This window comes from Styela clava, chromosome 3 (assembly GCF_964204865.1).
Source record: "Styela clava chromosome 3, kaStyClav1.hap1.2, whole genome shotgun sequence".
NCBI lineage: Eukaryota > Metazoa > Chordata > Ascidiacea > Stolidobranchia > Styelidae > Styela > Styela clava.
The window spans coordinates 4,582,097-4,654,185 of NC_135252.1; the positions used below are offsets into that span (position 1 = coordinate 4,582,097).

General features: G+C 34.4%; 4 protein-coding genes across 5 annotated transcripts; 1 reads left to right on the forward strand and 3 right to left on the reverse strand.

The window, feature by feature from the left end:
- The first annotated feature begins 580 nt into the window (after nucleotides 1-580).
- LOC120342670 (antiviral innate immune response receptor RIG-I-like) lies at nucleotides 581-16,890 on the forward strand. Of its 2 annotated transcripts, XM_039411600.2 has the most exons (21): nucleotides 581-742; nucleotides 2,331-2,471; nucleotides 2,945-3,134; nucleotides 3,913-4,112; nucleotides 4,438-4,541; nucleotides 5,089-5,140; nucleotides 5,229-5,309; nucleotides 5,676-5,756; nucleotides 5,876-6,041; nucleotides 6,624-6,741; nucleotides 9,938-10,099; nucleotides 10,179-10,350; nucleotides 10,882-10,980; nucleotides 11,066-11,232; nucleotides 11,628-11,772; nucleotides 12,943-13,091; nucleotides 13,489-13,576; nucleotides 13,675-13,845; nucleotides 14,121-14,278; nucleotides 14,970-15,118; nucleotides 15,229-16,890. In XM_039411600.2, exons 1-21 carry the CDS (start codon nucleotides 631-633, stop codon nucleotides 15,596-15,598), a joined length of 3,075 nt encoding a protein of 1,024 aa, XP_039267534.2. In that variant the 5' UTR covers nucleotides 581-630; the 3' UTR covers nucleotides 15,599-16,890. The 2 variants fall into 2 exon arrangements, with proteins under 2 accessions (XP_039267534.2, XP_039267536.2); XM_039411602.2 differs by lacking the exons at nucleotides 581-742; nucleotides 2,945-3,134 and having other exon boundaries at nucleotides 2,366-2,471.
- Nucleotides 16,891-29,775: 12,885 nt separating this feature from the next.
- LOC120342276 (uncharacterized) lies at nucleotides 29,776-43,121 on the reverse strand. The gene is made up of 6 exons (XM_039411044.2): nucleotides 42,807-43,121; nucleotides 42,140-42,387; nucleotides 40,965-41,516; nucleotides 32,286-32,422; nucleotides 32,029-32,148; nucleotides 29,776-31,639 (listed from the first exon to the last, which is right to left on the reverse strand). Exons 1-6 carry the CDS (start codon nucleotides 43,043-43,045, stop codon nucleotides 30,731-30,733), a joined length of 2,205 nt encoding a protein of 734 aa, XP_039266978.2. The 5' UTR covers nucleotides 43,046-43,121; the 3' UTR covers nucleotides 29,776-30,730.
- Nucleotides 43,122-57,359: 14,238 nt separating this feature from the next.
- LOC120343038 (glycosylated lysosomal membrane protein A-like) lies at nucleotides 57,360-64,998 on the reverse strand. The gene is made up of 8 exons (XM_039412107.2): nucleotides 64,861-64,998; nucleotides 63,727-63,819; nucleotides 62,811-63,032; nucleotides 61,948-62,073; nucleotides 61,488-61,663; nucleotides 60,687-60,849; nucleotides 60,279-60,378; nucleotides 57,360-58,987 (listed from the first exon to the last, which is right to left on the reverse strand). Exons 1-8 carry the CDS (start codon nucleotides 64,963-64,965, stop codon nucleotides 58,650-58,652), a joined length of 1,323 nt encoding a protein of 440 aa, XP_039268041.2. The 5' UTR covers nucleotides 64,966-64,998; the 3' UTR covers nucleotides 57,360-58,649.
- Nucleotides 64,980-68,847, reverse strand: LOC120343037 (ras GTPase-activating protein-binding protein 1-like). Its single transcript, XM_039412106.2, has one exon. It carries the CDS (start codon nucleotides 68,757-68,759, stop codon nucleotides 67,305-67,307), a length of 1,455 nt encoding a protein of 484 aa, XP_039268040.2. The 5' UTR covers nucleotides 68,760-68,847; the 3' UTR covers nucleotides 64,980-67,304.
- Between the last annotated feature and the right edge of the window lie 3,242 nt (nucleotides 68,848-72,089).

Here is a 72,089-nt window from a genome sequence, read left to right on the forward strand (position 1 = left end):
GGTCGTCGTAGGGTGGTTCACGTAACCGCTGGTCGGTTACGGCTTCCTCCACCATCAAGTCCATGCTTCCGAAAACAAATAAACAACTAATCCCATACCCAACATAGAATGGTAACCGGATGAGAGGACGTGGTTCGCCATATGGTTGAGCCGTCTTATCGGCTTTTCTCTTTCCTGGAATAAATTTGTAAATCCTATCCTCTCTCTCACTCTCTATTTTTAAATTAAATTTTATTTAAATTTATGAAATATTTTTGAACGTGTTAAAACTTTTTTATTTTGTTTATATTAGAGATTTATTTATGGATAGACTGATATTCCTATATATTAAGCTTTTTCCACAGAAAATAATTTTAATTTTGAAAGTTTTTTGTTAATCCAGTACCCTGCCGCAGTATTTTTTATTGAGAAACTATTTTTGAATGAGTATAAATCAAGTTTGGAAGGTTCGAAAATTATCTGCTTTCGGTAATATAAAAATATAAGTGTTAAAGACAAATTTATATTCAAGTTTAAATTCATATGAAGGGATATTTGAATTCATATGAAGGGATGCAAAACGGTTTATGGATTTTTTCTTATTGACATTTTGTCCAGGTCTATTTTTTATTGATTATCAAATATTTCAAAATGAATGATTCTACAACAAAGCTCCATTATTTAGAGTTTTTATGTGGATACTTTTTGGAACCAAAAGACATCATGAACCTGTTCCCAGGTGGAACTGGTCTGTATTCGTCAGGTTGGTAATTTATTTCAGTATTATTACCTTTCTTCATACAACCATAAATTGCTAATTGGGTTATGTGATTTCAACTTGTTGCCTTCAATAATTTAAAAAATATGATATCCCTTGACAAAATTTTTGTAATGTGTTTCTAGAAGACGAATATTATTTATGAGAATACCCTATACACTCCCATTCGCATATAAGCCGTGTTTCAACCAAATTAAGGAGTCGGCTTATACACTCATAACTCTGATCGCGCTTGAACTAAATGACATTTCATAAATTAATTTGGTAAACTTGAACCGAACAGTATTATCATTAAAGCTGCCAGGCTAACAAATACCATCGCAATAGATACTAAATTTTCACTTAATTAGGAGCTATTTCATAGGCTGGAAATTCAAAAATTTCCAAAAAATTCTCGTTAAATATACAATAGTAATTGTAAAATATTTTGAATGAAAAACATCCGCAACGTGTTATAAGTACTCGAGTCATCCTATTTTAAATTCTTTCATGTCGGCAGTAATTATTTGCTGCATAGACATAAAATATAATATTTGTAAAATATTTTCTATCAAAAACATCCTCGACGTCTTATAAGTACTTTAAGTCAGCGCTGATTGAAATCTTGAAGTTGACGATAATTGATTGCTGCATAAACATAAAATATAATATTTGTTAAATATTTTCAATCAAAAACCTCCTCTACGTGTTATAAGTACTCTAAGTCGTCGCTGATTTAAATAGTTTCATGTCGGCTGTAATTAATTGCTACATAAATATGAAATATAAAATTTGTAAAATATTTCCAATCAAAAACATCCTCGACATGTTAGAGGTACTCAAAGTCGGTGCTGATTTAAATCCCTTCATGTCGACAGTAATTAATTGCTACATAAATATGAAATATAAAATTTGTAAAATATTTCCAATCAAAAACATCCTCGACATGTTAGAGGTACTCAATTCGGTGCTGATTTAAATACCTTCATGTCGACACTCGACAGTAATTAATTGCTACATAAATATAAAATATAGAATTTGTAAGATATTTTCAATCAAAAACATCCTCGACATTATAGAGGTACTCAAAGTTGGTGCTGATTTAAATCCTTTCATGTCGACAGTAGTTTACGAAATGGGCTCTCTTCGATTATGATGAAACATAAAATATATGGTAATACTGAAAATATGTTTTCAATCAAAACGTATGTTTTCAATCAAAACGCGGACATCATCGCCAAAATGTGTGATTGATATTCAGTATTAATATAAACACTAAAAGCGATACTAGAAAGTTGCAAATAGCAATATTCAAATTGAACATCCTTGACTATGATAGGTACCCACAGCGTGTTAAGATTCGTAGGGTCGGCTTATATGCGAATTTTTTTAAATTCACTATTTTGAAGCTGTTTTCAGGGGGTCTGCTTATATGTGGGGATATATGGTGTGGTTTTTTTGCAATTCTTTGTAGTTGAAGGTTGGTTTTAATAAGGATCTTTAAAAAATGTAGTTGTCTTTGAATGTGAAAACCATATAAAATAATATGCACTTTGATAGTTTGTTATAGTTTTGATATTCATTAATTTTTAAGTTGGAGATGCGTTAATGTCTATTTCGACAACTGGTGACAATGGGAGGAAACAAAGAGTTGACATTTTTCTTGAATGGCTCAATGCAGATGACGGTTATGGTGGCAACAAATACCAAGAGTTTATTGATGTTTTGAAAAAAGGTAATTTTTATCTATTGTATAACCTAATTAATGTTGATTCTACTTTCACTATTGTTCCATTTGATTTTCAAAGACGATAAGATATTTTTAGAAGTTTGCCAACTTTTGGATTTCACAGTTCCTTCAATATACCTAAAACTGAACTCTGTTGGATGCCCTGGACTGGGTCTGTATAATTTTACTGGTTAGCTATTCTCACATACTGGTTATGCTATGGCATGCTATATGATAGAGCCACCCCCATTGAATTTTCGGGTTTCTAAAATAATTTAACAAATTTTTTCCTATACCGTACTATTATTTTTGTATCATTATTTTTGTATCTTCTGAATGAGTAATATTTTAAAACCATAACATGTATGATATCTCCAAGCTCATTCGCTTGCAATATTATTAAGTTTTAGCTATTTACATTTTATCCCAATATGTGTTCATAGTAGTTTTTTGATGAATTTTTTCTTTAATATTTCAAGAGACAAGTTACTGTTGGCTTGTTCCTCTGTTGACGGATTGTGATAATTTCGATGCTGAATCTATATTTCGATATCTCAAAAAACCTGAAAAGATCAAAAGAATTTTTCAAGTGATTTTTCCTGCATTGGAAAATATAAATGTTATTGAAATACTTAATCATTTGAAAAGGGAACTTTCTGATGATGACAGGTTGGCACAGTTTTATTATAAAAACTTAAATTGACCATCACGATTAGAAATCATATTTTTTTCCATTCAACAAAAAACACCTAAAATTACAGTTGATTAATTACATAATTTATTAAGCATAAACTTCTGTCATCCTTAAGGAACGTAAGGCTGCACCTTAACGTCGTGGGGTAACAAAGTAATTGCGTGACGTCGTTGTTTAGGTCAGGTTAATGAAGCGGACATGTAACGGCGAAGAAAACATTGATAAAATTGCTAAAACAATTTAACTTGTGCACCATAAATTCAATCTAATGGTACCCTTCTGAAGCTATTTTTACCCTCTACAAATGTGTGTGTATTAGGTAAAAAAGAAAACAAATATAAGTCCGATTTTTGCACAGTAATTGCGACTTTTTCTCTTCATTTCCTAATTATAATTTATCTTTGAGATTATTTTCCAAACAATGTAAAACTTGTCCTGATATAATCTAAAGTTCGGGAGATATGAGATTTCAAAGTTGCATACCTTAATGTCGGATTGCCGGTTTTCAGCGTCAGAAGACGTTCTCGGGAAAGCGGGAATACCGGATTTTAGGGTTCAAAGAGATAATTATAATTTATTAACATTATTAGAGTTTTTTTTCTTACATTGAGCTGTTTTTTTGAATTTACATTAATATCTTAGTTTTAGTTTTATATCATATATATTTTTTCCTCCCCATATTTGGTAATAATAAATGCTGATACCATTTTTTCATTCAGTTGATTCACTCATCTGTTTCATTCTAACATTCAGAGAAGGAATTGAAAACATCGCATCACGATTAACTTCTAGGCATGGAATGTTTGCCCTATTAAACAATCTGATTTACAAGGCACCTGGCTGGATCAGTAATTTCATTGATGCAGTGAAGGAATTAAATTACAATGCTACTTCTTCTATGTTTGAAGATGTTGAATATGCTGATTTAGCCACAGCTTTAAAAGATTATTTTGGTGAGTAAAATTACGTTTTACTAAGAATATTTTTACTGGAATTCAGTAACTTTGTAATTCATGAAAATCCAGGCTTTTGATTTTTTTTGATTCCTAAATATTTTGGGTGTGAAAAATTCACGGATTAGATACCGATATTTCTAGCTATGTCCAGAGCTTTCTATTGAACAAACACAGAAATACTTACAAACTCTTCCATTTTTGAAGTTGATATTAACTTGTGGTAATGAAGCTCAATATTGAGTTGAATAAACGCATCAACAAAAGCAATTTATTCATTGCTAAATTCCCTATTTAATAAAATTAATTTTCAATTGTCTTACAGAATGCTTTGATGACAGTGTTGTTAATGAATTAGTGGTTGATGAACAGCCAGAAGCAATGAATGAACAGATGGCATGTATTCAACAAGGAGTGACGAGTTGTTTTGTTAGTAATGTTAAAGCTTGTTTGGAAAAAAATAGTCAGACTGTTTGGGTGTGGAATTGAAATGTATTACTGGCTGCAGCTTGCAATGCTTCTATGGATCATTTTTCTAAATTTCTACTGTGTTACAAGTTAAACTAAGAATTGGTTTTGTTTTGGTACTTGATCGATTAATCACTATCAAAATTTCAGTATTTCCAGATGAAAGTGTCTGTTTGCAGCGTGTTACTTATCTATTATCAATTATATTGATCAAACATTAAGAGGACCAGACAAAACAGCTTATTTCATACAATAAGCCATGGCTCTCTCTCTCTCTGCGGTCCAAGTTTCAGATGTAGGACTTGAAAGTTGGAAGCTGTAATGTACCAGTGGTTACACCACCACTCTATGATGTCAGTCCATTACTTTTGTGCCTAAAATTAACCCTCTCATGAACCTTTGCAAGATAATTACTGATGTAACAACGATATATTTTAAGTGCTTAATATGATAGGTTAATTTTATTTAGCCACGCCATGATATTTTTGAATTTTTTAATGCTTAACAGATATCTGACGCAGATGTTCCTTCGTGCAGTTTGATGAAAAGAAAACAAAACGGTAATGATTGACCAACTTTTAAATTTATCAACATGTTATTGAAATATATTATTGTAAACTCTCTTCAAAACTGTCTTCAAATCTTCAGATGAAAAAGAGAATTGTCAAAAACATTTTAGGCTTTCTGAACAACAACACATTGAAATCCCAGCCCAACCAGAATCTATGCGTAAGTATATTATATACATATGATATACATCTGAAATGTATTCATGTTTACATCATCACAATAATTTTGGATAAACCAAACAACGTTTCGTACTTATCTGACAGTGTGAACTTTTCTGTTCTGTAGATTATCTTTTTGAATCATAGATTTTGATCAGCTCGTTAAATCTAAAAAAGTTTACAAAGTTTCTACTTTTCTATTGTTCTGCTAATTTTTGCTATGCGGATTCATCATATGCTAGCAACAAGATCTCTTCTTCTAATGTAATGTTCCATCTTTCAAATCTTTATTGAATGTTTATACTGTTTTCTTTTATTTATCACATATATACATGTTTATATATATATATTTATATATGAATTCTAGAATATGAGCTTCGCAATTATCAAAAAGAGTTGTCTAAGTTAGCATTGAATGGCACAAATGTTATAATATGTGAAAGAACCGGTGAGTGTTTTATTTTATTTTAAAATGTTTATTTATTAAAAATCATATGTGTAGTTTATTCAAAATATTATAAAACCAAATAATTCAAAATTTATTAATAATTTTTTCCATTAATTCAGGATCAGGAAAAACCAGAGTTGCTGCTCATATAATAGGAGAACACCTTAAAGGAAAGGTTACTAAAGTTGGTCAATGTGAAGAACAAAAAGTTGCCTTTTTTACACCAACTGGAGGACTTGCAGAGCAACAATGTGGTAAAATGAAAGACTATCTTCCCAACATAAAGTGAGCTTTAAATATTGAATCCGAACTATTTTTTTTATAGCAAAAAGTGAGGAGGTTTGTCTAATGAATTTACCTGCATTTCACCTAATGCTTGTCTCACTGGATATGTATGGGAACTGGATTAAAAAGATTTATGTTTTGGATACAAAATAGAGTTTATAGCAAGAGAATAAAACAATATTGCTTTCACATAGTAGTTTTAGTGTGAATTCTTGAGGATATATTTTGATCACATCATGCTATATTCGATTAGAATTAGAGGATAGTGGCACTTGACTTTTGCATAGGACCTATCTGGGTTGGCACGGCGGGTTAAAAATATCTGGTCATAACCTGTTGCCCTTTTACCCTCATGCGGTTCAATTTATCATTCAAGTTATGCCAAATTAAAAAGATGCTGATTTTCACAAAATTTATAATAGCTTTTTATATACACGAGTGGCTTTTTCTTTGGAATTCTGTTCCTGATACTGTACTTGAGATATCTGTAAAGTTTCAATTTTAGTTGAATAAAAAACATCTTTCATGTTGTCTGGAAAGTCAAATGAAATCATGACTATTATATTGATTATGTGTTTGTAGGAGGATTGACATGCTTCGTGGGAATCTTGAGGATCAGTTGGAGAAAGATTTTCAAAAGCGAATTTACAGTTCTGACTTGATTGTGATGACTCCACAGATACTGCTGAATTGTCTGAAAGTATGTTTCAGTACAATATTGATCATATTTTTGATTTTGACTAGTTTTTTCCATAGTGATTGGTTTTATTATCTGTCATTGAATTCTAGACTTGTATATCTTTCTGTAATTACTTGTGTGCTGCTTAAGATAAGATAAGATTTTATTTCGATTCATTCGCAAAAACAAAATAAAAATATATACACAAAAGATTAAGGCGAAGAATCTGGAAAGTGAACAAAACCTAATAAAATACGGTAAGTTTAAAACGTATTAAACGTGTTCACTTACCGAAAAAGGATGAAAACAAGTCACACACACAAACAAATAAATATTGACGGCTGTCATTACTCAGCCGTTTCACTTGGTAATCAGGTTGCGTGTGCGATTTTTTCGAAAACAAAACAGTGAATTAAATCCGCTGTGCGTGTGATGCAGTATGTAAACAAACAATCCTAAAAATCCTAAAATAAGGTGCGAATGCATGTTTCCGTTCCATGCTCAAACATATATCTAGTAAAATCTAGAGATGTACCGATGTATTGGTATCGGGTATCGGCAATATCGGCCAATTTTTTGGTATCCGTATCGGCTTAATTAGGACCGTTATTTCTGATATGTTTACCTTTTTGATATGATCCAAAATGTTTTAAAAAATAAGTTGGAATACTGATGTTTAAATTATTTTTTGCTTGGGGAATTGTGAACTATGAGCCATACACGTTCCCACCCCCGCGAGTGGAAACGAGAATGGGGTTCTGACCTGTTCTTAGTTATTTATCAAACATACATTCAAATAAATTGGCTATTTCTTCCAAATTTTTATATTGACGTTTTTAATATTACCTAGTAATTATGAATAAATATATCATCGAATATTAGAGGATTTTCTAATGTTTAAAATACAATTTAGGTCATTATATTGGAAGATGATCTTGCGCACGTAACTCAATGTATCAATTTGATAGGATAAGTAGGCTAAACATTCATTTATTTCACAACCCTGGTAGCAAAACCTTATGAGCAGGGATGGTCATACCCATCGACTATTTCGAATACATTCTAAAAATATTTTCGATACAAATCCCCCACATAAATCCTGTTCACTTTCCTAAAATCCAGGGACATATAAATTAGGCTTTGATAATGTTATCATTGTGAAGCAGTCATAAGGCATGTGTGATATAAATGAAATTGCTCTAAGAAAGTAGACCTAATAAGCATTACGGTATTTATACCTATAAATTGTGGTAATTGACAAGCACAAAAATAAGAGAAACTAGGCTCCCAGTTTTAAATCCTAGTGTAAAAAACGTCTTTATTAACAGCATACACACTTTTTGGCACGGTTATGAATTCTGACTGTTTATCATTAATTAAGCGCTAGTGTCATTTAGTCCATCGACATCTTTAAGCTAAATTCCGACTCAATTATCTCTCTACAGGTATTAAATATTGTGATTCCATTAATTTTAATTTTGTCTAACTGTACAATTTCCTCATATATTTATTGCTGTGGTCGCTCAGACCTTCTCAGAATATACAATAATATTTGCGATATATTATGAAATGTTAAAATCAGAAACATTCTCGACGTGTTATAGGTATTTCTAGCCAGCGTTGATTGAAATCCTCTCACGTCGACTCTAATTTATTGTCGCGACGCACAATTATGATAAAACATAAAACGGCGCTACAGACAGCGGCGCTATGATGTGTGGGCGATATTCAAAGGTCGCGTTATTAATATTAAATTCGAATTGGTTTCTTATGGTGTAATAAATTATCCCTTCAATCTGAAATAATGTGTAGTATGAATAATTCTCAAAGACAAGTGTTTTATCCCGTCTTCTCTGCATACTTGAGGTAATATTTACATAGTATCGGAATATCGGCGATATCGGCAGTTTTGTAATATCGCCAAATCAGTATTGGCGTTTTTAGTTGGTAACAGATCGGTATCGGCGGCAAATGTCGGTACATCTCTAGTAAAATCTACTAAAACATTAACACACCAATGTAAAAATCGTTTGTGAATTTTTAAATATCAGTTCGTGCAGTTTAACTTTTTTATAACCGGTCACATTTTTGAGCAGAGCATAATTTCGTCCAAACTTATCTTCACAATATCTTTAAAAATCTTCAATTTTGCAGCCATGTTGCATATTTCCAGTCCATCATTCGAAAATCTGCTATTTCTGTTATTTGTTCATTGATGTCACTAAGTCTGAGATTCACTTCTCGAATGCATATTTTCGACTCGAGGTAGCCACGTCCGCACGCGACGACGGTCGGTACTGAAGTGAAATTGGCTACCAATGATTCTGCCTTTAAAACAATTGTTATCGAACTGATCCTCGTAACTTCTTCCCTGTTAATCTTTTGTCAAAAACATTTGAATCAACACAGTCAGTTTTGGTCAACGAGAATCAGATGATCTTTTATCTGAAAAGAAATAGGGTGTAGATCAAAAACGTTCTACTACTGATTTGTTAACACTTATAAGTGAAAGAATATATTGCACATTGGATCAAAAGGGTGAAGCTAAATCCGTGAGCCTATATTTTTTGATAGAGTTTGGCGTGGTGTACTCCTGCACAAAATTTGATCCTATGGTTTATCTGGATTAATTTTTTCTATCCTTAAATCAATTCTCTTTGCTCGCGAAATCAAGGTTGTTCTTGAATCTTGATGTACAGGGCTCCCGGACATACTCAATTTCGCATGGAGTTCCTTGGGGCTCAACTCTTGGACCTACATTTTTCCTAATATTCATCAATAACTCCCATATATTCTCATTTACAATTTACCTTTGTATGCACCCGACACAACTCTTTATTCCTGTCCAGATGTGAAGTCCGATAAACAACTTTGTTATATCAGTAGCTTTTAGCACTTTAGCGACTGCCTGAACAGAGATGAATCTCCGAGTGTGTCTGACCTTGCTTTAAACAAATTTCCTTAAAAATAATTCTATTAACACAATCTGTTACCATATTCATCTGAACTATCAACTTACTTAGCAAATTATTAAAAACACTCTTCGTTCAATCGTTCAGTATCATAGGCAACACAAATTTGAAATTTATATTGTAACTATAAGCATTATAATTGCCAAAATCTGAACTTCTGTACCTAGCTTTATTCAGCAATTTTAGCATAACATGGAGCCTTTTTACTGTATTGTATTATAATGTACAAAAAAATTATTTTGTAGGATAACTCAGTGAAATCATTGTTTGATTTTTCGATGATGATATTTGATGAATGTCACTATGCACATGCTTCCCATCCATATGCTGAAATACTCAGAAGATATTTGATTGAGAAAAAGCCTAATGCAAATGCAAAGCCAAATGCAAAAAGCCAAACTATTCAGGTAAGTATGATATATTCAAATAAATCTAGTTTTTTTAACATCAAAATGCAATTAGACATTTTATTTTTGTTTGTATTAGATCATTGGATTAACTGCAACCCTCGGAGTTGGTGCTTCAGTTAGTATTGATGGAGCTAAAGATCATATTTTCAAATTACTTGGTATCATGGATGCAGAAGATGGAGTAGTATATGTGAAAGATCCTGATAATGTAGATGAATTGAATATTGTTTGCCATGCTGCATCAGAAGGTTAGCGTCTGGTTTCTAAAAAAAATTGATAATGTGATTTAAAATAAAGAGTTCATGGTGGCATCGAAATCCTGTTTTATTAGAATTAAAAGGGCAATGTACAAATATGTTGATCAGAAGTAGCATAGTTTCACATTCAACATACACTATCGTATGTCATTCATTGAGCATAACATTGCCGAATCAGTGAAAATGTGGTCCACAAATTTTTTTAGAATCTTAAAAGCCCTGAGATTGGAAGGTGTTTTAAAAAATGGATATGTTATAGTCTTATTTAGAGACACATGTAGTTATATCCACTGAAACTGAAAGTCTAGTAGTTGAGGAGAATCTTGATTTTTTGACCCAACAACAACTTAGTCAACAATAACGTGAGCAATGAATCAGCAAAACTATACACCTAATAACCAACATCCGCTCAACTCAACAACTGTGTTGTAAACATTAGTTTAGTGACCAGATAAGATTATTTTTATGTTTTTGAAGTAATATATATTTTTTATGATTAACTTTAAACCATTTTGTTTGTAGAATCTATTCGAATAGATATTGATGACGATGATGACTTTTTCAGACAGCTTATCAGAGAAACAACGACCCAGATAATTTTTTTGATTGAAAAACTTGATGGTAAGACTTATTTAAAGAATCGAAATATCAAATAATTTTTCATATATTCATGAATTTACTTTTAAATAATCATATTTATTGTCAGTGTTAAAAGCTCTTGGAGATACAGTTCTGAAAAAGGGAAACTTGACAACATTGGATAAAGAGTTTGAAACTTGGTGCTGTAAACTTCGTCACGCATCTGGAAATTTGAGTGCTGAAGACTCTAAGGGACTTGGAAGAGATGCAAGATCATGTGCCGATGCTTTGCAGGTTGCGTTTTTTTTCATAGAATTTTTAATTCAATGAAACATATCCTGAGTATTTTTGTGACATCTTGGAATTCAGCAATGTTCATAACTAGGAGGTAAAATCTAATATTTTTTTGTATTGAAACATTACTAGCTGGAGACAAAATTTAGTTTCAGAATTCACATATTTTTCTATTTTATACTTTGAAATTTCAAAATAGGGGGAGACATAATAGGTGCCACTGTATCATTGCATTACCAAATACCTTGGACAGGTTTTTTTATATGTCGCATAAAACAAATGAACATTTGTCACCATTAAAGTATTTGTTATATGATACGGAAATATTGAGAAATGAGAGACCGAGAACTGGCTTAATAACATTTTTTTTTTTCATTTTTTCCTGGGATTTCCAGTGTCTATACAGTGCATATACAATTTGCTACAACTGTCATTCTATTCATGCAATTGCTAAGATTGAAGATTTTGTTGAAAAACATTACATTGCTGAAAAGGAAAAGAATACAACTGCAGAGAATAATCTGCATGAATTGATAGCTGGTGAGCAGATACTCAATTACTTTGATGAAATCAAGGGTTAATATCTGAAGTTTTGAAATTGAAATAAAATCCTTTTTTATTATCATTCAAGCTTTCTAAAAGCAATATCATTAACTAACCAAAATAATTGCAAGTAATCATTGGCGTGCTATAAATTTATTTATTTGAATACTGAACAACTACATTGTATATAGCAGGGGTGGTCAACATGTCAATTGCGATCGACCGGTTGATCGCCAAGTCTCGAGTAGTCAATCGCATCTGATGTTAAGTCAGTTTATTAACATACCCCAAAAAATTGTGTTGAAACAGTTTCATGCAGCGACTGTTGTGTTTTTTTTTTTTTCTAATTCAAAGCGTGTGACGAATCTGACTTGGAGGCAACTGTAAGTTAGTTACTAAAATTTGATCAGTCATATGCCATATTTTATGGTTTGAAAAAATTTATATTTCGCTGTTTAGATAATACATGGATACTTGGCAAGGTGTTCTGAGGGATTTTCAACACTTACGACTAAAAATTAGACAGGCTTTAGATCTGAATTGTATGATTAGAATAAATCTGAAATAAATGATTGAAATTTACCCTGGGTACAATTACATAACCAAGTAAAATGAAACATAAAATATACAAACTTTTGTGGCGATTTCATTAAAAATGCACCCACAGAGTCGAGCAGCTTATTTGCAGGAGTGAAAATATCTGCATATTCAGTACTCATCTGTTTTTGTGTATGACCTTATTACCGATCAGAGGATCCCCAACATTTTTTAAGATTTTAGCCGATCACAGTCAAAATCAGGTTGGCCACATCTGGTATATAGGTTTGTTCTTGATACTTATTAGCCTCCACAATATGAAGAAGAAGCTAATGTAAGTGAACGACCGAAACCTTATATTAAGTGAATAAGGCTTGTTGGAAATGCTGTTTATATGTTGCTATCGGCATTGCCTTAAACCTCACTTTCAACACATATAAAAGCAAGCTCGGCAAACAAGGTGTTGCTGACACCATGACTTTGGTAGTCCTTCGCGGCCCCTTGTCAATTGCGGAAATATTGTATATCTTTTATTTAGAAGAATCGTTTATTTTTATATTTGTTAATTGTGTCATTACAATATTTCATGCACAACAATATAAATATTTTATTTAAACCATTATTTTTAAGACACTTTGAATAAATTGGTTGATTGTGTTGATGATACCAAAAATAAAACATTGGATATCATGAAAGCAAAAATAATCTCAAAGTCACAAAATGATGAATTTAGATGTATGGTTATGGTTTCCAGAAGATATTTTGCCGATTGTATCAAAGTGAGTTTGGCAGACAGTGAGTCAGTTAAGATTTTTCGTATACAGTACTAGAATTTTATCAATATTTTGTTTTAAATGGTATTCCAGTAATCCGTATTGTTATTTTGTTTTTTATGTGCTGACGTTTTGAGTAAATTGTGTTATTACATTCATTAAATGAGAAAAAATCAGCAGTGCAAAATATTTGTGCACAAAGGATGCAAAAAATTTCTTTCCTGTGTATTCATTTTACTAGTATTAGTATCTACCTAGTATAATAGTATCAGTAGTATATGTATGAGTAAAGTATATTTTTAGTATCTTGGTATACTTGAAGAAGTTTAAAAATCAACATAATATTCATTATTAAAGGTGATATTGCTTATTGTATTTTTCTTATGTACCATTTACTTTACAGAATTGGATTAGTGGAGATTCGGAGCTAGGACATCTCAAACCTCTGGTTTATATCGGAATTGGAAATAAAAGTTCAAGTGATTGCCCAGGTGTTTAATTGCATCATATTTATTTGTGGATTGAACATAGAATAATCAAAACTTTATATTAGACTTAGAATGTATTAACAAGAATACATTTTTTGTAGGTATGAGCCACTCTGCTCAAAATGCAGCCCTTCAAAAATTTAAAAAAGGTGATTGCAAAGTACTTGTCTGTACTCCCGATGCTGCTGGAGTAGGGATAGATATTCCAGATTGCAACCTGGTTATAACAGTTGACTGTGTGAAGAATGAAATATCCAAAGCACAACTTTCAGGTACTTGACTGCAACTTTGAAAAATATTGATTATTGACCTCAAATGAATAATTTTATAGTGATAGAAAATTGTCCAAATTTCCTGCCTATTTTATACAAAGAATTTATCTGGGAATTTTTTTCACCAATCTTATCTATGAATCTGCTATATTAAAATAGTATTTTATTGGCCAGTTTGTTTGAACAATCCTGTCTTCTTTGTCTTGATAAAATATAAAATGCAATATGAAGTGTAACGTTGTGTTGATAAACATGGACAGTAACTTTTTTGTCAGGTCGTGTCAGAGCAAAAAATGGGGAGGTTCTCCATATTTACTTTGGAAATAATATTCATAAAGATAAACTCAGCGGAGAGAAACTGCAGCTCATGGAAAAGGCTAAAAGACAGATTCACAAAATGCTGAACAAAAATCCTGATGATTATAGGAATCAAGTAAACATTCTTTAATTAGTATTTGGCGTATTCCAAAAATCAAGGATGTGGCTTGACAAGTTGTTATTTAATTGTATTATTTGTCTAATAAAAATAAATATGATTAACTCTATCTTGGTGCTTTTTCAAGTTTCATGCTTTATATATTTCCTCAATATTATGAACTAGAAATTTTGTGGCTGTGTGTATGAGTTGAATTTCCATGTATTTATTATTATTTGAAATATATTCAAAATTATTTGCTAAACCTTGGATCTTTGGAAATGTGACTATGTAGATAAGCACTTGGTTGAAACAATCTACAATCTCAAGTCGGTTCGCTCTACATCAGTGGTTTGCAAACCTTTTAATTGCGACCCAAGTTTTGTGAAATTTGTCCACAATAAGAAAAGTACAACAATTCCGAAAATCTGTATATTCTATTTCATTTCTTAAAATTAAATCACTGCGACTGTATATCCTCTGTAGGTTTTTGGAACGTTGGTTTAAGGGTATTGTGTGTAACCTTTTAACCAAGTAATTCCATCCATTTCACCTGGTAATTTCAAATAAATTGGGATGGTGGACCGGTAACAAAATATTGAAGAAAGCGAAAAATAACTTATTTTTGCATATACCAATGTTTTGGCTGAAGTGTATTTTGTTTTGTTTGAATTTGATGTTTTGTTGTTTTTATGTTAAACTATTACAGATGCTCTATGGACGAAAAATTGCGTTAGAAGCTTTGGAAAAAGATGAAAGGAAAAAGCTAGGCACAAGAATTCTACGAGTTGAAGGAGGAAATTTATTGTTGTGTCGCAAATGTAGTGTAATTGTCTGTTACACTCATGAATTAATCAGGTGTATAAAATTTTTCTCACATTATCCTGTACATATGTGAATAGACGTAAGATGGTAAAATTGTATTTCTAATCTCGTGATGAGTTATATTTTAATCTTTTGCATTTCAGAATGAATGGAAATCATCACACAGTTGATCGCATTGATTTTAAAGATAAGTATGCAAAAGTTCCACACCAATCCAGAGGAAATAAAATTGCGAATGGATCCATGACACATTTCAACAAAATTAGCTGTGATAAATGTAAGCTTGACTGGGGAAATGAGGTAACGTGGAAAAATTACCTGATGCCAATTATCACGATCAAGGGTTTTAAAATTAAGGATCAGAAAACAGGAAAAGTTTTCCAGCCAAGAAAATGGAAGGCAACACGTCTAAAAATTCTTGAAAAAAGCAGAGACAAGTCTCTTTATGATAAACTATTTACCAAGTGCGACGAAAGTGAAGTTTCTCCTGACAGCTCCGGGTCGACTTGTTGATATGTCCCCTGTGATAAACAGTATAATCGCACTCGTATTTAACATTTTTCCGTGACTTTTTTATTATTTTAAAATTCCATTATAATTCATGCAAACAACTCATTGGTGAATAGAATATTCTTCTACTGTTTTCTATTTCATGCCTCAAACTTGCTTCAATAATCCATGTAGATTGTACACAATCTTATTGAAAATCAACCATGTACTTTGTACCTCTCTCACCTTAAAAAGTAATGGTCCAACTCGAGCAAACGCCAGAGATGATTGTATATGTCTATTATTATCACATCGCACGGCAATAAAAATAATTTAGTGCTCAATATCACACACCTTATTTTTTAAATACTCACAACTTCGGGACTTCAGAATGTTAAGCTGTAAGTGTGGAGGAATAGTTAATGAACTTGACGTCACCCACATGCAAAATTTAGTGAATGTGTGTCTTTACTTTTTATACATATTTTAAATCTTGTATTTGCATACTTTGCTTATAATTCCATGTCATTGAGTATTTTTAGGAATGTTGAAAAATTATTTCTATTGTAATTTAATAATAATAATTGTATAACTGAAAACTTGATCTATTTTAGTCTACTTAAAAAGTATGATATGAACAATGTATCAGAATGATAAAAACATTTCGATGATTCTTTTTCTAGTCGATATGGATCTCATCCTTCGCAACATGTTGTAATGGATCGTACCTCGAATCGTTACTAAATGCGGTGTACATGAAATTTGATAAAACACGTTTAATTGTTTCCTTTAATAGTGATCAATTTATTTAATTTATGAAGCGATGCCGAATACTGGACATTCTTCAGTATCCTAATCCAATAGTTGTATTGTATTCGCTTTTTGAATATTCGTGCTGAGGAATGGAAACGTAGAACAAAACATAGGTGATCATGCTGTGTTATTTTTACCAATTTCCTATATTTAGTAAAGTAGCCTACGTGAATATATTTGTTATATTTAAAATAGTGTATGTATTAATTCAAAATCTATGACACGATGGTTCGTTAGCAGGAGACAGAGATTCAGTTATTGGACACGTCAGTGTACATGACAATCGTTTCAATATTATGTTGTTGTTCTTGTTAGTGTTATTCTACTCTTTCGTCATGATGAAATCGCTTTTCTCTTCGAACATTGGAACAATTGATTGATTTTCGGTAGTTAAAGATTGATTTTTGTGCCAGAAGGCTATTACTTTTACTTATTTCAAAAATTTCTGTGGACTTTAAGAGATTCATTTTTTATGTGTCAGAATAAAAAATAGCGACACCTTGTGACGTGTTCATATATTTGAGCACAGCTCCCTTGTTATTAGTAGTATTATAAAGATCGGGAACCGTTGGAAGTTTTAAATTTAGTATTAGAAGTAGTCAAAATGTTTATGTGCCAATTTTTTGGAAAAACTGTCTTTGAAAGATGTATGGTATTTAAATTTGAAGTGCCGCTGAAATAATTCTCGAAATATTTTGTACATAGGCGCACACATTAGATTGAATAGTGAGGGATCAAAATGCGGAAAGCATACTTACAATACAATTTTATTTCGATCTTTCGTCTACAACACAGAACAAGAATAAATGAAACGCATACAAGGGCGACGGAAAGATCGTGAAAATGGGCAAAACCTGGGGAAAGGTTCATAGGGAACGCTGTAACCAGCGTAGGTGCTCATTCACCCACACAGGTGAAAAAACACAACACGGCAATCATACTGGAAAGAATAAATCGATAGGGTTGGTAATGTACCATACGTATACTGCCAAGAATATGCATATACCGCCAAGTCATATGCATATATAACCAACTCAATATACAAATACAGCCATTAAGGTGATGTACAAATGCTGCCAGATCATTCCGTAAGAATACAATTCATGTATATGCGGTTGCATCTACGAATTATATTAATATTACGGATCGCTCATATAATTAGCGATTAAAAAGCGTGAAAAACTCCAAAGCGGGTAGTGATCGATAAGATATTAGCATACGGGGGTAAGGTTTTACTTACATGCGCACAAAATGACATAAAACTACCAGTATTTGTAGTTTATGATAACTATACAATAGGTAACAATCTATAATATCATGACCCCACAGCTGGTCGTTTATTACACAAGTAATGTGAAACTGAAAATCCCTCTTCAGTGAACTATTTTTCGGCTACTGGCAATAACTGTCCACAAATTAATCGAACAACAGCTCATCTTGGATAACATGGGAAATGTGCTGACTGAAAAACTCTTTTCAGTGAACTATTCTTTGGCTATTGTCAATAAAACTGTCCACAAAATAATCAAATTAACGCTTGGTGGGAAATATAAAACATAAAACTGCCGGTGCGCGTTGTTTTTGATAAATATCCGATAAGCGCCAATCTATGATGACATAATACACCACAACAGCTGATCGTTGATAACATGAGAAATGTTTTGGCTGAAAATCTCTCTTCAGTCACATTGCGTCGGTGGGGTGAATTCGAAGTTCGAACACACCCTGCGACACAGTGGGGCATTCTATTAAATTCAACGAAATATGCCGTTAAAAAATAGCAACGAGTCAGCATCACCATCTAACGAACTGTGGGACTTCAAATTTGGAGATTTATTAATTTTGAAATTAATATTTAAATGAAATATTTTAGATTTCTTTCAAATATATTTTCCACATTGGCAACTATTTTGGAGACATGCGTATCTAAAAAGTCATTATAGAATTACTCTTGAATATTTAGGATTCTTATGATCTGAAACAAATTTAATGTTTCACTTTTTCACTGATAAATAAACTGATTGTTCATTTCTTACCATTGTTGTAAACTGCTTGTCTGAGGAAGTCTGACTTTGGTCGGACGAAATGTTACAGAAATACACTTGTGTTAATGTGCAGCTTGAGTCTTTAATTGGATAGAAGGAAAAACAGATATGGCGAAATTTCAGTTCAAACCGTCAGTTTTGGACGTAAAAAATAAAGCGTTGACAGTTATTATGTAGAAATTCATATGTATACAATCGTTAGAGTGAGTTCAAGCCAGATATTAATTTGCCAATTACTAATTTGGATGAGAAATAACTTGGACTGAATGAGATTAACCAGTATATCATGAATATGGGGAAGCAATGCTAAAATATATTGACATCAAGATTGCGTATTAGGCCTTAGCTGACCATTGAACTTGTTAATAAAAGAGCGATGGACAAGCGTGATAGAATGACCTATTCTCTTGCATCATATAAAAGTGTACTTTATGAATTTAATACGACATTAGCATTTGAATGAAATATCTGGCCCCACAGGAATCTCAAATACAATTTGGTGAAATGAAAGTTTCTCTGAGCCCTAACGTTCCATAAAGCTTACCTAACTTGGTTGTCAGTGTCTCTATCATTTTTTTTTCAAATATTTTTTCGCCGCTGTGCGGCATGCTTAGAGAGTTTTTGCAAAGGCGTCTTAACACAGAAATTTGAGAACCATTGTTTAAAGACAAATAAATTTCCATATTTTGGTTGCAAGTCTTATTATGTGCAAGCAACATGTATATACAGACTTTTCTCTGAATGATGCACATATCATGATATTTTATTACATCTACTTTACGCTAGTCGCAAGTCGTTTCCATATTTCTATCAATAGCCGTGTTGGCGTTTCGGTAAGCGAAAGCACACTACCCAAATTCGTCAACGAACATTGCCTCATAAGCTCATAATATAAAAAACGAGAATATCGGTTGGAAACCGAAGACTGATCGATCGATAGTTCGGGGATCCCCCAAAACAGAAACTGCAGTTTCGATTCATCAGCTCTGTAACTTGCGCACTGCGCATCGCACACACACACTCGGCGGGTCTCAAAATTCTCTCGCTTTACAAAAATCTAGATCACTATATCAATAATTGATTGATAACTCGCTAATTATACGACATATTTCGCCCAGAATCAATAGGCTTCTGGTCCGAGATAAGATGAATGCACATGCAAAATCTGGAGCAGATTCAATCTCGCTTTCGTGAGATATCGCGTGCATCTAACAGACACACACACAGACATACATACAGACATACAGACAAATTTGGCGATTATTACTTATCGATTTTAAGATCGGTAAATATATTGATAGGTATTTGTCTGTATGTATGTCTGTCTGTCTGTGTGTGTGTCTGTTAGATGCACGCGATATCTCACGAAAGCGAGATTGAATCTGCTCCAGATTTTGCATGTGCATTCATCTTATCTCGGACCAGAAGCCTATTGATTTTGGGCGAATTATGTCGTATAATTAGCGAGTTATCAATCAATTATTGATATAGTGATCTAGATTTTTGTAAAGCGAGAGAATTTTGAAACCCGCCGTGTGTGTGTGTGCGATGCGCAGTGCGCAAGTTACAAGAGCGGGTGAATCGAAACTGCAGTTTCTGTTTTGGGGGATCCCCTAACTATCGATCGATAAGTCTTCGGTTTCCAACCGATATTCTCGTTTCTTTATTAATCAATATGAGAGGTGACCAATGACATAGTTTGCACCAAACGTCAACCTCGTTGGTTTGTCGACAGTTTACTGCCAATGGCCAAAGAATAGTTCACTGAAAAATTTCAATGTCGTCTTCGACAGAAACACATTCCTCATGTTATCACAATCAGCTGTTGTGGCGCTTATATTATGGCATCATTGATTGCAACCTATGTTATGTATGCGACTGACATTGTACGCGTCGTTACTCACAAATAACATGTATGGACTTGTCACTAAATGATGCTGATATCACAATTATTTAAAACATGTACTTTACACTTATTGTAAGAAGCTTCCATCAAAACCGTTTTGGAGTTTTTGAGAGCCATTTTTAACACGCCTATTATAACAATATGACTTCCAAGCCGCGACTTGAAGATGCAACCTCATCGATATATAATATACAGTAAGTGCATGGTGTGAAATAAATGGGCGGTGTTCGTACATCACTTAAATAGCCGTATATGTATATCGAGGTGATTATAAGTAGCCCATACTACATTTGATATTCATTTTATGTATACATTACGATTACATGAATGGATTCATATATATCTTAAATTTGTTGTATCATTGTATGACATCGCTTAAATGCCCCCTGGTTGAATATACGTACATATGACATTGGCTGATTATGCACATTACTTGAGTGACTGTATAAGTATATTGCGTAGTCCATACGAGCATACTACATTCATCGGCTGTGTATGAACATTACTCGATTGGCCGTATATGTATTTTAATTTGGCTGTATATGCATATGATATTGACTTTTGTATGTGCATCACTTTCACTTGCTGTTATTATGTGTCTATTGAGTGATCTACTTGGCTGTACATATGGCATTGGCTGTGTATGTACATTATCAAAATGCTCTATATTGACATGACATTGGCTGTATATGGATATTTAGTTATATGAACTATATGAACCCTATATTTAGTTGGCGCTATATGTATATTTTTGGCTGTATATGTACATCACGTTACCAACCCCCCTCGAATAAATTAATAAACAGCATACATGAACACGAGAAAGTAAAATTCACATGCGAAGCCTACTTGTGGAATTTTAAATAAATTTTGATGAGCAAAATCGGTGAAGAATACAAAACCAATTAGAGGTTATGGACTGTGCCGAAATGTGAATCCCAATAACAAAATTTAAGTGATTAGCTGCTGTTTTTCTTGGTAAACAAACAAAGCTAAGATCTAAACAACAAACATAAAAACTCGAAAACTAGTTTCGGGCGTTGCTTCTTGTGGTTCTAATTTAAAAAATTTTTATATGAAAATTTGTAAACCTGGGCATTTGCCAATGATGGTCAGTCATAAAAATAACTTATTTCTGACACCAGTTATCGACCCCAAATCTAATGTAATCTAAGTATGCTAATATCTCTGCTTCTCTATACCGTGAAAAACTTGTCTGGTATTTCAATCCATGGAACTTTGTTTCTTCGTATGATTATCATGAGCTTCTCCTAAGATATCACCTTCCTAGATCTTGAGTTACAGATAAGTAGATAACAGTCCTTGGTCGTAGCTCCAATATGAATCCCATTCTTTTTCCGTGAAATACATTGAATAAATTCAAAAAACGTCTAATCGAACAGTAATAATAATCTACGCAGCCTGTTTGATATTTTCAAATTGAAAAGGTCATGCCGATCAGCTTACCTTTACCGATATGCCTGACTTTATCTAAATATATATATTCAAATATAACTAATGACTTTAAACGAATACCTTAATCGTCGATAAAAAAAAATGTAATAATCGGTATCCACTTTCTGATCCTGTTTGTGGATGTTCATGCGATTTTGTACATATGCAAAATATCTCGACGGTTTTGTTTCGCCTACTTTACATCAAGTTGTGTAAAGGGACGGAAGCCTATGGGCAATGGGGATATTCACTTGCCGAACCCTAACCTGGTACACACGCCTGGTTAATACCACCGTTTGATGGCGCTGTTGAACCTTGTAACTTTTGAATAAATCGGTACTATCGCATGCGGTAGATACTGCTGAAAATTACAGATATGTGCAATCAATGATTCGCCAACAACATTTTGGATTCCTGAAAGAACTAATTCTAAATGGGGGAAAGTCGGTCAAAAAGGTGTTAATCAAATCCAACATAGAAATTTTCCAAAGTAACATGAATACTTACAATCTAATTTATGGAATCGTTAGCAATCTTTCTTTGCTTGTTCGCAACGTACCACACTTCTAAATGTATGCCTATAACTGATCAAAATGTATGCATTAACGATGAGACTTATGTTCAAGGAAATTGGGTTAAATTTGGTGGTTTGGGAGGGGGCATTTGATAATTAGATATTTTTTACATTTCATCATGATGTCGTATTTTGTGTCTTGAAGAGTTCTATCAATTTTTCGGGAATTGATTTTGACGTCGCATTGGAATGTTAAATACTATCACAAAAGATAATAATATTAAGACGTCATGAAAAAATTTGTAATTGCAGAAAAGGCAAATGCACCGTGTACACACGTTCATCACTTGAATTCATTAGTAATAACTTGTATTTAGTAAACAATTCAAGAAGCTCAAACCCCTAATAAAATCTTTGCGCAAAGCATTGCAGCGACATTCGAAATGGTTTAAAATATTCAAAAGAAAGAATTTTAAAAATCAATTGCAATTTAATTGTATCAAAAGCTTCCCAATTGTTTAACAATATTTATCGCAGTTATTATATATACTAAAATAATAAAGAAACAAACATTCTTCCCCCAAATGAAAACTATTCTGCCCAAACAAATCCAATGGTCGAAATGTGAAATGATTGGAACAAATATGCGTTTGCCTTACCTTATGTTTGAATGTTATTCAAGATAATTTCCCACGGTCAGCTGGTTGTCGACGAGTAAATTTCTTTTAATTTTCCGACGTTCCAGCCCGAACACCCTTGTTTATGTTCGTCCATCAACAGCGCCCATGTTTAACAAACGGGTGTTATGTTGTTAAAATATTTTTAGAGTTATTAGACACCATGTTATGATGCCTATGCATTACACAGAACAAACACATTTAAGTTATACAAACTCTTGAGGTTTTTATCGATAATTGTGCACGTAATTCCACCAAATGAGAATCGAATTTCATATAAAAATTCCGAATGACATTTCATTTGTATGAGAGGAATAAATTTTCATATTGTGTCAAGATAAATAATATGCGATCCAATATTTAAGACAATGCTTGTCGTGCATGTGTTATTAACAATATAATTTTTATTGCATGCAAGATTTTGTTTTATGTTTTTCAATCATATTTAACAATTGAAATAAGAAATATTACATTCGATCAAATCTTTACTTATTGCGGAAGAGAGATTACGTCATAATTTGAACTATGACCTCCAAAATAAAACTTTCGGACTTGGGACTGATAGGCGTATAGGTAGTGTGTGTGTTCATGACATGGAACAAAAATATAATATACGTTATTAGGCTGAATAATGGAAACTAAATGATGACTACATGCGTGAATTTTTTGCAAAACTATTGTGATCAATCGTGTCATCCTCACTATTGAATTTCCACGGTCACAAACAGGGTTGAAATATATATGTTGCATTGTACATGAATGACACTCTTATCCTTTCAAGGTACGGGAGTCCTAAGCTCGTCCATTATATTGAGATGAAAACCAACTAAAAGGTTGTGACACTTTCAGAACGTTGTAGTGACGAAGAACATGTACAGAATATTGTCATTTGGGCGCCGTCGTGCCGGCGTCAAAAGTACCCGATCAATCTCGCAAAGGACGCCCAGGTCGTCGATCCAAAATAATTCGTTAAAAGTATCGATCACACTCGGTTTTGGGTACGCTATTTGTTATGAAAAACATGGACCCATAGTTCATAAACTTTACGGGAGTATTTTTGAAACTTCAAATTGAACATTTCTGTTCTTCTTCTGTATAATTTATTTACACATTTTCTTAAAGATGCTGCTTGCTGTTCGTTAATTTTCGGACGTAACAAAGCGTTGATATATATGCTGAATTAATAGCGTTTTATAAAAAAAAACAGCAACATATAATGCGGAAACATGCAAGACGTTGTTAAATGGTGACGAGTGGCGTATGTACTGTATTTGTATTATCGAAACACTTTGTCTAGTTATCAACATTCATCTGAGAAATTTCTCCGAATCTTCTAGGAAGTCGCCCTGAAGCGTGATTCAGAAAAGAATCAATCCCTAAAGTTTGGAATATGTTGATATTTTGTTGTAGAAAAACACTCTTCTTACTAAATTAGGGGCGCACGATTTCTGAATATTTCGCTCCAAAATAAATTATTAGCTATGCTAATAAAAGTGAAATTCTTCACGGATTAGATTAGATTTCTAGTCAAGATAAAGGATTAAACTTTTGTGTGACTTTTTGTAAGACATAACCTTCTGTTTTATTTATATATAGTTGGAAAAATATGTAGCTCCGTATCACATCAGGGTTGAAATGTTTGGGATTTACGGATCAACACCACTAAATGCTGTCGTGGGGGTATTTAGTAATAAAACGACGCTTTTGCAAAGGCGTCGCGTGTCACGTTATTCGATACGGATTAGCAGAAAAAACACTTTGCGGTAAATAAGTAGCTAAAGGGTGAAATTAAGGTTACAGCATAGCCGGCGCAACCTGGCACAGACGGATGGGAGTTTTTTTTTATGGACATGGGGTTAAAGTAATTAATCTGGGTGTCTGGTGCTGCCACCAAAACATTTGTAAACTAATGGCCTACCAGAATTAACTAGGGTGGGCATTTGGGCGATGCGAAGTGTGACATTTCGTTTTAATTAAGAGAGATAACAGATAATAAAACATATAAAAAATTTAAAAGGTTTAAAATAGCTCCTAAGTATGGGGATCTGATGTATTCGGAAGAAATCTATTTGAAGAAATCGAATAACGGGAATTAATGTTCTTTTTAAAAACCTTACTCATTTTTGTAACAAATTTGGCTACAAAATATATATATTAGTTTAGAACATTTGGAATCATAATTTTAAGTGAGGAAATCTAGAATTTATTTGAATTATGCCTGCGTTTGAACCAATTTGCTATTTCTTGGTGAATAGCTTACATCTACGTTACATGAAATTGATTCGATGCAGAGTGGCAACCGTTCCTTATATAATAAGTCAAGTTATGTTATAAAACTGCTGGAAATTAGCTCCTGACAATTTTAGCACATTAATTATATACTTTATGGAATCCCCTCCCCTTTTTTACTTTCTATTGATACATATGACTATACTACACCAATTTGAAAAGGTCTCTAAGACCTGACATAATCTTTTAAAAAGACATCAGAGCGTGTTGATCAAGTGCCTTCACGTCCAAGGAGGTTTATCGTGTTTTGTTAAGTTTTCACAGGTTTAGAAAAACATTTTATCAATGTTTTCTACTTACTTAGAGTTAAAACCGCGATAATCTGTTTGTTTTAGTGATGTAACGAAAGAGGGTAAAATGTAAAAAAAACATAAACTTATCAAAATAGGCTCAGATTCACACACATCTGAGCCCGGACCACAGCTGAATTATTGCACTGAAGCATGAATTAGAGATGGCAAGACGAAGCAAAAATTTTCGCCGCAATAACGCAAACAAAACGAACGATACTGAGGAAGGGTCATATGTGGGTCAGTCTGAAGCACAAGAAAAACAAAACTTCGTCAATGACTGGTAGTTAGTTTGGGAGTAAAATTGCGGCGTAATGACGGAATGTTCTTCAGATTGATTGACCGTAGCATTAACGGAAAACTGGTCGTTTGTCGTCGTTAGCCCTTCGACATTAGCGACGTTATACGCGCATGTGCCTAATCGTCCGGAATAAAAATAAAATGGCGGTTACCAAGTCCTCTCGCGTGTATTCTGAGTATTACCGTTTTTACACTTGCTTCACTCGCTTAAAAATACCATATTATTTTACTCAATTTGTTTTCAAATGATTAGGTGAAGATGAGTCTATAGGAAACTGAAAATCTCAAATTATACCTTAATTCAATGAAAGTATGTTGACTTTGTTTCTGTTGAAAATTCAACAAATGTATACTTTCCATGGACTTGAAAATCATGATGCAAAATCGACGTTCTGGAAAGATTGAGCTCTGTACTTTTGTAAAAACTACTTACTATATTAAAATACTATATTTCTGTTTTCCTTCCTATTTCTGATAAGACATCAGCTGCTGGATTTGGGTAAATTTTTTTAATCACTAAAAACATGCTAACTTTTGAGCAATTTTTTTTGCGCAAGCAAATGGTGCTAACACTTGGTTAGCGTAAAGAACCAAACAAAAAAATCTCAATCTTAAATAATTGTAATTAACGAAACTAAACAAGGCAGTTCACGAGACATAACTCGCGGTGTGAATAGTTCAAACTAAACCAAGCACGATAACATTTTTTCAGTGGTAAACATTGGGAGCGTTGAACGGGTAAACAAGAGTTGATTTGTGAAAACATCAAATCGCCATAATAGATTAAATACCATTTCGATGTAAATGGCATTTTCCAAACTAGAATGGTTCAATGACACCAGTAGAAGGTGGCGTAAAACTATAACATGTGTGATTAAGCAGTAGTCTACGATTTGTGTTATATTTTATAATAAATATAAGTCAAATCTTAGTAACTTTTACTTATTTTAATCAGGGTAAATATCGAGAGAGTAGTATCATAAGGTCACCAGTCGGTGCCTCATTCCTATAAGACGAGTTCTATTTAGAGCTATTAATATATCAGATTCATTAAGCAAGCAAATATATATTAACGAAATTAAAAATTATCCAATGTAAGACAACAAATCGGAAGTGACGCGCCATATCACCCCGTGGGTAAACTATTTACACAAACAGAAACCATGAGAACATGTCACATGTTTTAGTAATGATGTCAGGGAATATGTCATTTGTTATTCCCATAAATACACACTTCAATAATTTGTCAAAAAATTAAATAAAAACATAAATTAAATTCATTTCGCGTCTGGAATGGGTTGCCAAATAATTGCGACACTTCGATGACGACACATTTCAAGCAAACAGTGAGAAATACAAAGTAAATTATATTGGTTTATACAGTAATAATGCTTTAGGAAGATAGATTGAAATTAACAATGAACGGAGTTAACAATACTGGAGTTTAAAGAAATCTGCACTGTGAAAGAGGAACGTTAAAGTTTAATGCCAATTTAGCATAATACATGAAAATACGATCTACTGGGCACGATTTGATAACTTGACAAAACCTATAACATACAGTATCAAAACAAACCACACACCTACGCGTTAATAAGTCGTGAATTTTTTTTAATAAATATGATTTCTTGGAATATTGCATAAATGAGCAATTGCGACCAACTTCTTTATTAGAATTTGCCGTATCGGATTTTGTTTATTTAAGTTTTTAGACTGATCTTTTATTACAATATTATCGAAATTATTATTTCAAGTATTTAATTGGTATTGAATTTCGTGACTCGATTCCATCGTCTATATTTCGATTTATATTTATTTACGTGATGTCTTTTAATATAAAATTTTCGGATATTTCGTACAAAGCCCCCGTCACTAATTCAAAAATGTGAGATTTGAGAAAAACACCCCCGTCAAGTTTTTTTAACTACAAATAAATTATTAACCAGCTTGCGGTTAGGAATAATTTGAAAATTTGAATTTCCAGCGCAATCTGCATTACTAACCCTAACTCGAACCCTAACTGGATAATTACTAATTTTCTTATTTTGAGCGCTAGTGTGGGTGTTTTCTGGCGGGTGCTTTGTACAAAAGATCCAAAATTTCCTATATCGAATTCAAAAGGGTATTGGGATTAGTGCTTGATTTTTCACATTAGGCCTTCCAACTCAATGATAACATCCTAATATATTATGTATATATATGATGATTAACTATTTTTATTCACGTGACCCCGAACTGCCCTGTTTGGTAGCAATTCTCCAGGAGTTTTGTAGGCAGATGAATGACTCAATTGGTTAAAAATCAATCAGAAAAACGAAACCTGATTCATTTGTGTACATGGAAAATTGTCAGATTTACAGCATGTTACGAAATGGAGAGAATGTTTTTCAAATACCACCAGCAATTGATTAATCTGTAACTGATCCTAATTAATCACCTGACATAGGCCAAGGTGTGGAAAATTAAGTGAAACAAACGCACGGGTGGGCCTAGGTGCATAGCTGTTTCTCATTGTCACAATGAGTGAACCACTGGGCCGATATGCGGTCACATAGGTCGTACTGCCCAAATATCGGAGTAACAAAGTAGTTCTGTACCGGTGCATTATTTCACCTAAACATGCGTAAATAAATATTCATATATTGTCTGACTAGTGTATGATAGAATTAAGATATGAAATATAGCTCTCGTACAATATGGTATTAAAAGATTCATTAGCAAACTTTTACTTATTATTACCTTTCTACTTCCGTATAATGCTGTGAGATTGACATTGCAATTTTGTTCTTGACTATAAAGTATGTATAGCCCTTGTATAAAGCCTATGTTACGCCGGCGGACAGCGGGTCGCAAAATAGTCCGGTCACCGAAAAAGTATTAATTTTAATTGTATTAAATCATTCATACAATAATATCGTTTATCAGTCGATGGGTTGTTTGGGGTATTAGTTTTGGAGTCAAGTTGCAGAAAACACGCTCCTTTTTTGTGTGATTTCTGCAGACCGTGACCCGCATGCTTTTTCATTCCAATCGATTTTATAGGTATTGTTTACAAACCGCCAAATCTGCCACTGCGATACGTTGTTGGCAAACACACGTCGCCGCACAGTTTATTCCATGTCAGTCAGGAATGAGCTAAAATCAGCTAACTATACAAACACTGTTGTTGATCGATTCCCCGTCGCATCATTTGAAAGTGCGAGTCAGGTATACGTGCCCAAACGCAAGTGCTTCCCGCGTTTCTATATATTGCAACACGTGGGGATGCAGGCGGCCGATATTTTAATTCGAGGGTATCAGGTCAAGGGGGCCAGTGTTAAAAATTCGAATAAAATCACATTTAAAAATATTTCAAAGAAATAGGTGATCTTTATGCGGGTATAGCGTTTGTGTCAATATTCACAAAGTATTTTTGATAAAAAGTTATAAGAGTTTAAAATCTGTAAATAATAATATAGATTATCCTCATTTATTTGAAACAGCTTTTTCAATTTTCGGACTTTTGGGCAACAGCCCGCGACTATGACGCATTACACATCGATTAAATGTCGAGATCAAATGTGACGCTTGTGTTTACCAATTGATAAAAATGCAGTTGAAGAATCGGGATTCTTTCTCTGTGGTGATAATTATGCGCACTGCTTATCCTGATTCGTTACAACAAGGCTATATGGGAAATTACGTTTTGGTCCGACCAGTGATAACTACGTATAATGAAAAAAACAAGATTTTCGACAGAACGGCGATGTTTTAATAATCACACTCGTGTCATCATTTCGACCCATTCATGACAAATACAACGTTTAAACAAGAATCACGTAAATAAAGGTTCGCGGTAATATTAATTGGGGAAATAATATACTAACACACCAACCTATCCTACAGATTTCTTGAAGACAATATGGAGACTAATCACCTTTAATCACAAATTTATTTAAATAATATTTACAGACAAGTACAAGTTCCGAAGCAAAACACGGAAAATATAAAAAAGGACAACACTTTTACCTAAAATGGCGTAGACAGAAAATGGGATTCTAAAATGAACTAGCATGTAATTGCATGAAAAAAACTCACGATACTCCACACTGCTAAGGGGTTCACGATTGTTGGAAATTAAATAATATCACGCTATCGGATAAAACATAACAATGTGCTGCGAAAATGATATAATGAATGCTATATTAAAATATCAGATTTGGGCCAATTTCGTTTAACTTGATTTTAATTTTCAAATAGGTTAAAATATTCAGAATGCCGGACTAAATGGAAGGAATCGAAATTTAAAAAAAAAACATTTATTACTATAACGTTATTCAACAATCTTTTATTATGAAGAAATGATTTAATGACTATAATATTTTTAAGGGACCTGCATACAAAATGAAGTGTATATCCATCGCATCACAAACAAACACATAAAAAACACAAAGCGTTAAAATCAGCAGAGAAATGCATAAAAATAGATATATCGTAAAAGTTAAAAAACTGGAACATTTTTTTACCGAAGAGCCTGCAAATGTTGCGATGAAGGATTATTGTAACCCCATGATGATTGTTTTTGGTCAACGAGTAGATTGGCCGCAAACGAGCGTTAGTTGCAAATGCAGCTTGTTCCGATGCCACTCTTGATGCATTTCACACCTTTTGCCCGCGCATTATCAGCACTATGACAGAATATGTCTGGCATTTCACCAGACTTTAGGAAACCAACTCAGTAACGAAGAATAAAAAAACGTGAACCTCAATGTCAAAACATATTGGCCAACTTCCCTCTTGTCAACTCCGAAATGAAATCTTTGCGCCTTCGATCTTTGCATTTGCCTGGTGACACAAAATGGAGGCCATATGTGAATTTTCTGCAGAATCAAGCCAATCCAGATTCATTTTTTGGGTAAATCGGGCGTGAGTACGGTAGATTACAATGTTGCAAGTGACGATGTAGACGTGTCGGGCCCACTGAGCCAGCATACCCGGTTGAACTATCTGGATATCCTGCAGCAATAAGTCCACGGTAGTTTTGCGCATCAAGAATAGGTTGATCAATGAAGGTAGCTGCTGAATGAAAATTTGCACCAGATCCTGTATTTGCAGCGTTTTCCCCTTCTACCGAACCTTCTGCAGTTTGGCCATCAGTTGAATAGCAACGGTAGGTAGACTCGCTCGATCTCCCGGAGGACGAACTGTAGTTGAGAGCGGCTGCACCTCCTGCGTATCCGGAAACATATCCCGCACTCGAGGTTTCGTGGGCAGAATACATTGCCGCCGAATTCGTTGGACTGTAACGGTCAGAATCGGGAGAGCATCTCAAACCGGATGAATTGCTAGACCCATTGCTGATTGGTCCGTTTGGGGTCCCAATGCTCGACGGAGTTTGATCTTCCTCTGCCGACGGAGACGCACTGGAGCGTCTGCATATTGTGTGGTCGAGACCCGATGACGCCAACACGGAGCTATTTGCGAGTCCATCATTGCTAACAATACTATGATGACTGCTATTGTGTTGATAATGGAGACTGGAGTTTTGAGTCCCGTTCACTCCACCGTAGTAATGAGCATTTGTGACCGCGGTGTTCACGCTCCTGTTGTGCAAACCGCTTGTTGCGTTTGGCGACGAACTCGAAGACGACTCTTTGCTAGACGCAAGAATGTATCCATCTTGAGTTGAAGAATCACTTTCTATTCGTTTGGTTTGCTTTTTGCCCTTTCCTTGACCTTTAGGTTTTCTTTTTCTTGTCTGAATACTATCCTTCTTCATTGTAGGAGGTCTTGCCACCTAAAGCAAGGCGCAAAATATTTAAATTAATAAAAATTTCGTTTGTCAAATAAGTTCTACTTTGAAAAAGTTATCATTTGTTACACTGATTTTTTATTCTTTGTTGTTTAGAATTCGTCAGTTCAAAAGTTATTTGATATATAATTAAAGAGGGTCACGAGCAGGCCGTAGAACGTAGAATGTTTTGCAAGTTAAGGTGATGAAAATATTCTCGTAGTTGTTCGTCATTTATATTGGTAAAATGGGAGACATCTGATTATTATGTAAAAATAAATTGGATTTTTGTAGCGTGAACGAATACAGTCACGTGTAGACGAAAGTTGATGATCATTAGTTTGAAATTCAAAGATTTTCCGCAATAACAAAGTATTTTACAGCAGTGTACATACCCCGTGTAGTTTCTGATATAACCCACACGCATTGCATACCGGACTTCCATCTGGACTTCTGCGCCATAATGTTGTAACCGTTGTTCGGCAGTTGGTGCATACTTGACGACGACAAGAATTCTAAAATAAAGAATGCAATAATTAAAATCCGCATTAACTTGGATGACGTGAATAACGCTGTTTTCATTAAAGAGAGAATTTGGATTTACATTATATATACATCAGTAAGATGACATTCTTTGATATTCTCAGCTTACCTTTCCCTTCTGTTTTAATGGCGTTGATCGTCCTTCGCCTCTGAGAAAATCACAACCACTGCACAAGTAATGTCCGGTAACATCACGACGCCACATTTGAGTTACAGCAGACCCACAATTGACACATTGACGATTTTCTGAAAAGTAAAATAGCTTTTGAGTAGCCGTAAGAAAATGGCAACAGATGTGACACTTGTTCTATATTGAGTACAAAGAGATGACTGGTGAATTATTCGCATGTCCAGCACATAGGAATCTCCGGAATATCTGTACTGCTACTGACGAGTGTGGCGCTGAATTTACAGTTTGGATATAAAACAACGAAACGGGATATTGATGTTACAAAATATGAATTCTGCACTATGGTAAAATGTAGTTACATTTTCGAATACATATATAAATTGAATTAAGTCTCCTACACCGACACAATACCATATATAAATATACACCGTCAAGAAATTGGTTAATCGAATATTCCATAAATATCTTGGTTAATTTACGATCACTGCACTCTAGATTGATACTTTCATCTAAACCAGTGGTTCTCCAACTTTTTAAGCCGCGCTCCCTTTTAGAGTTTGTGAAGTCTCGCGTACACCTCAAAAATAACTATAGCTAGCAACAAGCTACAAATAGCAGATAGTAAGGTGAAAGTATGTTTTATTCGAAAAACACGTTGAAAATACGTGGATGGAAATAAATAATTAAATGAAAGTTTTAAGATGTGAATATTCAAATGAAGGCGGGCAAGATCAAATCTAACAAATATTTTTATTTTAAAATAAATTGTCTACTTCCCCCTTTGTGGGGCGCGAAACGAAGTGTTTAAACAAAACATCTAAACGAAGTGTCAAACGGTTTTTACTAGAACGCAACATCATTGATTTTTCTGACGTGGCTGCTACTCAGAGTTAGGTCGACCGCCACCCATTTCAACACCCGTGCTTTCATACATTTTTATGTAATTTCTCACACTAAGCGGCGTAACCACTAAATTCATATTACAAAATATAGGAAGGAGGACGGAAGACTATTCCGACACCTGCTTGGCTATGCTGCAAAATTACGTAAATTTATACGTATATAAAATTTCAGGCATTTTTATTTTTAACAAAATTTCCTAATTGCTTTTGGCTGTTGCCATGGACAACTACACTTCATTTTGACAATTTCTTGGTCATTTCAAAAATCAAATAAACCATGTACACATCAAATAAAAAATGAAGCCTTATCATATTTTTAACAGTATATACAAAAACCATTGCATGGGAGCTAATTTAATTCGAGTTGGCGGGACCACGAGAAAACCATAACATTGGTTCATTCCCGTGTGCAAAAAATTATTGGTCGCCTACCTCAAGTTTCTAGGTAAGCGTACGATGGCGTGTGTATTCAATTTTCCGCGTAAAACCGTAGACTGCGTGTTCAAAGTAATTTCGTTGCTAACGTTGCAAACTCACAAATGATAAAAATTTGGGTCGTATATTGCATACATGCATGGGTTGAAAGGGAACTGCACTGGTTCAAACTGCGATTGGTTTAATAAATATATCTACAGTATTCTTCTTATACCAGACTATTGCTGAGTAAAATGAACAATATCCGCCTTATCCACCAGAAAGGAACCGAACCATTATTTTTTTTTCCACCATAAGCTCACCGAACGAGACTTCATTTCTTACACTCTGAACCAGACAACTCCATATTAGACTCTTCGAGATACTCATGTTTGGCATATCACACAGGGGGACCAAGGGAAAATATTCAGAACCACGCTTATTCCAGAGACAAATTTAAATCTTTATAAAAATTCAAATAAGTTTATTTATTTTGAACGTTATACATTTAGATAATATGAACGTTTTATATATACCTCGTGTAAACGATGCGTTTTGTTCTTATGTGATCGCCGCAGATCCATAGCAAGCATTTATGGGTCGAAATAAAGTCAGTTCGAACTCCAATACACAAGTCAAAATTGAAAAGATTATTTGAATTTGATGGCCCTAAACCTCAAAATGTTTGTTTTCTCGAAAGCGTCATAACCGCCTTTTTTCAAACTTCGCTCAAATTGGCGTAAACTCTTAATTGTTAAAAAGAAGTTTGTTTTACCACTTGCTAGCACTATATTTTTATTAATGGCGCATTCACTCAGTGAAAATTAAATAACAATTTGCAATAAAAATGTCCATCAAATATACCATATTCGAAGTACGTGATTTATGGAATATTTGCACACGTGGATGGAAATGAGTTCACTTAAATTGCGTAGGCGAAGAGGCGGAAGCCCAAACTAAAACAAATACCTATATTGTTTTCAATTAATAAACGCTTATATTGTTACGTTAGATTAATATTTTGTCATCGCTACGCCGTTTCGTTCATGGCCCTTTCCGGGCAGATTACAAATAAATTCTTTTAATCGAAGAAATGGGATAGAGTGAACTATACCAAGATAAATATTACTGGAATTTTTCAGTCAGTACCATAACTGTGTGACATTGTCAAACTGCAGTATGATAATTAAATTGCCACAAGTTTGACAAAGTTTAAAACCGAAGTAAATAGTTTAATTTAGTAAATACCTATATTGAAAAAAATGGCGGAAACAAATATTCAATTTTGCTATGTTTGTAACTCTGTTGCTTAAGTTTTGCAACCGATCAAATCTGCACCTTCTCTTACATGGTATGGACGTCAATATTTCAATCTCAAAACTATGTCGAATATACCGCATTGAAACACTGGCAGTTCAATTTTTGATATACACCTGCTTCATGTAATATGGAGGTATTTAAGAGATATTAATAAATATTTTTATTCTGGAATAATTGCGACTATTCTATTAAACAACGCCTCTTTATAATTAAGCGTAATCATAATAGTATATAGTATTCACATGAACATCGAATTTAATTTTAAAATTGAAACCTGGTGTCGCTTAGCAGCTCAATGTTCCCTTCAAATGGCGATTTGGACCATTTAACCATCACTACATCTAACTAATTTAGGTTCGCCAAGATTGCATGAAATGAAGAGCCATGAAATTATTCGTTGTAAAAATCTATTGTTAGCCATTGTAAAGCTATTAAAAAGCAAATAATAGTTTTAATTAATTTTGGATTCGTATATCCTGTTTATAGCGTCATAGATAATGCAAATTGTACATAAGAAGAATGTCCAAATACATTTGATATGGCTTTTGCATATAATATTTAAAGTTTGAAAAATGTCAAAATTGAGATAAGCAACAGGATTTTCACGCCTAAGTTTTTATAATATAATTTTGAAACCACGAAAACGTCAACACGGAAACGAGAAGTGCAAGACGAAGTACTCCTCTCGGTGGATTAGAATAAAAAATACAAACACCATCATTATAACAAGTAGTAATGTGCGCTGTGGTTCGAAGGTCTCGGCCTGCAGATCTGTAAACGGCAGTTGCTGCCGTCGTTCGCTAAGCAGTGGCAGACATGAAAAATTACGAAAAGTATTTTACTGAAGTTTCACCGCACTGTGACAAAGTCGTATGAAAATCTAGATATTTTTAACGTCCAACGTGTGTCACATGTACAAGATGCTTTGTTTTGTTGCTATGAAATCAAGTTAGGGTAACTTGAGCTTCGCAAATTTTCACTTTTATTCAAACGATTTGATAAGAAAAAATGTATGCGTATATTTTAAACAAATAAGACTTGCAGTTTCAAGCAAGGTTATCAATCTCGTCATAACTGAACGTAACAAAAACAACAAATATATATGCAAAGAGGGGCATTTTGGCACAAATCACTCAGCTTGACAACTTTCAATTCACCCTGACAAATAGATAAATTATTGTGTTGGTACATTCTGAAGGCGAATTGAAACATCTAATCAAGAAAATACAATATGAATAGAAATCACAATATTTGTTTTCTTAATGTCCCCAAATAGTTTGCTTTTTCTTGTACGATTAATTCACTGATTATCATAAGACACTGTCATACAAACAATGGGGCGGGATTTCTAAGAATTTTCCGATGGAAGACGAAACGGTGTCTTCTGACGATAATCGTTGTCCAAGCGGAAATGAAACAATATTTATACAGAGCTACTTACATTTCTACAGCGCAAAACAAAAGCGTTCATGAACAACCTCAAAATATTCGATCAAATAACGAAAACGATATTTAAAGAAAGCTATCAACAATCAAGCCGAATCACTGCTAGTTTTAACTCATTGCGACCGGACCAAGTGTGCTGCGGAAGAAAATTTGTCGAAAGCGAGCGAAAATAAATCATAGACGCCAGGTATTGAACATATACAAATATTTTGTTTTCATTTTATCGTGTGATATTTTGAAAATAATAGACTACCTACATTATAACGGGTGATAGGTTTTTTTCGTAGATAAGCGTTAAATATAGACGGAAATGGATCAGATTAAACGTTAATGTGATTATTCTGTTTGCAATGTCGTTTTGCATATGCTAATCTTTTAGTTACACATGTAAAGCTTCCCCAGATTTAAACGATACTTGTTTCTGTATAGCAAAGCAAATGCCTTTTCAATACCAAGAGCTTTGTAAGGAAAGTAACCCATGTAGGTAATTTCGATTTAAATGAGTATGCAATCATTTTTGCTAAATGCATGCGTGTTTGGATGATGCGAGAAATGAAAATCATTAACAAAAAACAGCAAAAATAACCAACAATTTTGCAAAATGAAGAAGACAAATCTTTCTTATCATTGCAGCTAGCTCAAATTGTATTAATTGAAAAAGATTTAAAACCAGGTCAATGTGGAAATAAACGGAGGTCCAGCCACTTCTTGTCCAGTAGAATCACCATCTATCATTTCAATTTAGGACACTTGGTATGTATGATTTTGATTTCGATCCCAATTTTATCTATGGTGGGCTTTTCGGCAATTTCCGAAATCCAAAGTTTTTGAACTTTGTCCAGTGAATTTTCCTTCTGAGCAAACATTTATATAAAATTCTGTCATGTCGCAGTCACAGCATAAAAATGTGAAATCGGCGGAACTTAGGAACAAAATTTTAATATTCTTTGGATGCATAAAACCAAATTCTCGACAAGAAAAGATACGCGGGAGTGAAACGTAGAACATAGTTTTTAAAAATTGGTTTTGCATAAGTGCCATGAAACCGTCATTTAATCTGTCAAAACATTGCTTGAAATATTATATTTTCAAAATATTCGTATTTTATTTTTCGTCTCGAATTAAATGAGTATTTTGTCAGATCTATATCGGAAGGGAGTTGTTGCAGATGGAAGTTCAAAGATGCAATTAAAACATTTCTGTATTGTCACTGATTCACCGCGTGAGCAAAAACGCAGTCTTGAACTGGTAAGATTGAAAAGAGGAAAAATCATTTATCGGACCGAATAAGATAGTGGGCAGATGGCGGTAATTTTTATTTTATTTTTTAATTTTGCATGTGAATTTGGTGACCGACTACGTTGATATAGGGTTAGCGTTGTCGACTTTATGCGTAGGTAAGCCGGGCGAACCACTTCATTCATGTTGTGGTAAATTACGTTAGGTAACGTATGACCAATCGAGAGTATCTCGCCTTTTTAAAATCGACGTATAATTCAGAAAATCAACGTCTAAATCTTTGTCCGGCAATATCCGAAAACTAATGACAGGGACAATTTTATATGAAAGTATCGATGAGCGTTTGACATGATCTGTATTTATTTTTTATTCCGAAGTTAATGTTTATATATCCAAAAAATGCTCATAAACATAGCGTATATCTCAAACTGAATTGTTAGATTAACAATATCAAATTCGAAAAAATCGTGAAACAATATTGTTGTCGCTCGAGTTCACACGACTTTTGTCATCTCGTACCATGGCCCAAAATTAAAATGGCGGCAAACCTTCTCGAGGGCGTAATTAATTCTTAACCATCCCACAGAATTGCAATCGAGCGCGTTATCTCGCCGAATTATTTGGGATTGCCTTCGTTGACTTCGATTCAGGAATACAAATATGTTTGAATTCATGAATGTACGTAAATAGTTTGTCGACCGACCACGACACTAATATTTTATTTGAAATTAATTAATACCAAATGACGTTTTTATCGCATTTCGTACAATAGCTATACATTCGGACCTCCCTTTCCCTAGCCAGTCGTGGGAATAATGAAATAAATGCAAAATTAGGAGTTCTCGCATTCTTGAGGTATCCCTGCAATTTCCCAGCAAGAAGCCTTCCGCTAGTCAATTTTATTCAGGTCGCAAATGTTTGCAAAGACATAATTATTATTTTTACAAGTTCATAATTTTAAAATGCATTTTGGTAATACACTATTTATTGTGTTATATTTATATTTATCTTTAACTCTCGATTGTCGACGTCAGCGTAAAACGGGGGTATTCGAAAATGTTTTTCCTCGTCAAGCTGAGTTTCATTTGCCCGAGACATCAACGAAACCAGAGAAAAATGTTGTTGCTAAATATGTCAATTTTAAATTCAGATCTTTTTCTACACACATCAAAAATTGGTTGATTATTTTGACAAACCAGGAAACACGCAGGAGTAAGTTATTATCGGCCCGTCAGATGACGAACGTCGAACACAGCTGCTCGTGCCAAACCATCGATACCGGGCAATAAATTACGCAGACGGATATAGTCTATCAACTCGAGAAAACATAAGCATAACTCACCACAAACAAACAAGAGATTAGGCTTTGGTTTGGAATAGAACTAGCAAATTTAAACAGCGCAGCGTTGTAGTGGCATAAACTGGCATTCGGATATAATGATAGTTCTACATATGGATTGTGAATGGAGCAGGTTAAGGCCATGCCTGATGTGCAAACTCAATTTAAAAAATATCTAAATGATGTGGAGAGATTGTAACAAATTGTCTGTAAATAATGAAATTTGCGGAAGCGATTGGGTTTGCACAAAAAAATTTCTAAGCGTCGTTACGAAATTACGAAATAGACCTTGACTTGAAAATAAAGTAACAAATGGTGTTGCATATAGTTCTATTTGGAATTATTTGCATAAACATAACATTAATGAAAAAAGTACATCATCGCATAAATAATTTCTCAAACTACTCGTAAAAATCGGTCATTCAGTGTAGTCCATAGTATTTATGCTAATTTTAGCTCGTAGGACGGATGTTCCCCACTCCAAAACGAACACTTCTCTTCTGTCTAATGGGATGATTTCAGAAGAAAAATTCCCCAACATAACAACAAGTTGAGCAAAGTGCTTCCATGTTAAACAACATTCTCAGGACACTATATTCCATTAATCATTCAAACTTTCAAACAAACGTGATTCTGGGCTGATACGAGCGTCCGTAAACATTGTATGTATACAGGTCATACCGGGACCACTTTTGTAGCGCAAAATCAGTTCTGGATTAGTCAGCTAAAATGGCGCTGTTTGACATAATAATTTACAGCAAAACCGCGATTTGTTAGCTTTCAGTTATAAATTGCCGAGAAAGGTGTTCGGGGCGCGGAAGACACTCAGTCTATTTGCTCTCAGAACTCTCTAATTATGATTTATATCCAAACCATCAGGCGCCGTCGAACGCTACCTATGACCTGGTGCTTCGAGGTGGAATTGGTTAAAATAAAAATTATATGCATGCAAAAAAAGGCGCGACCACATTATAGCTTTGCATCTCGATTGGAAGCTTCAATATGAATATTTGGCTTTCGGTTATTATGGGCTTTTATGGCAATTACAATGCCATAATTGAGTACTGTCCTTGACAATCAAGAATATCGTTATTCAGGTAATGCCCTATTGCAAGTCCATGTAGCAATATTTCCCAACCGGTTTAACCATACTATTTAGGTATGTCAACGGGCAGAATTTTGCAAACGCGACATACAAAATTATTAGAGCGCAATTTTTCTGGTTATTTATTCATTTTCACTGTTCGCCTCCTATGATTATTCAATTATATAGGCCATAGGGCATATCTAATCTTCAGATTACTTGATTGGCAACACCAAAATTTCAAAATTATCTTGAACATATGACCTTGGAATATTCTACCAATAAGCTATAATAAGCTATACTGATTGAACGTCAAACGAAGTTGTATCAAAAGTTGAATGAACACCTGGTACAAGAACGTATGAAACAAAGTAGATATGATCAAACACTAGATGTGTTGTATATATTTCATGCATTGCTTGGTCGGCGTTGGAAAGCAATATGGTATACTCCGCTTTGAAAGCTAATTAGTAGCAATTAGTCTCAGCCTTGAAGTATCCAATCAACTTTTTTGCTCACTCTACAACAATTTTAATTTGATTTTTTGAACTACCGATGAAATGCAAAACAAGTTATGGTATTAGATCTAAACATATTCTTGACTGCTTAACACCAGTTCACGAAACCTATTTTACGGCTTACAAATCAATGTCTAAAAACGGCCAATGAACGCAATACTTTTGCACATTTGCTTGTTGCATGTACCGCGATCTGATAGTTTGAACTAAGAATACATTTTAAAAAGTCGGAAGAATACTGTTTTTTTTAAACACAATTTCAAAATTGATGGCCTGCTTCTGAGTGGATAAAGTATGTTTCTATATCCTGAAGACGAACTCGTTACCTTGAACTATAATAAACAACTCACATCGTTTGTCATGCTAATTTATCTAATGCAATTAATGATAACTCACCTTGATAATATTGTAAGGCTGATCCGCCCATGGGCATCCCAATGGAGAGCCTGGAGTAATCCACTGGTCCGGGTCCATAAGCAGGAGTTGGTTGGCCATTCCACGATTCTGATGAAGTTCCGGGATATGGTTGATGCGAAAGTGTAGCTGTTTCTGGGGCATCTGGAGGCGGAGGCAAAATACCGGCAGACATACTGGGTGGAACGGCATACGGCATGTGGATGGGATACGCACCGATTTGGGGTGCGTGGCCACTGGTAGAACTAGATGTAGCACCGGTAAGTTGGTACCCAGGATAAAAACTACCGTAACCAGTTTCACGAGAATATCCGGCAGTTTGAGAGTTCGGTGGGTAGTAGCTTTCACAACGTCGTTGTGCCTCGTATGTATTGTATGCGTGATCTGCGACGGACACGATTCCGCGAGACTCTGCAGTGGTAGATACCGTCTCCATCGAAGAAAAAGTTGGCGTCTGGTATGCTCTTGATGCCGGCGTCTCACTACTCAAACCGCCGAGCTCGCACGAAGATATTTGCTCTCCGACGACGCTCCCTGTCAAAAGATAATGGAATATATTATGATAGGGATCTCGCTTAAGTATATAGTGTTTGAGATTAGATAAAAACGTAGTAAAATGGTGTAAATATTGAATATGTAATGTTATTCTATATTCATAGAGTTTGTGATAGCGGTCGACTGTTTTTACATCATAATGATTAGGATTACTACTGTGGTGATGAGCCTCAGCTTACAAACTGTCAAAAGACAAAAACGGTGTATATGTCAACATACAGAAATATCATAATAGAATGACACAGAAAATTCAAACCAGAAGCGCATGAAAAAGGTGTTGGAACAATAAATGGATATATGAAATAAATGGAGAAGAAATGCATTGTCATAAACGTTGGTTCAGAAAAAGATAATTCGGTCTGTTTTATTGATTAAACACAATAAATAGTCCATTTATGTGTTACACGAGCCCACTAATCAGTAGAAAAATTCGAACACACAATTTTGAAGTTACAAATTTTTAATTGCAATAATTGCATTTACTTCAGTTCAGATGATTCGTACAATCTGACGAGGATATGCCACTATGATTTTATACCTTTGTATGAAACACGACGTGTGAACCACAAATAACACTTTTTGCAGAGCACTTTGAAACATACCGTTACTGCTCCCAAGACTTGTTCTACTTCTGTTTATATTGTTCCCGGTGCCTGTGACGTCAGAAACACGATCTTCTTCGACTCCAGAATCGACTACAGGACTGCCGCCAACGTCGGAAATCTTAGGGCTCACGAAGGATTTTGGTGAAAATTGAATATTTTGCTGATCTGATCTACAGTACGGCGTGGCTTGGCTAGACTCGTGACTTGGGGATGAAAAGTGATGTGTCGATCCGCTTTGTATAATTCTACAAAATGAAATGATTTGTGTTTTAAGGTAACAAAATAAAAATCAAAGATTGAGTAAATCCTTACAATTATTTTCCAATTTATGCAATTAAATAAGGTAGAGCACATAAAACACCGTGATATAACAAGTTAAATATAAATAACTCTAAAATCAAATTTACAACTTTGAAAACTTTCAAAACATGTTTGACAACTGACATTGATACCGGTGCCCTTACTTTGGTACAATCCGACGAGACAAAGTATTTGGCTAGCACTTCCATTGGTCAGGGTCATGTTCAGATTGATATATGAAAGCGCTTGAAATATATACTAAACTCCTGTTGCGACATCTATGTTTTCTGTTCTGTGCCAATCAGAATCCTATATAATTCAATGAAAAGTCGTAAACATGAATATGAAAAATAAAATGTCATACTTATGTGATGCACCAAAAGAGTCACCGTGTTGTGCAGATGGGCTTTCGCGGTTATCACTCAAATTTTCACAACTTTCAGTAGGAGTCGATGTCCCAGTTGTATCACTGTGACGCTGAGAGAAGAGATGAGATTCTGATTCGGCTCCCTGAGCACGAAACACATACGAAGGGCGTGGGTATGGATGAGATGCAAACGGTATCGCTGTAGCAGCCGGAATCTGTACTGCACCAGAGTACATAATTTGAATGTACCAACTTGATCAAATAATATAAATAACTGAATTTCTCGAAATTATAATAAAAATAATCTGAAAATAAAGAATAATTTACACAACATATATTCACCGCAAGTACAGCATTCCTACATCGGCGAAAATTTTTTTTGTACCCGGTGACAATAATAAAATGGCGAATACCCGCCAACTTTATTCGAATAACCCCGTTTAAATTGCGAATGGGGCCATATCTCTCTATATATATTTCTCTACTCGCTACAAGCGGGGAAACGAAGGCACGTATTTTTCCTAATTTTGCACATATGAATGGGAGATAATTAATTAATAATATGAACATACACGATGTTAAGAACTTCGGACATAAAAAATACTGAGAATAATTTGTTTAGATGACTGAAACTGGAATACGTAATAAATTTGAATAAGACGCCCAATTCGCTACAGCCCACCCAAAATGAAATCATTTTGTGTATTTATTAGAACACCACATACTATTTTATTGTTGCATTTTTAATAAATTACACATTCGTTTTTTTTATTTACTGTACAAAAAAGTTTTAATTTGTAATGAATTACTGAAATTGTAATGTGACGTAAAATTGATATTGTAAAATTGAAGAGACTGCCACTCCCAACCACAAATTAGCAATAATGGCGTATGTACGTTTCATTTAATGAAATTCTTGTGACGATATCGACACTGACCCCACTCCCTTGCAGCGACGCTAAACGCGTGGGAATCCGTGTATCTACAGGTTAAATCACTGAATTTGAATATAACGCCCAGTTATGAATTGTATTTCTTCAACTCATAAGAACTCAAACGTGCCTTTGTGGATATACGACATAAACAAGTCGATCCCACCGTAAAACTACGGGTGTAAAAATTCCACTGCCCACACACCCAAGTTTCAGAACATAGCTTGTTTATCAACCTACAAATCAAATTTCAATGAGGAGTACATTCGGACATCAAGTACCTTGAAAAAACAGTATATTTTATTATTCTTGTATAACCTACCTATTTTATATCTTGAGTATAACATTGAGCACAGAATAATTATCTTACTAACGGGCAAACATTGCCATCGCCGGGCACATCTCTGGGTATTGTTTCGATTAACAATAAATTTCGTACTGAAGCACGTTCAAACAGTGAAATAAAGACCGTTATTTAGTTCGCTACCTCAGCCTATTTCGCGGCCGCAATCGAATTATTAAAATTCGACGTCAAATTCATTTCACCTGCGGTGTCCAATAAAGCTCTCTATAGACATACAAGGTAGGTAATGTCCTATTGGCCACCCCTTCGTGGGGTTACTCCAGTCCAGTCCTGTCCCTGCCAAACCTTTCACTGTTCTACTATACTTCAACCTATGCAGCAGTAATAAGCTGATATTGACCCGTATAGGAATAAGATTCAATTACAGTACCTATTCTAACTGAATTAAATACATTATATATAAACAATCCCGCAAACATCTGAATATTCCACTCGCGCTGCGGAATGATTTACGACAGCAAGACATATCAACGGAGGTACAGCAAGCGTGATTGGTTTGAGAAAAAATGGCCGAGTTTTCATTTTGACGGACGAAGACACTCCGACAACATTCAGATGAACGCCATCTATCGGTGCTGGCCACGAATACAAAACCGCGATATTTTTTTGAAATTGGGGCGGGCAAGCATAGCAATAGCAGTCAGGACCAGTCTGTAAAGTATTGTAAAAAAGGTTTATGAAAAATACATTCACAGGTTCTTCTAGAAATATTTCCATTTTCGCTTCTATATGGATATAATATCTGCATAGCACAAATTTTAAGCGGAATTGCGAAAACAGCTCCACAGCCAACGGATATATTGTGACATAATAAAATTTACCCGGATCAATATAGTCCTGACGATTAAATTGTAACACAAATTACAGGATATACAAAATCCATCATACAAAGGACCTCTCATCCCAATTGCCTAGGAGTTAATGTCTCACTTTTCCTTTGATTATAAAATGTAGCAATTGGAGAAAAAAGGGATCTAAAATTCTGAGCGTTTTAGTAAAATCGGAAATGCTGAAACTGTATTTTACTAGCTTGCAAATAAGTCTATTTGTTTGTTGTTGTCTTCGTCATCGAAAAAGGTTAATCTGCGAAGCAATTAACGCGCTTGACGATAACCTTGATTGAACGGTTACAGGATGTTTGCGGATATTTATTAGTGCCCCCTCTTCAATGGACCTAACAAGGTCACAAACTTTGTGTAGATTTGCGCGGGGTCTTGAACATGCCTTATTGTTTATAATTAGAGACTTAAGCAGATTCCATTTTTAATTAGACAGAATTTGGAAAGCTCTTTTGCTACTTTGTTGTCAGAGAAGTGAAGTATCATATTTCTGCGGAATATTTCGCAAGAACTGATTTTCGTAGACTGAAGCAGGTGGCGCATTTGTTCACACGTGCACTAACTTATCCCGAGAACAACTAACGAACGATTCAGATTACAATCTATTATGCAACGTGACTAGAAAACAAAACCACATATTTTGGAACGATTGATGAGATGTTAAAATAAAAGTACCGCAAACATAAATCCGCAAATCCTCAAGCACCTGCGTTGCAATGGTCAGGGCTGCATGAAGGGACCGAAGCCGTAGATGGACTTTTAGCACCACAAAGTTGAGTTTTGAACCAAAATACACGTTTTTGACAATTTGATCAACCAGCTTAAGACATTGTTTAAACAAGCAAATTTCTTACTCAAGTTATGCTGCTAATTAAGTGGAAAAACCTTTAAGAGGCACAAAGCCGTTAAAATGTATAAACAATTTTAGTTTTATCTACCGAAAACTGGTTAAATCTTGCGTTCTATAAAAACGACGAAATTCAAGGAAAAATCTCCAAGAGAGGCCAAGATAAAATCACACCAAGACAATTATTTGTTTCGAGGCAATGTGTTTATTTTTCGATTGCTGGATATATATATATATGCAATAATATGGAATAACATAAAGTAGCACGGCCACTGTCAATACGCTGTGGAAAATGTGGTAAAAAAATCCCAAACTTCACTTTAAAATCAATCGGGCATTGAAAATAATGGAACCTGGAAATCCCAAAAAAAACGATTTCGTCAAGATATGAACCCGAATTGAAGACAAATGGATATTTAGTGCATAGAGTGCAAATGGATAACCAATCCAGCCACCATATCAAGTGATCATGTTAGAAATTTATATGTAGTGAAGATGTATGATTCATATTCACTTGGCGGTATTGCGTTCTGGGTGCATTTTCAAATTTAACACAGCTAATAGCGTTTTATCAGATTTGCTCATGTTGATATGAAATTCCCACATTTTTACAGTCTATGATATGGATTAAATGCTTGGTAATTTGAAGATGCCCTAAACAAGACCAAATTAGTATATTATGTCGTTTAATACATTATCTTTTCCATCATTTTGAACGTAAATGTTCTATCCAGGTAAATGAAAAAATGACACCAATAGCAGAAATCAACGAGCATGGGAAATATACTAATGTGCACATATTGCGGTGGTAACCCGATTTGAGGCATCTTGAGATCTTAGGTAAACATGGAATGACGCAGAAGACAGGTCAGAAAATTTAATTAATGAACACACTTGTGTGGATTTTAGTCAGCTCCGCATGACGAAAGGTTGGTTTGTTTAGACCAACTATCGTTCATGACAAATAATAATGGAGCCACGACGTCCGTGGGTCAAAAATTATACAGACGTGAAAAATCCCTCCACAAATTCATTTAAACAAATAAATATGTTCCAACGTAGCAGAGTTTTCCAAATCACGGTAATAAAGTACACAAATTATAATTATTTCTGTAACGATGAACTATCGATGTGTCCATACTGGAGAATATTAGAACAGCGAGATACTCCGTAATAAGAGTGAGAATTCCTTTTCCAATATTATTCGCATATACACACAATTCGTGGGGTCATGCCATATTTGACCTCTTCGTCATAACCGGTTATTTTGGTCGCTATCATACATACAATGTTTGAAAATAATGTCCGCATAAATCCACTATTACAAATAAACTCAGCTGATAATTAGTATTTATCGGTATAGTCTTTGCGCAATGACTCGCCCGTACATTGCGTAATTGTGGAACATTGCGTAAAAATGTTACCGCTGTTGGCGTATAGCAAGCAGATCGTGGGCTTTATAATATTTTTAGGTATTCACAAATAATTTCACAAACACGTTTCGAACGAGACGAATGCTGTGGTGTTTAGCACAACACAATAAAAAATAGGTTGCAAAAAGTACTTATAATTTGTCGATTGTTCTACCAATATTTGCTGTCATTTTCAAATGCAAAGTCAGTTTTATGCCTCCAATGTATAACATTCCATACGGACTCGAAAATATTCCTAAGACAATATTTGAAATAAAACAGTTTATAATTTATCGAACCGGTTCGACGTGGTATGGATATAATAAGGTTACTGTCGTACTCGCTTCGAGTTAGTTATATTAAACATTAATTGATGAGCTCGATCGTCGAGTGGGGCCTGTTTATATTGCGGATTCACGTCAATTTTGCCGGTCTTGCTTGCACTTACGTTACCGCTGTCAATCAAGCTAAAACACATATCGTTATCGGGCCAGGCGGGGAGGGGACCAAAAAGGAAAGCTAATGGCTGGCGAAAAGCAAAGGAATAAACAACAAGCCGCTCGTCGATAACCACAGAGAACTCGAAACACGTCGGAGGCACATTTGACGTTAATGATTTACGACACTCGAAATAGAGTTTACTCAATTCTCTTATTATTTAACTAAAGATACGTTGTGTACGAATTTTAAACGCAGTGATCTCGGCACGCAAAATATTTTTTTGATACTTTCACAAACAACAAAACCGCGAGACACATGAACCCAAAGACTGACTATAGGATTGATGCCATTAAAACTGGGTTTGACATCGAAAAACAACGCAAAAAACAAATAAAGTACGAAAATCGATACCTGACATACGATATTTTGACATATGTACACGCCATTTAGACATCTTCATTAATCATGTTTATCAAACACCCAAAAACAAAAACTTCATATGAAGTTATATATGTATACCTGTATAAATACACATGTAGCGTAGAGGGTCCAATAAGAATCCAAGCATTATTTAATTTGGGCAAAACAACAAAAATACCTGGCCCAAATTTTGTTCAAATCTAACCCAGTTATAGTTAGTTCATCGTGTTTACCTAGTCTAAGTGTTAAACAATTAAAGAAACGCATTTTTCATGAATGATGTTCAAGTTATTTGCTTTGCCTGTCACTCAAAATTTCTTAGCTAATACACCGTAATGTTAAACAATTTCATTCTGCAAACAAAACGATGGATGTATAAACGATACACAGAAAAAGAAGAGTAAGTATTATAAATGGTGGACAGCTTGGTATTTCTATATATGCCGACTAATATTATTACAGTAATTAAAGTATAGTCTTATCAGAAAAGCATTTGCGAAACCTTGTCGACTGATCTGAAAACAAACATCAGAACAATTTAGATTTCAAATAAAGTACAAAAAAAGCTTGACAATGAAAGCTAATATGTTCTGTCCACGTATGGCACGAATAGAGAGTAGCTACGTTCTTGCTTGAGCAAAGGCATGCTTCTATACCAAAAGACAATAATTAATACATCGTTTGTAATATTCCACTCGAGTTTAGGTTCCGGTGTGGGGCAAGTGGTTTCCGATCGAATCTCATCGGAGTTAAACAATTTAACCTATATAAAAGTATTAAATTAATTTGGAATGCGACCCACCCACTCTTTAAGTCTTTTTTTTCCAGACTTTGATTGTTGTCTAAATGAATTTGAAATCGGTAAATGCGTATCTTAGAAGACGGATATTACAAACTTTGAATCAAAGTCACTTCATGAAAACATTTGAATTACTACTTATACATACTTCGAATTATTACCCCAATGTACCGCCATGAAGCGTGCCAGATGTATAGTTCAATAACATAAAAAACAAAATAAATTTCAACTTAAAAACACCCGCCAATATCAGAAAAAATTGTACCTCCAACTAACTTTTCACAAAACCGGGTAGAGGTTTTTATCAACTTCTTTCCAAATAAATTTATCTTACCGATTACTGTTTTAAACAATCTAAATCGGAAATTCATGCTAATTATTCGATTTAAACTAATTTAGACGCTTCACTAACAGTTATTTAATCCCAAAGAATCCAAAACTAAAATGAGGCAAAACACCTGAGGTACATAGTATATATAAAATCTGGGAAATTCAGTTAGAACCTTATCTGTAGTTAATTAGGTTTCTCCAGTGGCAGGGGGAAAACAAACAAACGCTAAATAATCACTGAATCAAGGTTCCGATTATAAATTGGTGTGTTCAACGACGAAAATACCCCAGATATTTTTATTTTATCGGTAATATACAAAAAGATGATTATGTGGATGAGGAAAATTTTGTTACATGTCCCGGAAAAATCAAATTGACGTAAAGCAATGCTCTAACAAATGCAAATGTAAACAATTTAAGACAATGTCGTTCTGTGTTATTCTGGTTATAATTGTGAAAGCAAACAAAGGCTGACTCTTGAAATAGCTACTGTATTGTGGCGACATTAAGATAAGGCCCCTGCTTCACCTTTCGCCTGCCGTATGTCGAATGCAGATAACAAAGTTTGGTTACCTCCATTACACCGACAATTTTCCGTTTGCATAGTCAAGAGCCTAACTCCTTTGTAAGTTTATGATAAGCAAGTTTTCGTCCCTACATTCTTAGAAGTAAGGAACGATGATGAAAGACAAGATCGCGAGTTTGTATAACGTTTAGACAAATGGTCCAGGGATTATTGTGGCCGATGTCGCCTTGTTCGATGCAGACGCTTGTAGTAACAACACCAACGATGTACACTGAAGTAAAAACTAATCTAAGACAGTTCTCTAATTAACCTTGGGAATGCCACAACGCATTCAAATAGGGCTGCACAAAAAGCAAAATGGCGCCACGTCAAAAATTTGAATCGTGGTTACGATGATTAAAATATGCGTTATCAACTTACCCAGAGTTCGTGTAACGTTAGTAAACATTTAAACGTGTGAGATGTAGTACGTTATTACTACATTGCCTACACATTGATTGAGTAATACAACTCATTTGTTTGTCACAATTCAGCTCATATAATCTCTTAATTCTATGCAAATTTCCGCTGATACCTACAAACTCTATCCATGTAGAAATATACTGATCAATGCTGACTTACTAATTTTACATTGCATAAATGGCGATATTCTTACTTATTGTAGGCCATATTTCGGCAATACTGCAGCAAACCTGAACTGAAAAGGTGTTTGTCGAAGGTGGTAAACAAATTCTACTCCACATCCAATATGAATAAGATGTACACTAAATGCTTAAATATCACCCAACCTCATAAACGTGCACAAAAATCGCCGATAGACTGACCCGTGTGGATTCACTAATGATACTTGCTGTTGTACATAGAACAAAACGCTCTTTCGCAAACAACAACACAACGAGCAACCAGCAGGCGAACAACCATGTCAAAATAAGACCTGGGAACAAAAGCGAGGACCTTGATTACAAAAATAATCAAGACCAATTGGGAGCAATAAGACGTAATTTTACCGGGATAAATTTGTTTCGGAATAGATGAAAGAAAATTTGCCAATCAATAAACTATGCGATTTCACTTAATGGATACTTTATGACATAATAAAGGATCACCAATACTAAAAAGAAGCGTTTGTCAACTTCATCATAACCAGAAAAATTCATATTAGGCAAACAAGATTTTGATAAAGTTATCGAAGTTTGCTCCAACCCTTCATGAATAAAAGACAATATCAAAAGGGACAATATTTAAATAGTTAAGGGCATTTAGGCCTAAAATAAATAAAAAACACAATGAGCTGTGCTGATGTGATTTCCCTACACCCTCGATAGAAGGAGAGCAACCCCTCCCCACTAAGATTGCAAACACCCTGAATTTTTAGGTGTGGCACTGCACTTCTATCCATCCACCTATCCCACCTATCTTGCAAAATAATTGTATTTGTAATATATAATTGTAATATCCGTGTGGATGGTCAGTCGAATAGATAACACATTAATATGAGTTACAAATCGCTAATAGCAAAATATTTGCCTTCCTTGAATTTGCCCCCCCCCCCCCTCCCCGCCGCCATATATATATATATATACATATATATAGCATACTGGGGCTGTGAATTATCGTAGTGAAAACAAGTACCTTCAAAATGCTAATATATTTTGCAAATTCACTGCAACTTGGAAACGTTATGCCACACATGAAAACGTAAATTAAAAAAAAAATATGAAGTTCTTTGATCACCCAACATCAATGTCTTTTGTGGCACCGGTCGGCTCAGTTGATGAGATGTTTCGATAAATAAAACTTCACTGATACTACGATCGTTATCTGACATACCAGAGTGTATTCAAACATACATTTGTTAAGGCAATAAAAATTCGGAAACAAATGTACAGATACTACTGTAGACTGCAATACAATATATATATATTGACTTACATAGATATGCGTATCGCAAAGTAAGTATCACACTAATTACAATATAAACTCAAATAGAAGGAGTATGCAACAAAATAGATTGCTGAATAACCATGAAGCACTATAAATAAACGAAAGAGTTTCCGAACGTTGCAAGGGCTGGCTTAGCGTAAATACACCATTCAAATGCCGATCGGGGTCATATATATATTCTATATATATCTGTTCCTAACACGTTTAAGAATATATATGTTTTTACTTCGATTAAATGTTGACAAGATTTTATTCCTTTTAATCTGAAACGAATAAAATGGTATTTCAAATCTGTAATGTTGAATATCAGACTTTGCTTAGATGTATATTATCATTGTTCATTCACAAACGATTGATAATAAACATTTTAATAAAAAAAAAATCGTCTGAAATAGGAAAAAAACAGCATATGATAAATTAAAATTCTAAAGCGTTACAATAATAAATATAAAAAACTGTAGCCTAATTAAAATGTATTATAGGCCTATTTTTATCAGAGAATAGTTCGTTCGGAACCCAGGAAACTTTTGTAACTTCATACCCAAACCTAAACATTTAAAAATAAGTTGAAAGACTCACGTGTTTTTACTAACTCATTCTACTTACAACGATAATATTAATTTTCAATGCTTGAGGTATTTGGTTGCTAATGTAGACATGTAGGTGAATTCTGTTGGTTAAAATATAACTGATAAGTAGTTGGTTCAGCAATGAATGCATGGGTATAAAATCACCTATAGAGCAATATTTATAGAACAAGTTACTGAGCAAAAAAAAAATTTTTGAATACAAATTGTATTGATACCATTTATAATTTGAATTTTCAAAACATAAAACAGAGCATGTTTTAAATGAAAAATAAGTTATTTTGGCATAATAGCATCGTAAAATATTTTGTTTCGAAAACACTGGTTTGCTAGTAAAAAGTTTTTTGCTGATCATAAGGAAGAAAGAGAGGAAATTCTACCTCATGAAAATATTTTTACTGAATTTAAAAACGCAAACAAAACAAATGGTTCAAAATTATATAATTTTGCAAAGTCGCTATATATGTTACTGCTCGTAAAAAACATTAGGTATTACTTTATGCGGTACATTGATCCGATACCTTATGCTTTTATACAGTGTATGGCTATCGGCGGAACTCAAACGTTCTCAAAATTCCGTAAACAATATGCCATTTAATTGTAATCATTTTTCAGGATTCTGTCAAAACCAAAATAAACGAATAGAATAGGTACGATTCTATAGTCTAACGTCGTTTGGCAATGTCCGAATTACTCAACTCGAACAAACATTATTGCTGAGTTCGGTTTCTAGATTTCCCCCACAAAAGCCATTTCATCCTATTCTGGACGTAATAAATGTACGTAATATTGATGCACTATTCTCATACTGACACGTTGTTATGATACGTTCGGTTGAGACGGATCGCATACGCTACGTTCGAAAAAGGCGAAAGTGGGGTTCGGCGCCATTCCAAGTCCTGTCGTAAGACGGAAGGCATTTGTTTAAGACATTCGCCAGTCACTTTCACTCACCCGGATGCGACGCTGCGACTAGAATATGTCAGTTTCAATAGGCCGATTGACAAATCGTTGCTTGAAATAGAAATAAAGCAGTTTCTGTATTTGGCAACTATATTATATATATATATATATAGATTGCATCGTTATATATTTCATAACTTATTGTGACCCGTTGTTACAGCATAAAAAATGGAAATTTTCACCCAAAAAAGTAAGAATTTTTCACTATTACCTTTTTGAATATTCATATACATCAAAACATAAGGTAAATAATTGAACAAGCCGTCGATAAAAACTTCAACAGGTGCCTGTCAAATACTGATTGTGAATATAATCATTGGCATCGAACGTTCGATACCGTCTTCAAGTTGAATAACTAAAACAATATATTTCATCGTAAAATAGGTGGCAGATACTCATCAAAATGCATAGAAAACATACCATGCTGTGATTGAAGCAATAATTCAAAATGGCGTCTGATACGTCAAAGACCCAACGTTTGTGAAAGCTGTTCATTGATTTGTCTAATTGCCCACGAGCTTTAAGTGATGCCATGAAATCACTTTTCGAAAAACAGAATAAGGCCCATTAGTCATCCAGTACCTATACAGACTCCATTTTACATGACGAGATCTCATCTACGTTGTCTGCATTGGCCGAGTCATTAGGCGGGGGAGTTGCTTTGTTTATGAAAAGTGAAGACTAGCCTTCGTACCCTTGATTTCGCTTTCATTTCAATTCAGACGCTTGTCGATTGGAGCAATTCTCACAGAGCACGTAAACCACTAATGCTCAGGGTCTGCGTAACGTCAACATTCCCTTCGGGGAGAGATAAGAGCATTTAAATCTAAGAAATTTCATCAATTTTATTTAAATAGAAACCATAATGGTGGGCGAACACCAAGGAAGAAATCATGACGTAGATAGCTATTCTCTCACGGATGAAATTGTAATTTTTCACCACACATGTTCCTTGTTAAATAAAACTGTTTCGTTTATGCATTTCGCAATCATGTTGGTCCATATTATATTTACCAGGCAACGAAGATAATGGAATGTCTATTAACCCGAAATCTGACTTCATAATATGACGTTTAATTGTTCGAAGGTCCTCGTTATTATTATCGCTTTCCGACAAGTATGCGCTCTCAGGAATTGGTTTGACTGGATTCCACTCGGAACAATGACTGTTACGAGATGACGAATACCAATATCCAGGGTATGAATAATATTGAAGAAACGACTGGTAAGACGCAATCATTTGGCTATGATGATTTCATCGCGGTTCAGACAATCCATGTCAAATTAAGATTTTTTTTTATATAGAAAAAATTTTTCTGTACAAATAGAAAACTAGAAATTGTTACGAGTACTACCAAAACCCAATTTTTAATTTTTTCACTTGTCAGTTTGTTTTTCTCTAACATTCTGTTTCATTCCATTCATTTTTAAATAACTTAATTATATCGTACTCATGCACTTGACAACTTTGTGCTAAATTTTGTTCATTATGAATCTATCCATCGTATAAGGAAATTTACATCCAAAATTCGTCAATGTTAATCCCGGTTTAATATACACAATCGGTTGACCTCCAATTGCAATGAAGCAACACATAATAGCAAAACAAGGTGTGAGAGCGAAAAAATTTATATTGAAGAAAATTGTATAGAAAAGATGTGAAAATGCAAATTTATCTGTCTACAGTTTTTTAAAGACTAACTTTAGATTCGAGATAATATTAAGTTTTAGAATGAGGACTCCCCATAGAAGGAATTCCCTCATTTGCATCACGAAATAAGTTCTGATGAAGTCATCACTTTCACATGGGCTTGAGTAGTTTACTTAAAATTCGTCCTAACGGCGAGTGACTCCGCTTGACTCTGAAATTTAATTTTATTGGACTCGATTTATTATGACTTGGATTCGAGGGTGGCGACTTAAAAATCGAGTTGTTTTAATTGTGGACATATATAAATAATTACAATCATCTTTTCCTCTATTACACCTGACCAGCCCGACTTCCATCGCCTCGTTTCAATGACACATTGTTAAGGATAATTGCTCCTCAGTGACATCTAGTGGCTATATTTCATTGATTGAACTGCTCACAACATCAAACAGACATGAATTGGACCTTTATTTTGTAAAGCCGTTGCCTATTCAAATTCAGAAATGAGGTGATTTTAATGGAATAAGATGAATAGATAAAGAACGGTCAATATTCAATGATAAGTTTATTCAAAAACTCATCTTAGTCTCTTCCTAAACGGAAACACGCGCGTCTTAGAGTGGACTTGGGTTGGACGGCGAAAAAAACGGTAGCCAAATCGCGCGCCATCCGTTGTAATTATTTCCCCAATATTCGGATTTGCTAACCCTAATGTGTAATCAGTAGGGCTGGCAATTTCCGGGAAAACACTTTAACCGTTAACCGGGTAAAATTAACTGGTTAACCGCAGCGTGACGTTTGACGTAATAATTTATAATTTTAGTTTATTACGTCACAGTGGTTACAAATCAATTTCGCGTGATCTTATCTTATATCTCAAAATTATTCACGAATCGAGATAGTTCCGTGATCGCTCTGCTGCAAGAGATATGCAGCGTTCTTCGGACATATATATGGAAGTATTTTAGTAAAACCCGATTCCATTATTAAATGTCCTTTATGAAATAAAATTTCAGTGCTCGATATGCAAATTTTACTTTGAGATATCATAAAGAAAGCAACAATTGCGCACATTGATAGACGATTTTGCAATAAAATCGTGAGCAATAAATTTTTACCGAAAACTGATTCTGAATTTATTATTGTCAAATTTTCATAATCAGCAATCTTGGCACTTTTTACAATTTTTTCACATTTATTCGGTCCTAACCAATACAGTTAGTTCTTTTGAAATAAACGCCACATGCCCCATATCGTAATCATTTTTGAAGAAATTGTACATTATAAGGATGCTTTGAACCTAAAATGTCGGTTAACGGTTAAAATAATTCGTAACCGTTAACCATCAAACATCGGTTAACAGGTTAACCATTCCCAGCTCTAGTAATCAGCATACGCCTAATGTGTGCTCCAACTGTAATGAGAAGGTCAGCAGCGTATTAAATGGGAAATGATTATAAGCATAGAATGTCGGATGAGACAATTCATTTTTTTTAGTCCTGAACTTGATGCATCACAATGTTCCCAATTTACAATATATATTTATCATGTAAAAATTTCACTTTCAGCGGGCTTTCGCCGATACTGCGACAACTCATTCGAACGACAGAGATTCGATGAAACCCAATGTTGAGACAAATGACATAGAGCAGTGGCTCTTCCACTTTTTTTTAGTTGGGACCCACTATTTATTACCACAGCTTATGGCAACCCATTTAACTTTTTATGACATAACACAAAACACAGCAACGGCTAATCATCGCAAAACTACCGTGTTTTCTCGAAAATTAGTTCTGGCCTGAAAATCAGACCTAATTTGAATGATTTTAGTTAAACCCTACCCTTAAAATAAATTTTAAATGCGTGGCAGAGGAAAGGTTCAATGACCTGAGGTAAAGTGAAGATCACACCACTATTCAAGATTGTGTGATGTCAATATCACAGTTATGATATTTGTCACTTGATTTTTGTATAGGAAACAAATAAAAACAATGGATGTCGGTTTTTATATACTGTTTATTAAAAAATCTCGTGATTTTCTACAATGTAATTTTATTTTTGATAAATGAACATAAAAGACCTCTTCCAAAAAAAAACCATAGTGTTATTCTTCAAAAGAAAATAAATCTAAATTCTGCAAAATTTCGGGAAAACACGGTAAGAAGTGCTGTACAGTGTACAAAAACTGATATGGGTAAAAAGCCACATGGTCATTCTTTGTGTAGCAAATTTTTGTTGCTTTGAGAAAATCGTAAAAAGGAAACTTTCACAGATTAGAATTTAAATTCAATTTAATTTCTTTTGTTTTTTTGAAGATTGACGTATTCAAGTCGCCATCCTAATAACCAGTATAATTAATCAAAGTTTTCTACATCTTCTCACGACCCACTAAGATTCCTTTTGCCACCCACTAGACTAGACCCATAGTTTGGGAACCGCTAGCATAGAGCAAAGCCGATGAATTGAGTCTCACATAAAAATAGAATCACATGTACTAATGTCAAAATAGTTTAATTTAATAAAATCGCTCACAGTATAATACAGCAATTGATATTAAAGATTCATTGGCAAGAGAAATGACAAAAAAGCATTCGGTTAGGCTTGACCACTCTCTACATTATATCATTTAAATATAGCAAGAGATGAAGCTCGATTTATCCCTTGCTAGGTTTAAAATGATGTATAATATTAACACTTCCAGAAAAAATGATCACAGTCCAATGAAAGATCACTTATGATTCACAATGATAAAAAAGTTGATCGAGACAGCAGATACAAAAATAAAAGCATGAGATGTAAACAATGTCCTTATGTTCTTTAAATTAAAACAGCAGTTTCAATATTGTTCATTCAAAAGGGAACGCATCAGTGTATAGAAACACTAAGCAATTTAATGAGCTGGGTATACTTGGTGTAAACTTTAAATGCCAATTACCAAAGCTCTAGAAAATGAAATTTGAATGTCATCAACTATATACCAAATAATATTACATACAAACTTTTTTGTTCTAATAAGGGAAAAATGGTTGGTAAACAAATCAGACAATTTCATTTACAAGGCAATGTAAAAAGCACTAGTAAATAATAATCAAGATAGATAAAAAGGGTGAAAAATCAAAAACATACAAAAAATACTCATCAAAATGCATAATAGTGCCAGCTTCATAAAAGATAATCACATTACACCAATTTGCTATATCATAAGACTGAAGTACATATTAAGAACGGTTTACAACCTAATACATTAGCACATTCCCAAACTTGATTGCGTGTTATTATCTAATATACCATCAATGGCTCATACTTGAAAGAAAATGTATACCGTATATACATATATATAAATATATAACCAAGCTTGATATTGAAGAATTCTCTACTAAGGGTACAATTTATGAAAATGCATCATATCATACTAAAAGAGGTCCTTCACTTACTCCAAAGCAAGAGTTCTCAATCGTGGGTAAATTTACCCCTCAGTAAATAAGACTATTTTTTTGGGTTAATACTGCAAGCAAGAAATTACAAACCCAAATGTGTTCCCACTTATTCTTATTCTTCTAAAATCTGTCATAAAGTATTATTGTGAAGATGTCAAACTCAACAAGTGAACTTGATGATTAATGATAATGCAGTCCTGGGAGCCATATTATGAATATGAATCCTTAGACAAAAAAATGATAAAATAACTATCCTCATTAACAATTCCTTTTAACAAGTTCAATAAATACATAACATATGAAACTTGTATTCGTTCAAGGCACAAATGAGACTATTATTCTAATAGATTAAGAAATGGGCTGGTAATCATAATTTGTAACCAATTGATATTTATATGAAAACCTATTCGATCTCTTTATTTTGACATAAGCCACATAAAGACCTCCAGCAATAATGACCAGTAGAGGGCAGCCAACACCAGCGAACAAAATACATATAACTAGCGTTGAAAATACATCAACAGGTGGTTTCCCAAAACCAATAGCAGAGGTCCAACTCAAGTACCGCGTACGTACATAAAAACCATCATCAGGTTCGCCAAAGAACACATCGGCAGATTGCACTAGCATGCTTTTGATTTGAGTTGAACCAAAGTAAGCTCTCAGTAATCGGTTATATATCACACCTGTAAAAATTACATTTATTGTAGTAATTGCTGAACTAGTTCTATTTCCTGAAAGCGAGCAATCCATTTGCAGAGAAATGTTTTTACCAATAGATTCGGCATTTTGAGGTTATGAATAAAACGCTGGGAAATCGTTAGAGTAGATATTTAGCAGGCTTTATTGAAAGAAAGATCAGATTAGACAGTCATAAATTTTCCTTCAAATATTGTGGATTCTCATTTTAAGTCCAGATATGTCAAATAAAAATTCACTTCACGCAGAATGTAATAAATTTAGGATGCAAACAGATGGAGAATTCACTTAAGCCTAATTTTCATCAGAGATAAACCAAACTATATGTGAATTTGCTTGTTGAAAGGATTATTGGATACAAATTGTGAAAACAATGTTAATAACCTAACATAGGACTTCTACATAATAACTTTCTTGTTTTATAAGGTTGGGACCGAAAACCAATTAATCATCATTAAACAGCAAATTTGATGCAACAAATATGCACCATTAATCCAATAACATATAGGAAATGCATAACTATTACTTTGAGAAAATTTATGAGTAATGTTTCCATAGGATCAAAAGCGTATAACAAAATGCAATGCAAATGCTTCAATACATATTTACTTTGCACAGATCTCTAGGGGTGCTAAATAATTATAAACTACCTGATTTGCATATACAAGTTCAATATTTATTTAGCAATATGTAAAAAATAATGATGTAATAGGTCGCGTGAGTGCAAAATCTGTGTGCACCTCGACAATCAATAAACAATCAATACTATTACTCAGTGTGATGGGAAAGATCAAATGTTCAGTTCATGGATCATGATACAAACCAAATGCTGATTCAAATTACATTAGGATAAACGACAGGGATATTGTCGCACACATAATGAAACATGGACTGGAAGAATCCACAGGTTAAGTTTCAGTAAGTAGTTATCAAATCAAAAATTAGGGTGCTCCAGAAGTATGTGTACCAATATGGAGGCAACTAATTTTTTTCATCTATTTTACATCAAGTTGTGTAAAGGGACGGAAGTCTGTGGGCAGGGGGTATATTAACTTGGCTAACACAGACAGTCCCTGAACTCGTAATAGAACTAAAATATGAAAAATCAGAATAAAACTATGGCCTAACCCTAACCTGGTACACATACTAGGGGAGTACCATTATTAGTGCATACCTGGGAGAAGAAAAACCACCAAATTCTACTTTGAATAATGTAAAATAACAGTAATTTTATAGTTTTCCATAAGTATTTAGGTATGTCTGTCTGCCACTACCTACCTTCATTATATTCTGATGATGAAGTGTTGACTTCTTGTAGTGAACCAGTCATTACGTCAGTGGAGTATTTCCTTTGGTGCTCCATTGTGGTGTAACTGACCTGAATAAAATTGTGAAAATATATCATAAAAATGAGTGTGTATAATCGCTGATTTAAGACAAACGGCAAGCATATAAAAAGTTGTCGATAAAAAGACAGCCGAAGCAGTTGGACATGAGATAAGACTAGTAGAGCTTCATGATATAATGCAAATAATCATGTACTATTTTTTTCTTATTATTTTATTACCTTACAGCACATTGAACCCATGATTTAATTTTGAAAATGGTCACAAGGTTGAAAATTTAATATGACAATGTTCTCTCCCAAATGAAAAAGAGCGGAATTTCCAATACAAATTTCAATACCGTTCTCCATTGTGTAAAAGTTTCAGTTTCTGCACCCGTTTGATTGAACCACTCAATTTTCTCGGTCGTAAAAATAGACGGACAATATTCATCGTCAATAGTCTTGATCTTCGATTTAGAAATGTTTCTATTCGAAGTAAGCACCAGCATCCTAACACCAAACCTGCAAAAATAAATGTACTCCTGTCATTGGCTAGGAAGTCAGAAAATGTATTTCTACCCTAACTATGATACTAAGCACATTGACAGCATGAGGATTTAAATTTAGATTTGAAAAAAAATTTTTTGTAGGGGGAAGGAGGTTCATAGTAAAATAAAAATAGTAAAATTGCACAACTCGTCTATGGTGCTTGCTCGTAAGAATAAACATGATTGCTAAATATAAAAATCAAGTTTAATGGGGCGCTTGACACTGTTTGGTCTCTTACTTTCTAGTATTTCAACTATACAAAAAAATTTCCAATTAATGAACACATCTATTATCATCCTCAGAACTCAAGGCTATGCAGCTGAATCATTGTTTCTAGAATAATTAAAGACCGCTTGTGAATAACAGTATTGACGGCCCGCACTGAAAACACTGGGAATCAATGACTCAGTTCCATAATTGTTCGCTCCGAAATTGAATTTCTATCAATTTCCCCCTATTAAGTGGAGAGTTCAGGTTTCGGTACTCCCTTAGTGTGTGTACCAGGTTAGGGTTAGGCCATAACATAAGTTTATTCCGATTTTACTCATTTTAGTTCTAATATGAGTTCGGGAACTGTCTGTGTTAACCAAGTGAATATATTGACAATGTACCTTGATCCATTTCCTCGGCTCATTAATGACTCAAGAATAACTTCCCATTCAGATGAGTTTGCGTTATGAGGTAACGATGGTAATATGTCAGATTGTCCATTTGACTTAAATGGAAAGAAATTGATAGACAAAGAACTGTTCATTGAAAAACTTTTTGGATATTTCAATGTTGTTCCCTGAAATAAATAACAGAATGTATGAAATATTTTAAAATTTTTTTAATTAATCTGAGGGAAAGTCCAATACAGTAATAATTATGAATTTTCAGAATAAAATTGACATTTTGACATCAGACAGTTAAACTGAAAACAGGCTAGCTTCTTACAAAATATATTGAAAATAGTAAATTATTCGGTAATCTTCAACTCTGAATCACAATTCAAAAACGTCATAAATGATGATTCAACAATCAACTTGCAAAACTGAGATAAACTGATTAAAGATGAACATACAAACATACTTTTAATGTTGCAGGCAATGACTCAGTGATGTTAACGTCCCACACCATGTCACTCAGCAAAATGGGTGTGAATTGCCAACTTGCATTAAAAACTGCTTCATCAGTAGAATCGTTGTATTCCAGCAACTAACATAAATAGAAAAATTAATAATTAGGAACATATATACATTATACACGTGCTTGAAACTATAGATTAGAATGGCATATTTCAATATCACTGAATAAATTCAGACAGCTGAAGCTTTTGAGTTTAGATTCCGAGATCACGACTCAGGTTCTATCCTTGATGTAGACCCCTGAAACACTGTTTAATTTGTAATGTAGACTTTTTATTGGGACTTGTTTTCAGTTGGATATATTTCATGATTGTAATTGTGCGGACTTCAAAAAAGAGAAATTTGTGGTACTCTCGTAGTATGTATGTGTACCAGGATTAGGCATATTTTATTCTGATATTCCTTATTTCAGTTCTATTACGAGTCGGGGACTGTTGGCCAAGTGAATATACCCCCTGCCCATAGGTTTCAGTCCATTTACACAACTTGATGTGAAGTAGACTAGGCAGACAAAATTAGTTATCTCCATATTGGTACACACACTTCTGGAGCACCAAATTTGTTTTGTATAATTTACATTACTGGTATAAGCAGCATTTGAATAATCATTCACCTATTGCAGAGATCGCACTACAGATGTGGAAACCTCATAACAAGCCGTCAGACTGTGGTATTAAACTTGGCTTAATTTTAGCTGAACATGACTTTTGATGGAACATGTCACATGACACTGAGCAGAGCAAGTAATTAATATTCAGTTAGACTTCTCCATCCTCCTGAATTTTGTTTTCAATAAAAAATATCTACCCTATCAAAAATGATGACATTTTCTACATCAACATCAACTTCTTCTGTGAGATTCTCGGATACAAGTTTGACAGATCCAAATGTATCTTCTAAATTTGGGAGCAGAAATTTTGTCCAGTTAACACTCAGTATTGCACTTTCGTCATTTGATCGTAGTAGGAGAATTGAGGGAGGCGATGGACCAACAGTTGATAAAATGTAATGTAGACTGTCATTCTCGCCCTGTTCGGAACAAAAAATGAGCATATTGGATAGGATAAGATTTACATATTTATCTTGGGGGTGAGGAAAGTCGATAAGACAGCCTAATCATATGGCGAACCATAACCCCTCGTCCGGTGACCAGTCAATGTTGGGTATGGGATTAGTTAGCCAGGTATATGTTTTCGGAAGAATGGACTTGATGGTGTGGGAAAGCTGTAACTGACCAGTGGTTACGTGGACCATCCTACGGCGAGCAATCCTCTCACACATAACAATCTCTGGATGGGTTTCAAACCTGCAAACCCTTGCAGGATAATCAGAGGTGTAGCCGCGAGTGTATTCCTAACGCTTAGCACGATGCGCCACACCGCCTGGCTGAAAAGGATTGGCTGAAAGTTATAATTGACAATGAATGTACAACATATAAAACATTTACTGACTAATTTATTATAAAATAAGTTTAGTTTAATGCCTACATTATCTTGTTAAGTCCAAAGTCAAGAATATTTCCTTTGACTAAAAATATGCTAGGCCTGCTAGTAACAAATCACCACTGCCACTAAAGCAAAGTACCATCGAGACAATTTTGATGCTTTTAATTCAGGAGAAATATTTATTGCAGAATATTTCGAAATACATTTACAGAAGTCAAAATTATACAAAAAATTGTATTGAGCAACCAACTCTATCAGAGATCACCAACTTATCATACCTGTGCTCTTGCATATATCAAATTGACCGTGGAATCTGTTGTTGTAGAATTGCACTCAATTATATTGCACCCAGGATTGTAAAACAGTTCAACCTGAACAAAATAAAGAAAACAGCATTTTTATAGTCCAATAAAATGATCCATAAATTAAAAAAATATTGACAAATATAAAAATACCAATAGCTGGGGAATAAATATTTTATAGTCAATCTCCAATTTTTTGCGTTTCTGAGAACATAGGTCACTTTCTTTGTAACTACTTAAACAAGTGGGTGCAGTGATTGAGGTATCGACTTCACCACCCCATCAAGGTTGTAATGAATTGGGTAAGCGATGCCAGATTTCTGTCCTTCCAAACTATAGCAGCTTGCTAGCTAGCTGTGGCTGCTTGTAAAGAGCTCGAAAACCATAGTATCAAGCAGAGCTTGAAACCAAAGTATCAAGCAGAGCTTGAAACCAAAGTATCAAGCTGAGCTTGAAACCAAAGTATCAAGCTGAGCTTGAAACCAAAGTATCAAGCAGAGCTTGAAACCAAAGCATCAAGCTCGAAAGTATTGCCAAAACCGAATACCCTACTACTCTAATTATATTCTGAAATACTATTTTCTAATATGGAATATACATATTTGAGGAGCAGTCTACATGCTCAACAGAGAACAAACAAAACCCAATGCCCCATATTCTTTATTAATAAGTAAGAATTTGAAACGCGAGAAAATTACCACAAATATACGTATATCAATGACCTGCAAATTGTTCGGAAAAAGAAAGAAGGCGATTCCCACCATACTCTGATCATCATTTAATTAAATTGGTACTTCTCATAACTACAGTTCTAAACTATTCAGCCATTTTGAAAAGCACTGAACATAATCAATTTAATTAATTAACTCATTCATGATCTACAAATAGCATGTTATAATACTTTTACAGAATATACATATTATATGCATTGCTGTAATATTTTTGAGAAATAGGTTACAAAACGAGATAGGAACAACATAAATGACACAAATAGTGAGGAAATTGTTTCTTGAATCATTGTTGCATACAGGAAAGTGGACAAAAATGGGTCGCAACACATTTAAAACTCCCAAAGAAGGTTAGGAACCAAAAAGTTGAAAAGTTTCTCACCTTTCTTTTAAAATCAGCCTTCTTTGCTAGAATTCCATCTTCAGATAAAATTGTCAATACAAATATTAAAATACTAAAAGCATTTGTGCTGTTAAACAGCACCATATTGAAATTGAAAACTGCAAAAAAAGATGAAATTTTTATTTCAAATCATTTTCAAAATATTACCATACCATAGGTTACCGGTTTCGAAAAACAAGATGCATACACAATCACTGAAGGCAACTATGAATTTCATTATCGAATCATGCTTTGTCGAACTTGACCAGTATTACAGTTTTTTCCAATAAACAAGGTTAACAAGCGAGTGCCCTAGGCTTTAGAATGATCCAAGCTTCAAATCTATTCAAAGCTATTTTTTTAAGTTTAGATGTCTGAATCTACTGCATTTTTCGAACATTTTTTTGACAAAAAATCATGAAATATCGTCACTTATAGAGAGAATTCTTTTTTTTAATTGAAAGACTAGTATTGCAAAACAGCAACACATTTAGATATGTCCTATCTGCTTACAAAAAGTTTATCATTGATAAATTGACATTTTTATTTGTGGTATATGAACTGAAGTTTCAAACACTATTACTAGTTCATTAGCAAATAGCTAAATTGAAATATACAGTAAATTGAAATCGAAATTTTGAAATTCATAGTTGCGGGAAAACAGCAAGCATTGATATAAAGTAAAAACTCATTTAATACCAGAGCATTACAGCACTATGCATGGCAAGTGAAAAATCAAGGATAAATTTCAAAAAAAAAATTGGTAGGATAACTTAACTTGCCAAGCATAATGTAATAATAACTCCACAGGTTTATAGCTTGAACATTGTATATAAAACGAGTCAATGGAGAAAGCTGTTCACCTTATTACATAATCCAGTTATGAAATCGTTATCAAAACAACATACTCCAGAAAAAGACTGAAAATTTGGTGTTACACTTTATCTAAGACCCGTAATCGGCAATATTGAAATAATCAACAGTTTCATCAAAGTGGGACAAAATACCTGGGAATGACTGACTTCATGTAAACATTAAGTTTTGCATTTAAGCTGATATAAATATACAGTTACTAGTCGAGTAACTAAGAAAATCTTACACGGAACATTAAAATCACATAACACCTCACATGTTTATAACGCTCGAGCATCGTGCCGGCGAAGACATCAATCAGTGTAACTTAGGTACAAATCGATTACACTTTTTGGAGAAGAAAACAAAGCCAAACAACACTCGAGTGCAAATTATTGTAGGAAAAAAATTTAATCGCTATCAACGACACCGTACAAAAATGGATAAAAAGCACACATAGGCCGCTCGAAGACAGAGAAAGTGAGAGAGAAATCGTTACTGTACTCCCGAGTAACACAGTGGGCCGGTAATATTAGTTATTGTCGGCAGATCAGTTGAAAATGAATAAGAATTAATGATAAAAATGCGAAAAGCGCACATTGTAAGACCTTGCGTAGTCAGAAAAATTCCTAACTCTAATTCAATAACAATAAGAAAATACCGTAAGTCAAATTATGAACCATTGGGCTAAGTAATTCTGACAATGCTCAAGCATCAAAGCATGTATGACAGTTATAATCAAATATTTATATCCTAAGAAAACTTTGGGAAAAAACACCTTTATTTCACTTACCAATTCATATGCAGACTTGGTATGGTTATACAATGAATTGTTTTAACAAAATTTATGTATTCCAAGTTCTTATACAGTTTTCGCTGAAACGTACTTTAAATAAGGCAAAAACAGAATTCATGTAATGATTTCAGGTCAATTGTATCGAATATTTGAACTAGGAAAAATGCAGAGAAAAATCAAAATCGAAAAACAGCATGTCATTTAGACAGAAACATTTCTAACTTTGCCGAAATTAGAAAACCAAAATCTATCACAATAAACAAGCCAATGAAATGAATTATCTGCATTAATTACAAAGTAATATTAGAGAACACGATACATGAACGGCGTCGATTTGTATATGAATTAAAGTCAAATGGACATCAAACATTTTATACAGATATCGAAGGACACTGAAAACAAATGAAACTGAAAGACAGGAAGGAAAGAAAATGCCAAGAGTCGCCCAGTCGGTATTCAAATCGCAAGAGTGTAGATAAGTAATCTACAAATCAAAATATTGGGTCTGACAACTGATTGCACTTTTGGCATTCCCTTGCCGGAACTCATAATAGTTATCACGGGGAAATTAGGTAGAAAAGATTGCTAGACGCTTGATACAATGTCTCGCTTGAAAGAGGTGCTGAATTTACAGTCTGAACAATAATAATAAATACACCAGAACAGATGGTATTAGCACAATTTCAACTGGTGGCAAAAAGGAAATAGTGATAAAGTCCAAGTATTTTAAACAGCTATCCTTTATAAGAAAACTGTGACTGAATTGTATACATTTTAGTAAATAGCTAGCAAATGATCACCGTCGACCAGGGAAATTATTAGGACGTTGACCTTCCCTTGACCCACCCCAGTCTCTTCGTGGTGGACCACGTTGTTGTAAACGACCACCGCGGTTATTATCTCGACCAGATTCCCACCGACCTGGACCGGGTCTTCGTCCACCATCGCGTGACATCGCTCTCTGCTTCTTTTCTTCGATGTTAATTCTCTTATTATTCTTGAATGTAGTCGGCATCAAACGTAGAACTTCCTCCACAGCTTTGTGATCTTCAAAGATTATGAAACCAAAGCTTGGATTGCTCGTATTCGAATGATTAATTCGAATTTCAACAATTTCACCATATTCAGAAAAGTGTTCACGCAGATCGGATTCCGTAATTTCCAGAGGAAGATTTCCAACAAAGATTTGCTGGTTATCGGGATAACGACTTTGACGTCGTCCGCCCGGATCTCCCATGCCTTCACCCGAACCATCTCGCTGTGAAGTCACCGGAGGTCTAGAACTACGAACTTGTTGCTTTTGCTGATCCATGGACGGGCCATCATTCGATTGGTTAACTTTAACAACGGTGCCTTGCTGAATGTTGTGCTGTGCTGGTGTATTTTTCGATGCCAGAGCAGCCCAAGAGTACGGTTGAACAGGTTCAGGTTCCTTATGTGGTACAGAATTCATGTTGTCTGTTGGTTCTGGTATATCTTTTTCTGCAGTTTCTTCCAATTGAGGTTCTTCATTCTCATTTGAGATGGGATAGACTGGAGATTCGTTACGAGGTTCAATGTCGACAGGTTCAGTATCTTGAGCGTGGTCAGATTCGGTTTCAGATTCAGGATGATTTGGGGGAGAAATTGCCAAAGCAGGAGAATCTTGATCATCAGAAGTGACAGGTTGAGAATCCAAACGAGGTTCCAGATCATTATTGATAATTTGAGCAGCCTGATTTTGAGAGCCAATATGGTTGTCAAATTGTGTTGGTTGGGGTGGTGGTTGTTGTACATTTACCTCCTCATCCAACTCTTGCTCTTCCTCAAGATGTTCCTGACGTCCTTCATCTTGATACACCTCATCTTCATAACGAAATATATCATTATGAACATAAAACTTGTATGGGTTATCCCCCTGGGGTGCCAAAACAAAGGTCTGCATAAACCTACGCAGAGGCTTGCGATTGTTGGAAAGCTCACCAATCACTTGTACCACAACCCCGTTGCTGATGGTAGCATGAGCGTCGACTTGGTATACTTTAGTATGGCATTCCTTGAATTGCAATGAAGTGATCTTCTTATGAATTGCCATCTGTCCAACAACCTCTTCTTCTGGCTCTCCATTGCAATACCGGCTTCCATGCACATAAGACGAATTCACTCCATAGAACCTGTGTAGTATTTCTGGTGCCTTGTTCAGAAGGGAATAATATTGGCGCACAAATTCCCTCCCTACCTGGAAAGGACTTGGATGATCCATTCTTACCATTTCTTGATGAAAGTTTCAGAGTTTGAAGCAAAATTAGTGTATGTGCACCAAATTTTTTTTGTTTTGTTCCTATTTTCAAATTAAAAAGAAAATAGATTAGGGTATGACTTCAGTCTTCAATATAAATTACAAACATTAAATGTTGTTGCCTAAATATGGATAAAGTGAAATCAGCAGGTAAAAATATCTAACACATTGATTTGATTGCATCTCAAGATTTTTCAAATTTTAAATGATCATTTAACTGGTGACCAGTAACTTTTGATTTCCACACATAGCTTTGTTTGCTAAGGTTCAGTTGAGAGTTATAAATAAAAATTTAATGAAATATAGGAATTATTGAATCAAGAAAACAAATGCAAAAACCTTCATCGAATTTAGTAAAATAGGAACACTGTACATAAGTAAGTGCACTTATTAACTACGTTTCGGTTCCTTATAATCGAGCTGAATATCTGATCAAATTTGTATTCTATTTGACAAATGATAACTAGTGCAAAATTTCATTTTGTGCAATGCAATGGCAGAGTTAAAGCCAAATTAAAAATAAAGGTATCGCAAAAAAGTTGTTAGAAGTGCATTTTATAAATTCGAGTTTTGGTTTAAATTCGCTTCATGAAAATTTAAAGGTAGGTCTCATATCGCTACACATTATGCAAATTGGCATTATGTAAATTGGAACATATTTGAAATCTAATTAATATTCAAGCGTTCATGAAAATATTAGTATTCTGAATTTACAGTTTTTTTCAATCCATGCATCTTCATTTGGAATAAAAATTATGTAAAGAGCGCTAACAGACTACAGGACTAAGTCAGTAAGTCTCAGGTTTGGGGGAAATAAAAATAGAGTTTGTATACAAAACCATCCGATCAATGCTCTATATAAAATGATTTTACTAAGTTCAGAAACATTTATGAAAAGCCATATTTTGAATGTCATTAGCTTACAAAATACAATCGGTACCATAGGGTGGTGTAGCCAGTCTGCGGACGATTTCATTCAAACCGCTATAAAACAAAAACCAATATTTCTAACCCGTTAATTTTTTCACCGTAGGTGCATTGGCATTTATTCTACACGCTGAACTTCGAATTAACTTTCTACGACCAGGGGTTAAGGCTATACAAACCACCAAAGTACGACACTCTGAAGACGTATTTGCGACCGAACGACCAGTGTGCGACCACGGATTTCAAGCCTTGAACATCGTTTCTGATGCGTCGAGACTAGGGCATACGCAGCCATGCGTGAAAAAATGGGCTTCTAATTGCATTTCTGACCGTCATATATTTTAAGAACACGGGTATTTCGAACAAAATTCTTCAAATTATAAACAAAGCACCGCATCACAGCAATCAAACAGACAAAAACACCGTGGTCGCAAATTAGTTGACAAAGATATTATTGACGTATTGGAAATGCGCACCCCCCTACTCCCCCTCCTTTGAAGGTAGAAACGCGAAACTTTAAAGATGGTTAAAAGAAACACAACTCTACCCACCTGCCAAGTTTCATCTCTTTATCTCTTAAATTTGTATGGATTTTCAACCTTTTTTGAAGGAACAATGGGTAGTTGGCGACATGGTAAAATGGTCCGTTTTTTTTCTTCGGTCAGGTTTTCGGTCGTAACTTTTTTATTTGTGGCCGCATTTTAGTGTAATTTCGTAGAGCTACGAGGGATAAGTGGACGATAACGCGTGAAAAATATTGGCGCGGTTCGTTAATTTTTTCGGCATTAATTTAATCGATGAAGTTGATGGTCGCAGATAGGTCATGGCCGCAAAGTGGGTAAGCCACCCTACAGGTACTGCGTTTTTGTTCTCATTAATACCTGAATACACTAAAATGATATTAAATAGATGAAAATTATGCAGACATATAGCCTAACTGTGGCATTTCATTTATTTTTAGGCTCTATGATTCAACTACAGAATTAGCAACCTTGAAAATGCTGAATTGCATGCATGTTCCTTCAGTCAGCCCTTGTAAAACAAATGACCTAATCTTGTACTATGTTTGAACTTTCAGACAAGTTTGACAAATCTAATAACGCTCACACAGCTAGTACAGCTGTCAAACAGCTTTTAACTAAATCTGTAAATGGCTAATCCAGTTACACAATAAAATGTGAGAATTTCTGGAATACGGCAAATAAAATACGCACATTCAGTATGTGTTATTTTATTTGCTTCGGCATTATAATTTTAAAAACCCTTGGTTTGATAAGTCGTGCTTCCGATGGAATATTCTAGAATTGGAAACAGGGCCAACTGAAATCTGGAAAAAAGCGAAGAGAACTTGCGAATGACAAAATGAAGTAGACTGGAAACGTTTCAAATATGACATCTTGTTGTCCGGTAACTTCAGGCGAAACTATTGGATCAACGGTGAGAAATTTCTTTAGTTAAACAATTATTTCGTACCTAAACCTTTTAACCTAATTTTCCCTTTACCAAAACGCTATGAACACGCCAAATGCGCGCCGCTTTTCGCGCAGCTGGCTATAGCACGCGCCACGGGCGATAGAGCGGCGAGGCGAATCGATGAAGAAAGAAACGGGCGAGACGCTCTAGCGCCCCCATTTCGCGAAAAGCCGTTTAATAATGCTCTAAACACCGGACGAAAAGACCGAAAAGATGCCAACAATTTTAATCTGTTAAAGCGTAAATATATGGTTAAAGCGTAAATATGCTAAAGTGCACGCGTGATTTGTTGTTGAACCATTAACTATGGTGAAACAGAAATAATATTTATGGAAACTGGTTCATGGTACTTTCCATATAATTTGAAAAGTATACTCTCATAATATCTCAGTGTAATAATATATACAAGTTGGCACAAAATATTTTTTTGAATTTTTTCAACACATGTAATATTTATATTGTTGTTCTGTAACAGAACAAAACTTTTGTTTTTGTTCTGAGAATATTTTTGCAATTTGCCCCGTATTAATATTTATTTACGGCTATGTGCATATTTCTAAAATATCATTAATTCAAATTATTTATGTAGTTGCTTGTTAAAAAATAATAGTCCGGCCTTGTTTAATATTGTCACCTAGGCTATGTATCTTATCATTACATACACACATGCATACACTGTGGCGGATGTTTACACAATCAAACGGGCGCCTGATAATCAGATTAAAAAGGTGTCATAGAAATATGTTAAATTAACGTTTCCCTACCAGGGAGGAGTCCATTCCCAGTGGAGGGGGGATTTTGAAGTTCTGGGTGAGAAAATATCATTTTGTACTCGGTGTATCTTCCAATTCTTTTTAGTTATTCAGCATTATTGTAATAAGTATTTATGGATATATTGGAAAC

Coding starts and splice junctions, on each gene's coding strand:
- LOC120342670 (XM_039411600.2), top strand. CDS start 631: ATGAATGATTCTACAACAAAGCTCCATTATTTAGAGTTTTTATGTGGA. Junction 5,310..5,675: donor AGCCCAACCAGAATCTATGC/GTAAGTATATTA, acceptor TATGAATTCTAG/AATATGAGCTTCGCAATTAT. Junction 11,773..12,942: donor TCTGCATGAATTGATAGCTG/GTGAGCAGATAC, acceptor ATTATTTTTAAG/ACACTTTGAATAAATTGGTT.
- LOC120342276 (XM_039411044.2), bottom strand. CDS start 43,045: ATGTACTCTGGTGCAGTACAGATTCCGGCTGCTACAGCGATACCGTTT. Junction 42,388..42,806: donor TCTTTTGGTGCATCACATAA/GTATGACATTTT, acceptor TTCATTTTGTAG/AATTATACAAAGCGGATCGA. Junction 32,423..40,964: donor AGCCTTACAATATTATCAAG/GTGAGTTATCAT, acceptor TTTACTTTTCAG/AAAATCGTCAATGTGTCAAT.
- LOC120343038 (XM_039412107.2), bottom strand. CDS start 64,965: ATGGTGCTGTTTAACAGCACAAATGCTTTTAGTATTTTAATATTTGTA. Junction 62,074..62,810: donor ATGTCATCATTTTTGATAGG/GTAGATATTTTT, acceptor TATTTATGTTAG/TTGCTGGAATACAACGATTC. Junction 60,379..60,686: donor CTTTTACACAATGGAGAACG/GTATTGAAATTT, acceptor AATTTTATTCAG/GTCAGTTACACCACAATGGA.
- LOC120343037 (XM_039412106.2), bottom strand. CDS start 68,759: ATGGTAAGAATGGATCATCCAAGTCCTTTCCAGGTAGGGAGGGAATTT.